This window comes from Strix uralensis, chromosome 2 (genome assembly GCF_047716275.1).
Source record: "Strix uralensis isolate ZFMK-TIS-50842 chromosome 2, bStrUra1, whole genome shotgun sequence".
Taxonomy (NCBI): Eukaryota; Metazoa; Chordata; class Aves; order Strigiformes; family Strigidae; genus Strix; species Strix uralensis.
The window spans coordinates 27,283,921-27,344,868 of NC_133973.1; the positions used below are offsets into that span (position 1 = coordinate 27,283,921).

A 60,948-nucleotide genomic window follows, 5' to 3' on the forward strand; every position below is an offset into this window, starting at 1 on the left:
GATTCTCCACCACAGGAAAACAAGTGGGGACCCCTCCTATTATTTCTTACTAATCAGACCCTGAAATAAAAGCAACTTCCCTGATGATGTTCTCCAGACTTTTCACTTTATCCCCAGGGTCCAGAATCTGGAACTACTAGGAAACAGCTGTGCTATCAAAGCATTCCTGTGCAGAGGTCTCAAACACATCAAAAATACCAAACTGGAACTGAATATTCAGGAAAATTATTCTGAGCAAGTAGACCTCAAGTGAAAGTTAAAAGTGCATATTTTTTTAATAGAAATTGGGGAGTATTCTTATTTTAAGGACCAGAAAATTTGCTGAGAAACCAGTTGCAAATTGGGAAGAACTAGTGGGTAGCAGCAAGTCCCTAAGAAGGCACTGCATACTACTTCTAGTAGCAACTGGACATAAATGGAATAAAAATAAATAAAAATAAAAAATAAAGAACCTATTCTGATTAAGGATATGATTTTCATTTTAATGAAATTAATTTTTACCACAGGCTTCTGATGATGATGAGTGACAGAAAGTCCTTTTACCCTGATGTGTAGGAAACAGAAAATAAGAAAATGTATGTTTTTCTGGGTTAAGAAATCTGGCCTCAAAGAGCCAAATAGATCTTTTTTTTCTCCTACTCTGTGATGTCCAAAACACTCAGTAATCAGAAAAAAAGAACTGGAATCGAATCAACTTTTTGAGAATGCATCTGATAGTGTATGTGCCACATGTCTTTCTATCCTTATGTTATTTCTACCATATTCTAGGGAAATATGTAATTTGCAATTAATAAAACCATATCAAGATCACAGAAAAGCAGAATTTAATTGAATTCACCAGTTAACAGACCATTCTGCCATTGGTTTCCTGTAACTGAGCATCTCAAAACCCATCCTTAAGATCACAGAATAATTCAGTTTGGAGAGGACCCCTGAAGGTCTGTTCATCCAACCTCCAGCTCAAAGCAGGGTCAGCTACAAGGTCATACAGGCTGCTCAGGGCTTTGTCCAGGCTGGTCTTGAAAACCTCCAGGGATGGATTCCATGAAGTCTCTCTAGGCAACCTGCTCCATTGTCTACCTGTCGTCACAGGGAAAATGTTTCTCCTTATACCCAGCATGAACCTCTCTTGTTTCAGCTCATGCCCCTTGCCTCTCATTCTCCTGCCATGTGCTGCTGTAAAGATCCTGTATCTGCCTCCTCAGTGACCCATCCATAGCTATGAGCAGGCAGCTGTTAGGTCCCCCAACAGCCGTCTTTTCACATTTTCAGACTCAAGAAGCCCTGGCCCATCAGCCTCTCCTCACAAAGCAAATGCTCAAGCCCTTGACCATCTTGGTGGGCCTCTGTTGAACTTTCTCCAGTTTATTGGAATTTTTCTTGTATTGGTGGTTCAAAACTGAATGCAGTCTAGATTTGATCTGTCAAGTAGAAGCAGTGGTGGATAATCCTTTCCTTTGATCTACCAGCTGTGCTCCTGTTCATACAGCCCAGGGTGCTGCTGGCCATCTCTGATGCCAGGGCAGGCTGCTGGCTCATGCTCAGCTTGCTGTGGGCCAGAGTCCCAGGGCTTGTCCAGCAGAGCTGCTCCCCAGCATGGCAGACACCAGCCTATATTGTTACCAGTGGTTCTTCCTTTCACGAGGCAGGACTTCTCATTTGTCCTTGACAATTTTCATAAGGTTTCTTTTGGACTATTACTCAAGTTTGTCTAGATGTCTCTAGATAACAGTCCTGCCCTCAAGAGTATTGAATGCTCATCCCAATTTGCTGTCAGCTACAAACTTAAGCATGCACTCCATGACCTCCTCCAGGTCACTGACAAAGATACCAAACAGGACAAACCCCAGGATAATCCCCATTGGTATGCCACTTGTTACTGGCCTACAGTTAGAGTAGGATTTATCACATCACTCTCTGAGCCTAACCATCCAGTCAGTTTTGTCTGATCATCCAGACCATAATATTGTAATTTGAACACAAAAATATTGTGGAGAACAGCATCAAAAGCTTTGATAAAGTCAAGGTAAATGACATCTACTACTCTTCCTTAATCCACAGACCTAGACATTTCATTTTAGAAGGTACACAGACTGGTTAGGTATGATTTATGCTTGGCAAATCTGTGATGACCGTTCTCCATCACCACCCTCTGCTTTATATGCCCAAAAACATGCTCCAAAGTAGATTGCTCCATGGGACTGAAGTGCAGTTGACCAGACTGAAGATCCCTGTGTTGATTACCTGGCCATTTTTTGAAATGAGTGTGACATTTACTTTTCTCTATTTATCAGAGGTGTCACTGTGATTTCCATGCCCATTCAAATGTGATAGTGTCTTTGCAAGGACATCGACCAGTTCTCTCATCATCCTTGGATGATCCTGTGGATTTGTCAAGTTATCCCTGACTCTTCTCCTTGAACCTGCCACTAAGCACAGGGGTCTGGGAGGCACTGTACTGTAGTGGTAGTAACACTTCATGTTGCCCTTCATGTATCTCATAGGTCTTGTCTCTAGCTGAACTTCGTTTTTCCTGGCACCATTCCTTCATGCCTGGACAACTTTTCTAAATTCTTCCTTCATAGCCCATCCCTGCTTGCATCCTCAATATATAGCTTGTTTGCACCAGGGCTCTGGCATGAGTTCCCTGCCTTGCTCAACAGTTTGTAGCTGAGTTGCACATCTGCAGACCAGAACTCTTTCTCTCTTGCAGGACAATAATTTTATTGCACAAAAGTCTCCCTGGATTTCAATGGGACACACGCAACAATTCATCCTTCAGTGCTCCTGCATTTTGTGTGTCTTGTAGCATAGCTAGCCATCTAAAAAGGTGTCTTCAGAATCACTGAGCTGTGAGCAGCCAAGAGTATAGTTTAACGACACAAGCTATGAGAACCTTGTTAACCTTTTATACATAATAGAATTTGTGGGAAAAAAAAGTGATAGAATGTACTTCATAATAATACAGTGTTTTTAAACAGGGTTTCAGAGAGTAAGCACCCCGAATTCCAAGCATTCCTACTAAACAACACGTGCACACAAACACTAGAATAAATGGAAAAGAAGAGAAATAAAGCCTCCCTATCCACACTGTTCCCTGATAGGAGGAACAATATGAGCAATTTAACACTAAATTAGCTACTAGGAGAACCTAGTAGTTAATTCCTTAGACAGCAAACGAGAGGAGGGATGTGGCAATTATTCAATAGAATCATATTTAAATAGATCTGAAAAGCATTACTAATGTCTAAACTAATTTTTTCATTTTTGTGTAAAGAAATTTTATGTAAGAAATCAGATTTCTCATCTGACTGAGATACATTATAGAGCCTTACAGAAAGCTAAGACAGAATAAAGGCAGTTTTATACCTCTAAGCACAAGAACAAGCACAGTACAGGCTGGCAACATTCAGAGCACTCTGACAGACACTACTCCTTCACAATTAGCTGCTAAGTCAGAAAATTTCTCCTTTATTGTTTGAAGGGCACAACAACTCAAATATTTCCACTCATTGCTCAACACTTCAGATTATGCATTTCTGTCTAGAATAAAGTTAAAAATATTGAACATTATAGTACATAAAGAAACATTATAGAATATAAAGAAAGTGTAAAAGGTCTCTTTTAATGACATGTTAAATTTGATACTTCTAGACTCTTCCTGACTCATTAATCTGCGTTATTTATCATGGTAGGGAAGTCAAATTCAGAGATATGGAAAGAAATCCTAATAGCAAATTTGTGCTAAGTCCACTGTTATCATACAAAGATAACAGTTTTTCCTAAGGAGGCTGTCTACAGCGAGATAGGTTTAATCTAAAATTTAATATCAGCTTTTATGACTCAAAGATAAAACTGAAATAAAACATGAGCATAAATGAAAGAAATTATACAAAAATTACTATAATTATGAACATCAAAGTTACTTATCAAAACTCCATCTTCTTTATGCTAATTATTTTCCCAACAGATTATTCTGAATAGGATGAAGCCATCTCAGTTATGAAAGAAAACTAGTGTTTTCCCGTTCCCTGATAATTAGTCATTCATATTCAGATAGCCTTCATTCACTGCTGCACAGGTGCCTCAACCTTTGCCACACAACGTTGAGCTGTATTTAAAGAAATACTCTTTGAATACTTCTAAAGGAATAATAAAAAAATGTATTAACAGCTTAATCACCCTGCATCTCTCCAAACAAGAGATCTGTCATGTGAAATTCATCTTTTTTGTCAGAAACATGCACAAAACAGTTCTGACAGACTAAAATATGACAACGTTGTATCAGCAAGCCTGCTTCAGCAGCCCTGCTAATTTAACACCCTATTCAGCAGATATTCAATTTCCGTGGCTGCTGGCCATGAAGTTTCAGTGAACTTCTATGGGTTGGCACCTGCAAAGCTTAATTCCAATTCAATAAACATAAATTCCTGCCTTCCTCATTGAGATATGTTAACTGCTGACTATGGCTATGACTCTCCAGCAAAACCATGTCCTATTCACATATCTACATGTAGAAGTCAGCATTATATGTCCATCAGACTTGCGAACTTATGTTTGGATAGACCACAACTAATGACATATGAGTGGGAGGAAAGTCCATGAAGAATGACAGAAATGCAGATGTGCTCAGAGATGTCAAAAGGAAAAAGATTCCCTGATCAATGTATTCCCACATGTCTGGACTCTGATAAAGTTATTTACTTACGGCTATAATACGTACTAGAAACAATTTTACAATAAAAAACCCCAACAAAACATACACTCCCCCCGCCAATGTCTTCTGAGCTACTACATAACCTCATCAGTAAAGCAATTCACCTGCACAACCTATTCATTGTCCCATGAGCCAGGATCTTCTAATGGAGAGCTACTGCTAGGATGCTACACTGCATCAACCATAACGCACCTTACTCTCCCACTGACACAGTGTGGGAAAACAACGGAAGATTGGTGAAGAGGATTGTAAACACGCTCAAGTGACTTGCAGGTGGGGTGGCAAAAAACACATATATCATACTAATTGTTGTTTAGCTCTGTGTGCTTGATGGGTAGAATGTCTGCGCTTAGACAACATAGGCCTGTGAGAGACTTTGAAAAATCAAAGCACAGTGGAAAAGTATGCCTGTGAAAATCCCGGATATATACAGGCAAAAGCAGCAGGCCCAAGACCTTTTCTTTCTTCTCTTTCTGGCTAGCAAGAATCAATCTCTGCAGTGCCTGTGTCCCCACTTGCATGTCTCTGCCCAGGTGCTGCTGTGGAGATCTCCTGGGTTGTGAGGTAAGAAGAATAAATTTGCTCTTTGCATTTCATCTGTGGTTTTGTGGTTGTTCCTGTGTCCTGCCTGTGTCAGCTTACACACACTGATTTGTGCATCACGTCTGATTTAGGCTAGACAGGGAGTTTACCTAAGATCCAATAAGGGAAGAATGCTTTTAAATGACAGGATGTCTGTTTTTGCCATCTCTGCCACAAAACAACTCAAAATCTCAAATCTGAGTGATTTTAATCAGAAATAGATAAACAGCACAATGCAACGTTCCCATGGAAAACTGTCATGAGATATCTGATTCATGATAAAAAAAAATAATTATTTTCACTATTTAGGATGATTCAGGAATAAAATCTAATGAAATAACCAATGAGATAGCAGTCGGTTATTTCAATAAGATTCTTAAATGAGCATCATCCATGAATAGAAAAAGCAATTGTCAATTGTCATCACTGATGACAATTGATAACTGCCATCACTAATTTCAGTAAAAAGAAAAATAGACAAGATTAGCTGTATCACTGCAAATACATAACAAGAATGAGCAGATCAGGCCAATTTACAAGGCTATGGGAAGAGTTACATGAGATTATCACCAGATCACATTGACTAATCTACAGTGGTGCTCCCAGTACAATGTTGCTGGTTCTTTGCAGTTCTGAAGGCCATTTTTAAAATATTAAAAAATATTAAAATAATTGATCAGACAATAAAATAAATATAATTGGTTCATTGCTGGAATGGCTAGGAGGAATTTCTACTGTTCATTTAATCCAGATTCTTGAATTCTGTTAGGTCTGTTCAACAGTGTGCTCATAGTACAGATTTTATGGTAGTAGAGATACTTAAATTATCTTTAAAACAAGCTGATTTGAAAGCCAGAAATTACCTAGCTAAAGCAGGACACTTGACATGGTCTAATTAACCATGTAGAAATAAAAATAGACACATGGCACTGACCAATTTATGTAGCCAAACTTTCACAAAGACCATAATGAAACATTGCTGCAAGCATCTGTATTTCAGATGACCCAAAAGAGCACACTCAACTAACAAAAATCCGCCAATTTAAAGCCAGGATAACAAAGAATTGCATAAATTACTGCCTTTGTTAATAAATATTAAAATGGATGAGAGATTTATGTGCTGTTACTAAATTGATCTGGTTTGATCTCCTTAAAGAAAGGATACAATTTTTGAATATACTTATTTTTATTATCTCTCTAAACATAAGGACTGTTTGTATTTTATTTGAATAGACAATCATTACACACAGAAGATATACACTTCCTTCTTGACCATCTCCCCCAGTGTCACATGCCTGGCTGCTGAAAGATGAACGACCAACAGAACAGAAGTGGAAGTGCAGAGAGTTGTACACCAGGAATGTTGAACCACAACTGTTCTCTAGAAGATGTCTATTTATCCATTTTGGCCAAGATATATTGGCTTGCCAATAGCTGTTAATCCATCTGAAACCTTTTATTGACTGGTTCTGTGGTGGGTTGACCCTGGCTGGATGCCAGGTGCCCACCAAATCTGCTCTATCACTCCCCCTCCTCAGCAGGACTGGGGAGAGAAAATATAATGAAAGACTCATGGGTTGAGATAAGGTCAGGGAGAGAACACTCACCAATTACTGTCACAGGCAAAACAGACTCAACTCGGGGAAATCAGTTTAATTTGTTACCAGCCAAATCAGAGTAGGGTAATGAGAAAAAACCCCAAATCTTAAAACACTTTCTACCCACCTCTTCCTTCTTCTGGGATTCAACTTCACTCTCAATTTTCTCTACATCCTCCCTGCCAGCAGTGCAGGGGGACAGGGAATTGGAGTTACTATCAGTTCATCACACGTTGTCTCTGCTGCTCCTTCCTCCTTAGGGGAAGACTCCTCACACTCTTCCCCTGTTCCAATGTGGGGTCCCTCCCACTGGAGACAGTCCTCCATAAACTTCTCCCATGTGAGTCCTTCCCACAGGCTGCAATTCTTCATGAACTGCTCCAGCGTGGATCCTTTCCACAGGGTGCAGTCCTTCAGGAACAGACTGCTCCAGTGTGGGTCCCCCACGGGGTCACAAGTCCCGCCAGAAAACCTGCTCCAGTGTGGGCTCCTCTCTCCATTGGTCCACAGGTCCTGCCAGGAGCCTGCTCCAGCACAGGCTTCCCACAGGGTCACAGCCTCCTTTGGGCATCCACCTGCTCCGGTGTGGGGTCCTCCCTGGGCTGCAGGTGGAGATCTGCTCCACCGTTACCCTCCATGGGTGCAGGGCACAGCTGCCTCACCATGGGCTGCACCACCGGCTGCAGGGGAATCTCTGCTCTGGCACCTGGAGCAGCTCCTCCCCCTCCTTCCTCACTGACCTTGGTGTCTGCAGGGCTGCTTCTCTCACATATTCTCACTCCTCTCTCTGGCTAGAAACGAAAAACCATAATGTTAGCTCATACTAACTTTGACTTGAAATTCTATTTCCCCCAAACCTGTCGATCTTACTGTCTGTACACAGTAGCTTGCCTTTATTTCAGATCTCAACAAGAAAGATCAAAGTGCCCTTGCAGAGGTTAGCCTGGAACAATATTGTACAATGAGTCTGTGATCCACATAATGGTTAATCTAGGTGTATGCCTCTGTATCATGGTTGTCATGTGATTGCTATTTAGTCAAATATATACAGTCAATGTATAGTTAGTAGATGTACATGTAGTCAAAGCGGATTAATCTTAAGTATATGTACAATATATTGTCTTGTTCTATGAAAATATTATATGGACCTATTCAGGAACAGCAGTTTTATTAATAAAATACTACAGTGCATTGTCCAAGGGACTCTTCAAAGCTAAATCCATATTCCAGTCTTGACTAATGTAATTGACTGAGAAATCTGTATTTATTTTGACCAAGATCCTATAAGAATACGAGTGATCTTAGAGCTGGTGAACCTCACCATGGATGGGATCTGTGCAGTGTGCTGTGCCTTGACCATAGGTCCATCTGATACCACATCATCTCAGGGTTCCCAGCATCAGAAATAAGATTTTATAACTGGCTATCACCTTTTCTGGGATATTAATGAACAGTTATCTGCTTTGCAAGTGCCTGTGCATTTCTTACGGGATGTGGAAAGAACTGGAACCTCGTCAGTGCAAAACAGCCCTTGAGCTTCTTGTTATGCATATAAGGAAGACCCAAGCTCTGTCTCTATGTTAGTAACCTGAACAAATCTAACTGCAAACCATTTAGGGTATATGTGTGTGAAAGTTATCACTAAAACCTGCTGCTATTGCATTTTTTTTTAGCCCTCCTACACAGCGTGATGAACTCTTATGATGAATTGCACATTCATAGTACACTTCTGAGCAGAACACACACAGTAATATTGAACTGTGGCAAATAGTGCAAGTGGGATATTTTTGGAACCAGGAAAAACCCTCCATTTTCCATAATGCAATAAAATATACCACTGCTTGCACTTCAGTGAAAAATTCACAACCAGGCCTTCAGTCTTTTAAAGTATTGGAAAATGAACAGCATGCTGAAGCTCCATTCTAACTGTTTTTCCTCACTAATTTGGCCTCATTTCACAAGTGTAGACTGCTTGTGCCAAGATTTTATACACTGATTTTTCTTTCTCTCTCCACTGTGCCAATAAAAATGTTTTTCATTTGAAGTCTTATATTTATTACTTTCAGTGTCACTTAAAGGAATAAATCTATCATGGAGTAAAGTACAAGTCAATAATGTATATACATCAAGCAAACTTTTTACCAGTTAAGGTACTACAGTACAGATAATAGAATTCTTTGAAATATACTGTAATGTTCTTAACTGTAACTGTAAATTCTGCAGTGAGCCAATAAAAGTGTGCTTTTATGCTCTAATAAATGTCAGTTTTAAAATATCCTAAGATGCCTTAGCCTGTTTGAACATCATCCCTATAGAATTGCTCCTTTGAATTAAATGGGAAATACATTTTATCTATTTTTCCTTCAAAAATAAAGAAAAAAATCTGTAGAGTTAGTAGAGCTTCCACAGAAGATCTGTAATGAAGACCTTTAGCTTCTAATAGCCTCATACTTACTGAAACTGTATGGTTACATAAAATAATTATCTGGAAGGTAGCTGTAGAAGTAAAACAGATACCCACAGCTACTTATGCAGTGTACCCTCTCCTATTTATCTGGATGGCCCACTGTAAGCCAGAATGAGCTGCATTCAGGCCAGAACCTTACCTTAACAGAGTGATCGTTTGACTACCTAATGCAGTTGGCAGGAAAGTTTAACTGTATTTTTTTCAAATGTTTTGCTGGGAAATTAAAAAGCCCAGACAGCAAAGGGATCCATTTGGTGAACTTAACTCTCAGTGTGTGGGCTGAGCGGTTGGCTAGACAACCTTCAGGCTGGCTTCTGTCAAAAATTTTTACAGAACCATCAAGTCGTCCACGGGAACACAATACCATCTGTAGTGGGCATTACAAGTGCATTAAAAAATAGACAGATCAATAGGTATACATATATACTTCTGAAGTAGTATTATGATCAGGCAGATTCACCTCAATTCATTGCCATTGGCAGACAGGCACTTTCTGTTCATTTTTTAATATAGTAACTCCTAGAGTTTTCTTTAAAATAGTACATAATGAATGGTATGCAAGACTTGGGTATTGCAAATAGCTTCCCTCAGACAGGACATATGCCCATGCCACACCACACTGATTTCAGGCTTCTGGCTATGCTGTGAATCAGTAACTTTCAGATCAAATTTGCTCAGTTCACATGCAAAATGGTGTTTTGTTTGGATTTTATTACTACCAGTTCTGCCACAGCATCCTTAAATCTGAAAGCCAAGCTACATTTTTTTTTTCAGCTCATGCATTTTCCAGTAGAAATGAGGTCTCTGATGGCCTAATTTCACCCCTGCTTCAATTGATACTAGTCTTGTCCCTGATAAGGGCTTCAAATTGTGCAATTCTACAGAAGGTGCGAGAGTTGAGGAGGATACACATATAAAGCCAAATATATTATGGCAATGGATTTCCACAGCTGCAACTGTGTGTCAAAATGAAAAAAAAAAAAAAAATGAACCCCTTCAATAGTATGAACTGACAACCAGATGTAAACTGTCCTCCTTTTGGGTTGGTACAAAGATCAAAAAAAAAAAGAAACCACACACCTCGCAACACTTGCTCTCTTTAGATGTGCAACAGGAACACTTAGATAAAGCAAAATCAGAAGTCTTTTTCCCCAATCACTTTTCTTACAAATTCTTAGCAATAGTTTGTGTAGTTTGACAATGATCTGTGCAAGTTCATCAGTGTTTTTTCTAGAACATTTAACACAGCTCCTCTTTCAGTACATAAAGTACTTTATGCTGCTACCATTTCTTGTCCTTCTGAACACTTCAGTTTTTTTATACTGAGTTTATTTGTGCAAACGGCATGCTGCACAAGGTCTGTAAGTACAGAACACAATTCTTTAATTGTGAAGTGACTACAGATACTGAGTGAATACTGAGCAGCTAAGTTATGAATATTGTAAATATTGAGATTTTTCAATATTGAAGACAATAAAAAAACAGAACTGTTTTTCCTGCCTTATCTATCAGCTGAAGAGGTTGCCAAGACTTCCAAGTGCCTGATGATGTTCCAGTGACACAGGTCAGAAGACTAATTACCAGTCAACCCAAATGGCAAAAGAAAACAGACATTTTTCTCTTTCAGGAGAAAGGAGGCTGATTAATTTGCAGATGAGATTTATCAAAAGCGACTATTCTGCTCTAATGTTCTGCTTCAACTACAGCAGTGAAGCACAGTGCACTAGCAAAGACAATACACACAAATCACTAGCGATAAAAAAGAAGCAAAAAGATCCTCAGAGTCTCTAAGCAAGCAAGTGTTCATCAGCTCTTTGCTGGAATGATTTGTGCTCAGCATTACTATTTGTGATGCTCAGTTGCCCAGAAGCTCCGATCATTATTGTTACCACCTTTGCTAGGGTGACCCAGAAGGAAATGATGACTGTCTCAAATACCAGACTACTTTAAAAAGAAAACATAGATAACTGATATAAGATCAGTGCTGCTAACCTTGCTTTACTGATGGGGATCTGAAGTACTACTAGATACATTCCAGGATGTTGGAAAAGCTACAAATTAAGCCCAGCTCAAAGCTCAGCCTTGGTGACAAAACTGCCCTTTCTCATCAGCTTTTCACTTAACTATCATTAGAACAAGACTGACAACTGAAACCTGGCTGTCAGCATCTGGTCTTGCAAATGATAACATACTGTTATTATACCCTGGGGGACTGAATACCCAGTGGGCTGCTTACAGATTTCAAATTATTTGATGCCATATAAACTTGCTTTATAAGCCTTCACATCAGAATAGGGGAGGTTTAGGTATTACTAAGGTTAGGCTTTGATTAGTGATCAGAACAGAATATAATTTACACAGTGCTACTGACTTATGATTGCATCCATTGCCTCAAAACTTCCACCCAATGACACCAGGTTTACAGATCAACAGCAGCCCAGCTGACTTAGGGAAATAGCCTTCCTTAGCAGGTATAAGATGTTCAAACTTTGAAATAGGCACACAGATATTTGCCAAAATATTTGACACCCATCTTGACAACCGTTCCTGGATTCTGACCTTAAATGCAAGAAATAACAGTTTTGTGAGTTGGCACTGTGTGAGTGAAATCCAGAGAAGTAAATATGCAGAGATAAGCAAGTGAGGAGGGTGAAGGGTAATAAACTGTGACAGAAGGGGATAATCAAAATAGGAACTAGTTAGGGTCAGGTTTTCCATAATTATGGTGGCCTGAAATGAAATATACCCTTTGGACATTATCTCTAGGCAAATCTAAAATGAGAAAGAGAAGATAAAGTCAAATCTCTCTGCTGAGCACAACACGGATGTGTAACAGACCTTCAGGACCTCAGCAGTGTGCTGCAGTTCCAGGGCAGGCTTAGAAGGGAAACTTGAAGGATAGTCTGACCCAGCATTAGCAACAGGGCATTCTGCCCTGCAGGCTGGGATGCTTTTAAAGTTCTGGAGCAGGGATTTCTGAGAAGGCTGAAGAGAGACAGGCTGAAGAGAGACAGGCTGAAGAGAGCACATTCCTAATCCTCATTTCCCCTCCCAAATTCCAGACTGTGTTCTCTTAGAAACAAATCTAAGACTAAAAGTTTTGCAGAAAAGGGCTATATACACTATCAATCCCAAGGTAATTTTAGTTTCTTATAGGATCTGTCTCTTCCCACCCTCCTGCAACTGTCATCTTTGTGTTTAATCTTTGTCATAATGTTGACCACTGAATTTGGCCACTGGCTAGAGAAGAGGCTCAGAAATGATCATTCACTCCTGGGAGGAAAAGTTGAAAAAAATCACTTGGTTTGATTTTCTTAGTGGGTGACTCCACTGCAGTGTCCAGTTTCAGGTTAAATACTTCACTTTCATTTTGAACTAGAAGTAAGGTATTCTTGATCAGATCTGAAATGAAAACAAACCTCTGTGTTGTTATTGTAATTATTGGTCTTGAATCTTCTCATTCACATTTCATTTGAGGACTTCCAGGTTGCAAAATTAAATTATTCCTCCAGAGGGAAAATCCTGCTTTCTGATCAAGTCTATTTCAAACTGTCAAAACTAAATCCACAGCATGCAGAGAAATCTGCATTGCAGAAAAGCACATTCCCTAACTCAAGTACTTTTTATGACCATTTAGTTCACCTTTGTTCTATTCCCCTATTTCACGAAGATGACGTGAGTAATGATTATTATATTAGCTCTGGTACCATGAATGCTACAGCAGACTTGCAGCATAATTCTCTTCCTCCTTAGGGAACTGATATTTTTATTCACAGCACAAGAAAACCTAGTTTGTGGATGGAATATTTTTTCCCCATTTCTGTTTCTTTATTTGGTGTTTTGATGCAATAAATTGATTAGATAGACTAGCCAGTAGTTTCATAATCCTGTTCTGAGCCTACCAGAATTAATTACTGTTCACATAATACTATTCAGGAAGTATGTTTTAAAAAGCAGAATACCCATTACAGTATAATTTTCAAGGACGGCATCCACGTGGTATAATTCCCAACAGTTCTGGGGATGGATGCTTGCATATTGCAAAAGGGCAAGATAGTTAAGCAGGTGAGGAGTTATTCAGTAATGCCAGTTGGTGCAACGTGTGGTGTTGTGTGAGGTTGTCACAGCATAGTTCTTCTCTTCCATTAGATCAGATTTCACCTGTCCTGGCTGCAAGTATCAGTGTTATGCCAATGAGTGCAGATGAGGTTAAACAGCTACAGAATGGATCTGAGTCCAGTGAAATGAGTAACAGCATTTCTACTGGCTTCATGGCACCTTGTGTCTGACCTTCAACATAGTCCTTTGCACAAGACTTGAGACAGTTTTGGTCCAATTCCTTTGCCTCAAATAATCCAAAATTCATTTAAAAAGCACATGAAAGTGTATCTATCTGGAGATCTCTTTAGCAGCTTGTTTGCTGTTTAGTAAGCCATTGTCAGCATCCACAAATGAAGTAACTTGATAGTTGCACTTACAGATTGCCAAACTGGGGTTTTCTGTTCATCTTGTCCAGCTTACTTTTAATTCTGTGCTTTTATCTGGTCTGTCCCTCAGCTAAAGAAGAGAAAAACCTCAGATCTTGTTAATGCACAAACAGCTTTTGTAAAGAACTTATTAGCACACCCAAAATTTCTTTATGATGGCTAAACTTATTGCCTAGATCAATGCTTATGGGTTTTCTCTCACTAAAATCTCTCTAAGCCCTAAAAGTTAGCCAAGTGCTTTCTATTACAACAGCCTCACTGAGCTTCTCAAGTTTATCAGTGAATCGAAAGGGTGAATCTAAGTGAATCTAAGGTACTTAAGTAGTACAAAAATTCTGAACATGGCATCCAAGGCATTCCTAAGGATGATTTGTTAGGATGATCCTTCAACAGGTGGACTTAATGAGTTCAGAGAACTATTTCAGTCACTTACAGAGGTAAACATATCTAGAGCTTAAACTAGAAGCTTGGGAAACCCTTTTCTAGATCTTACAAGATTATAACAATTGATTAATTTGCTATTTCTTATACAGACAAATGATCATTCTTATCCTTATACAGACCTTGTCATTGTCCTTGCAATTTTTTTTTCACTGAACAAACATTTGAAGATGATACCCGGGTGACATTTGGAGAAGGATATACACAGTCTTCTTTTTGGTTACAAATACAGACGAATAAGGCCTTGAAGTAAATCAACATTTATATTCCTTTGCCATTTTTGTTTTGCACCTTGCATTTGTAGTGATACACTTGAAAGCACACCTACTGCACACCTGAAGAACTATATAGCTATTAACAACTGATACACATTAATAGCATTGGAAGGGGTAGGACACAAAAATCACTATTAAAGAAGAAGTGGTTGCCACAGTAATGGTGTATAGCTAAATGTGACAAGATCTTCAGAGGCTATTAAGCTGATGCTGTATCATATTGAACAAAGTTAGCCAGTGATGACTCATGTCCTTTCCATCACAACTTAATAAATGGATACAGAAATTGTATTGATTTTCATGGATAAGAAAGTAGATCTGAAATCTGAAAACTCGATGAAATATAAATTATGGGATACAGACCATGTGTGATGATCTCATAACAGGGTGAAAAGTCCATCCCTTGGAGAAAGTGTGTTAAACTGAAAAGGTTTATTTTGACACACTATCACAAAAGGTTTGGTTTTTTGTTGTTGTTGTTAAATACGGTTTGTGTTTCTCTTTGTGCCATTAGGATTCTCTGAAACCTTGACTCTAACTGTAGAAAGCTCTAATGTGGAATGCATAGTTTGTCATAAAGTGGAAAGTATTAATGTGAACGTAGTAATGTGAAAAGGGCAACTTCAGTCAATACCACAGAATGAAGATATATGAAAGAAAAACTAAGTACTTTTTGTTTTTAAATGAAAACTTGATGATCAGCCTCTAGATTCATTGCAATTAGAATCATCAGGTAAAAATTGATTTTACAAGAAGAGATTTTCTACATAATAGTTTCCTCTGAATTTGCTTTGTGTGGGATTTCAACCAATATGTCTCCATGGATTGATGTTTCTAACAAAGATTTCTTTCCGTAACATCAATTTTCTTTTATATAAAGCAGAAGTGAAACCTCTCAAACTTGTAACTCCGATTTTTAACCAAAAATTAAGAACTTTTGCAGAGTTATTTTGGCCAGCTTCTATCAGACCCTCTTGGTTATTTGTCCATATACCACACAGATCAAAAATCTTAAACAGAGAAGATAATTCAATCATCAGAAATGTAAGTGTACAGGTTATTCAGAGGTCAAGAAAATGGGAAATGTAGTTCAGCAGTTCTCTCTCCAGCAACCTGGTTTGAGAGGTCAATGAGGACCTTTTCCAGCTTTTGAAAGCAGAGTATGTTCTCAAGCTCCTCATTGCTCATTCCTCACTGTCTTAGTTCTCTTCATGCCCCCAGAAGATGGCAGTGTAGGACTCTCTAGGAAATAGTAGGGCAACATTTTTGTCTAATTTCCTTCAGCAATGTTTTTTATTATTACTATTTTTTAAATAAAATTTGTGCCTCACATTCAGTCCAGAGGAATCCATCCCTTTCCAGAGGCCTCCTTCCATTCTCCAGGACCTTAGACATTTCAGCTACCTAAACATGCAATGTGCATTCACATTGAGGGAGCAACAGCGAAGATACTCATGCAATATGGCTTTTAGTTCTTCACATCTCCTAGATACTCACCCCAAATAAAAGCAGACCACATAATTCAGTTCTGGCTTCCCTGCAAGTTTACCATCAATTTTGTGCAGATCATGTGGCTCAGGACAATCCCAGATATGGCTCCATAATGTCATGGCAGCCTGGGAAAGTATCTTGGACATTTGGGAACAGTTCACTGACACTATGTCAGTCGAGATCAATAAACCCCCTGAAGAGATAGAGTTCGTATTATTTGTAGAAAGAGGATTCCCAAGTCTTGGGTCATTCAAGTCAGCAGCAAGTCTCTCATGAGCCTTAAGGCACGCAGGGCAAGATCTGCAACACACATGAGATCAGAATAGGATGCTTTGAGATTTTTCTGGATCAGCAAAACTATATTTAAGATGTTTGCATACTAAAACCTGTCAAAATACAGCTCCTATAACAGACAGCAGAACCACTCATTTCTAGCTTTTGTGCTTTCGGGATGGAGACAATCTTGATGTGAATGGACAATTGGGGAAGAACACTTAAGGAGAGACAAGGAAAACAAAATTTAACTTAAAATTTTGTTTCCACTCAGATACTCCTACAGCACTATTTATAAACATTTGCAAGTTCTCAAAGATACCTGGCTGTTATTTTATTTTCCTTAACATGCTTAGGAAAATGTTTGAAATACAGTACCTTACTATATATGTAATTTAACTCATACCTTTTACTGATGCTTTTAACACTTAGACAAAAACAATTCTTTCCTAATATAATTCAGCACCACAACATACCTACAGCCAGTTCTGCCAACTAAGACCACTACTTTGAGGACAGTTCCCATGCAGCCACTTGGCTGCAGTCCCTTAGCCCATCTTACTAAGAAACCCTCTCAGGTTTTCCATATTAGGCAGCTGGAACAGCCACAAACACCAAGATGTTTTGCATTTAATGATTTAATCAATTTTGCTCCTTGCTCAGAGAGAAACATGCACCTTGTATATGTGAAATTATTTTCTTCTTTCCTCTGTAGCAAAATAACCTTATATTGTCAAGGCTTTTCTAAAGGAAGATTTTGTTATTAGCATTCTCTCTCTACAGAGAGGAAAGAGGACCATGTGTAGAGAATTGCATGCAACAAATGTTGGTGGAATAGAAGTTGGGACAACAAAGAGGGCTAAAATGGAGATAAAGCAGTATCCAAAGGAAAAGATTCAACTAGTGAGAGAGTATGATGTATTGAAGTGGACTTATCTCCATGAGTTGGAAATTTAGTCCTAACTTGAAGAATAATAAATGTTTAAACAAGTTATGTGAAAGAAAGAAAAATCAAGATATCCCTGGATAAAAACAGATGGTTCTGTTGGTAGTGGGATTGCTCAACTTCAGTGCAAGACAGGAGAACAGACTAGTCTCATGTATAAATCTAGGAAGGAGGAGAAGAAGACTATACAAAATAAGTAGAGAAAAATAGCCTGATATTAATATTTTTTGGGAAATAATAGGAGGTAGGAATAAGAAAGTAGTAGTTATGCTTTTACAAGTTCAAAGGCACTTTCCTGTCACCATCCCCAAACAGGAACACCCTTGATCTTTTAATAATTTGATTAGTTATATGTGTGCTAAGGTTTTAGTTTCCTAAAAAAACCCCACCCCAAACAAAAAACCCAAACACTTTAAAAAGGCACAACTACCTACCATTAACCACTTGGCCAAAGTTAAGCTAGGAAGATATGGCAATCTAACATTCCTGATTGTATCAGATATGTCTCTAAAACACTTTAAATTCCAGCAAAAAGATGGATACATGCGCCAAATGAAATGTTCAATTTTTTCAGTTTTATGACTGAAGTAGCTTATATAGAACACAGGAATTAGTAGGTTTTTGCATTGTTTTGAGACAGATAAACTCATGCTTACAGCACTTGATTATTTTTTAGCTATCATCACTCTACTTGAACAATGGGGAATATTGTACTCTAATATATATACTCATATAGAATATATACTAAAACATTAGCATATATTAGTCTATTATTACATATATATGTTTATATAATATATATTCTCTAATTCTTGATACAATTTGGGTCTCTCTGAAAGTAAGTGCTAAAAAAAATACAATTTCAAGCTTTTTCTCCTACTGAAGCAATCATAATTAAACGAGTCCAAAAGAACTGAGATCTCGACCATAATGTGTTTTCAAAGATGAATAAAAAGGTTTTCTGTTGCTGCTTTTAACTATAATTTCAGTTCTCATGAGCAGTTCTGCTAGTCTGATTCCTGCAAATTGCAAACCTGTATGAAGCTAATAGACACCAAAGACTGCTTCTATAGTAACTTTTAGCATTTTTTGTTCTATTTTAATACAATCGGGTATTTAATGTTATTTCATTGAGCTATGAAAAGTAACTAGCTTTTATTGTTGGTTAAGTAATATATTTACCTCACCAAAGTGCTTGTTAGCAGGATTTTGGTAAAGAAGAGAATCCAAACAAATTCAGAGACTAATTAAAGTGGCCTTCATTTGGGAACATGTTCTGAAAAGGTTAAGAGTAGTCCTTAATTATCTCACCTGCAGACTTGCCATATGGTGGAAGCTTTGCAAGTAATACTAACTCTGCAGTTTCACTACAGATATTCCCTTATATCTAGTTGTTTTATGGCCTATTTACAAAACTGGATGTAAGAGTTTACACCACATAACAGATGAATGGCCACGTGACTTCAAAAGGAACAACAAACATTCAAATGAGCTTTCTGCAGTGAGTTTCCTTCAAGAGGTCATGAAGCATTTTCCATCCCATCTCCTTGCAGATACAGCCTGTCATTTGACATTCAACTCTAGTGAGCTCAAGGCATTCCAACTTTGGAAACTCATGAAGACATGGGTCAACTTGTGCAATATAGCGTTTGACAAGAATCATTTTAACAAGCAGAGTTATTCCACAAATTTAAAGTTAGAGTATGTATTGCATAAGCTTATTACATAGAGCTTTCATTGTAGCAAGTGTAACCAGCATTCCTGGCATAGTATTTGTTTTTGCTTAGGTTTACCTAAGACAAGACTCCCCAGGTGTTTGTTTTTGAAGTAGTATCCTGGGTAGCATATCCTCTTGCAATAAAAATAACCTTTGCCAAATGTTCTCTAGGAACAGAAGCATCTCCTCTTTCCTTCTATAAAGCTATACACTTTTTTTCAGGCTTTTATTAGTCAAACTTTTCATATAGGAATTCTTATTTCTTAAATTTCTACATTTTTTTTGTGCTGCAGAAGTCAGCAGTTCTCTTTCCTTCCTCCTTGAACAAAACCTTCCACCCTTGAAACAACTGAAGCTTTAATTCAGTGATGTAGTCTCATGAGATTATTCAGTCTTCTCTGTAAAGACGAAGTAAAATATACTGATTAGACTTTCTAGAGAGGATGATTTTGTATTTCATGCATGTTATCCATTAAACTAGCTGCTGCAGGGTGTTTTGTGTGTGGATTGACTTCCCCCCTCCCCGAGTGGTTCACTTCAGGAAGTTTCAGGGAGAAGGGGATGAAAAGAAAGGAGTTAAAAAGAACAATTTAGGATCAGTAGCATGTTCAGATGGTATCAGTTGCCAAAGCTCAGTTTTGGACTGAAGCACAAGAGCCAAGCCTTCAGAGTTCCTGGCATCCCTAATATTGATTAGACCTCATTGGGAATGCAAGAGCAGTAGTTACAACTGGCATGCCTGTTTCTGCAAGGTAGGGAGGATCACAAATAACTTAACTCATGAAAAGAGATACCAGTATGTGCCTAGAAGAAAATTAATTCTGTTTCCTGCTGAATCAGCCACCTTATCGCTGCAGAGCTGAATTAGCAACAATTGACATCTGCAACTGAATTAATCCCAGCTCTCCAGGAATTAGAATCATGAAACAGCAAGGAGTCACTCACACCCTGTTACTGCCATCTGAATTACTGAAACTTATGAGACCATGGTAGGTCTCCTTATTGAAGGGAGATCTATGATGAAGCTACCCCTTAATAGAGAAGCAATCCCCTAAAGTGTAGGTAGCCTTAATAGACCTTGCATCTAGAAAACACCACCATTTGTTCAAGAGAACTAATCCATGGAGATTACTGATTTAGTGTTACATGCTAGGTTAGACAAGCAATATGACATTTGGTTTAGCTTCTTCTGGATCTTCAACATCGTAGCGCATTTGATGCCAGAGAACTAGATTGTGTTAACGAGCCATACTGTTCTAGTCTTTCAAATGAAATGCTAAACGGCCAGTAAGCAAGGCAGGGAATGACATAGGTATAGCAATGTAGGATACAAATGAAAGGCAATTATCTTACTGTACAAATACTGATCATTTTCCTTAATTGGAACACTAAAGGTTAGGTGTGCTTGATCTAACACGCTTATGCTTTTGAAGGTTTTGCCTTATTTGCAGCTAGCTACTAGCTGAACTCCACGTTTTTCTCCAATCCATCCTGTTCCTCTTTCTCAAGCTGTATTTATACAAGCCACCCATCCTGATGACAGAAATCTTTTACTTTTAAACTGTATCCATACACAAAAAGCACAAATGTACACAAGTCTGAAACACTGGCTGCTCGGGCAGAAAGGCTGAGATACAGCTGCCCTGCGGTCCAGTTGCCAGCAGCTGAACCAGACAGACAGTAGGCCAGAAATCTGGAATTTTACAGGAACACCACCACTCACCACTCCTTCTGCTTCCAGCAAGGAGCAGCTTTTGGGATCCTCTGATTTGCAGGACTTCTGGTTGGAACAAAGCCAGAGCTGTGAAAGACTGTTTTGTGCAGGAAACATGTTTGTGTGTGGGAATGAAGGAGAAGACAAAGGTAGCAAGGGCAGCAGCACCTAACTGTTAATTCTCAGTATTGAAGCCTGAGAATTAGGATGATTCCTTCTCATAGACAGGAATTAAAGATCTAAGCCACTGGATGAGTGCCTGCACATGAGGATGTCATCAGCTGGGAGTCAATGTAAAAAATGTCAAGCTATGAGCCTTTGTAAGGCCAACAAGGAAATGCAGGTCAGAGATTCCGGGATTTCTTACTTCAGTTTCTGTCCCAAGGAGATAGTTCTTGCCAGCCTGGAAGTTCAAGCAAGGTTGGGAAGCACCGACTACATAGCGCTAGTGAAAGCTAACCTTCTCGTGTCGGGCCTCTTCTAAGGAAATTTGAAGTGGCCCTTAAAGAAGGATAACAATTTTATCCCAGGAACCATATTTCTATTTTGAGGTTTTCTAAGTAATATTATTATTGCTGCCAAGAATGGATCAGAAGGGCAGTGAGAAAAACTTGAAACATCAGGTGCTGACATCCAAGTACAACAGCCTCTGGAGCAACACAAGACAATCTTGCTCCTGTGTATTTTTGATGTCCCTTTCCCTTTGCTCTTGCATTTCTGCTTCAGTTGGTCATGACTCCATTAATTTACAGCCCACACAGTTCAGCCAGCAGAGGTGCAAGTAATCATCTCTGCACACACACTCATGTCTTGCATGGTGAGTGTATCCAGCCTGACGTTAAGCATAGTTTGTCTTGCTTTGACACAACATGCAAGATATCCCCTTTCACTCCCTCTGTATCACAGGAGAACCCATCGGGTAGGCTGGCTAAGAGACGTGAGATGACCTATCCAGGACAGGAGGAATAGACTCAAACAGCAACTTATATGAGGTAGACTTCAAGTAATGCCAGCATCAACATCGCCTCATTCTGCTTGAAAGAGACAGAAGCAAGTGCACTACAAACTTTATAACACAAAGCTGTAAGCTTGGTGAGAGTTATTGCTAACAAATTGCATGATTTGATCAGAACACATTAGGAAACAGAACAAGGTTGTGAAACAAAGGTGGGTTTGGTTTTTTTTTTGGTTTTCATCTACTCAAATGCTGGTTTGTATTAGAGCTACTTAGGTCATTAACAAGTTGAGACGTTGACAAAAGCAAACTCTGAGTGACAGACAGGACTCCTTGTTCTACTTAAGAAACACTAAGTCCTTTCCAGAGAAGAAGAGAGAGAAGACATCCCTATCACTCACAGCTGCCTGAGTACTCTCACCTCTTCGGCTGACATGTAGATCCCATGTTTTAGGAGGCAGCAGAACCTGAAAAGGAAAATAGGCTTATTGGTGAATTGAGGTCAAAAAAGAAAGGTGTGGCAGGGAACAAAGCAGGTTCTGCATGTGGCTGTATCACTGCTGTTAGGAGGAGATCAGCACTACAGAGTTGCTTTCACAGCATTACAGGGTGTACGGAACATGATTCAGACTTATCAGGAGGAGCAAGAATGAGCTGCAGGCCTTGGTGTCAGCAGTTAGGGAAGCTTAGTGCCGAAAGAAGAGGGTTGAGAGAGGGTAACATTGCAGGATACTTGCAGTAACACTTACAGAATTATCAGATTAGGATAACAGGGTAAGGGATAGAGGAACAGAGTAAGTATTGGTAGAGCTGAGAAAAACTGACAAATGCATTGCAAGAAAGTGCTTAAAAGGCAACATCACCACATCCTCGCAAATAATACGCGATGCTCACTATGTCTCTGGCACCCTAGATGAACCCCTTCTGTTGGTAGGTACAAATACTGCCAATGGTAAGAAGCAAAACACAACCCACAGTTCAGGTTCCACAGGGAAAGGAAGGATCCTGAGACTGCCAGGCAACCTCTGCTGCTGAGCAGACCTAATAGTCATCAATCTTAATTGGTTACCACATCTTTGAATCACATTTTCTTTCTAAATGCCTGAAAGCAGCTGAGAAGGAAAGAGTGGGTGTGTTGGCCTAGTAGTCATGCTTTAAGAAACAGATAAAGTTTTTAGGAGAAAGTAACACTTTGACTAAAGAAGTACAAGATAAAACCTGTATTCCCTCTCACATGGTTACTGATCTACAAAAACACTTGATCAACCCTCCTAGCAAACCTGTCCTGCTCAACTATCACAATAGTAGTTAAGAGTAAGCAGTAAAAACAAGGTCTGAAAACTTGAGTGAAACTCATGACATGCCTGAACAAACTTGCTGTCCAGAAAGTCTATAAAAATTTCCAGAATGCAAAGAGTTTGGTAAAATATATAAGCACAAAGTAAGATTAGACAATCATAAAGGTCACAGCAAAAAGGAAATGTGCAGTGCATGTTTCCTGTGGGGTAGAGTGGCAAAACTTACATAAATACTGCTGGTATGTGTAATACATAGAGACCCTCACATCCAAATGAAGTACTATCATCAATCTGCTACACAGGGAAAACAGGGTAGCACAATGAAAGAATAATATTAATCTTAATAACTCTCACATTTTCTACATGGTGTTTAATGAACACCAATAACCTGAATTTAAGTTCTCATTCAGGCAAATTGAGTAGAGATATACAGATGCTTGTGCTCACCCAAAGATATAACTTAATCTCTTCCAGTAGATGCCACCTGGACTTTGAAGCTGGGCACACCTCTTAAGAGAATACTGCTGCGCACTTGCTGCTTCCCCTGAGAGGACCGAGAAAGAAGTGGCTAGAAATTTGACTCAGCTGTGAATTTTGGTGAATGACTATTTTTACCCAGAAAGATGCATTTCCTACCAAGAGTTGTTTTCAATTACCTCCCTGCTTTGAATGTGTTTTCATAATAAAGCTTTAAAGTTGTCAAAATGCTCATCTTGGCAGTCAAAACATGACTTACTATCTCCATTTGGGACAGAACTGCTGCTCACTTAGTATTTTGCATCTAGTTTGAGAATCAGGCTTAATTAACAGGCACAGAGTTTCATTCTACTGATTAGTCTGATCCAAAACCAAGGAATATTAATGAATTGGGTCTGAGCCATTAAGATTTTGCTGAGGAACTAGCTCTAATAGGATTTTAAGAAGGGGAAAAAGCATGTTATTTTAGTAGATACAAGTTATCACGGTTTAAGAATGCTTAAAAAATCTGTGAACTTACAATTTTTGTGCTAATAAGTAAAAAATGTCCTGTGGCCTTTAAGAAACCCTGTTTATCTAAAACGTTTTGCTCATTTTTTTTTAAAGCTACTTCTGCTATATGTTACATCTAAATGGATTATAATCAAAGGAAATTAAATTACTTTGGTCTTCCTTGGCAGAACTTGGTGTAACTGTCAGTCAAACTGCATTGCACATACAGCCACAACGGCATTTTGCACTGTGCAATGCAGCACTATGCAGAAGGACCTGAGTTAGCGCTGAATTAGTTGGCTTTGGAGCTGGACAGATTAAGGTGGGAACAGTGCCATTCTAACTGGGGTATCGTAATTCAAGCCAGTGCGCCTTGCTGGCCCCAGCCACGCAGACCTCTAGCTCGCAGGTAGTTTGGGAATTTCTAAGCATCACCATTATTGTGCAGCCTAGGCATACATTTTTAGACACTTGAATAACGAATGATGGCACATTTCCTTTCTTCTCTCCTGCTTCTCTTCTTATGACTTGCAGTAACTTTATGGGTGGATGGTACCTCAGATGCTGCTAAAGAGGAGTGAAGGAAGCCCAAAATTTCTCTAATCCCTTCCCTCCTCTAGTACATTTTACAACTTCTCAAATGTTTTTAGCATCTGTACTGAATTCTTTTCCATAACTACAGAATAAAAAAAAAACCATTAAAAATATAATGCTATTATAGTCCAAGAACATTGGCAGGAGAAGCTAAGTAGCTTAAACCATTTTTGGAAGCCAATGAGATATCAAATTGATAGAGCTCTGGCAAAGTTATTTAATAAATTACCCAAGTGCAAGCCATTGCACATGGTAAATGTACTAAATTCTTTTCTCCTGATACTTTCAGTTGTATACCAGGGCAGCCTCAGAGACTCCATCATCTAGGCTTGTGGGCAAATGACAGAAGAATATGAGATACGCGTGGGAAAACTAGAAAGAAAATTAAAATAATCATCGCTGAGAAATGAACTGAGCAAACAGCTGTAACTAAGACTTTAAACAGCACTTCATGGAAGTGAAGTATAGAGCACTATCACTTTGGTGAATGGTAAAATAGAGGAACTCTTAAGTCACCCCAAAGGGCAACTATTCCAACTTTTTTTCCCTTCTCGGCTTGTTTGAAAATTGATTAGTGATACCATCTTTTAAGATTGGTAAGTATGTTTTAAGATTAGTAACCATCTTTTAAGATTGGCCCAGTCTGGTCTTTAAAGTGTTTAAAAAGCAATAAAGAGAAACATAGCAGCATTTAATGAGTATATTTATTCACAAATTCATAGGCTAAATACCATTAAATTATCCAATAATTTAGCTACTTTACGGAAAAAAACTGCTCAAATTTACCCATTTTCTTCTGTGATTTGGCAAATAATTTGACTTAGACTAAAAGTTACCTTAGAAAAGTACCTAGCCCTGACTGAAGATAGCGGTATTTTGAAAGATTTATGTTCAGCTAAACTATTCTCTTTCTAATTTTGTATTCTCCAGCTTAGGAAATAAAACCTTACAATGTGGCAAAATAACGATGCCAGAGAAAAAAGTCCGCCTTTCAGAGTCATTTCATGGGTGTACAAGTCATTAGGTTTTTGCAATAATCATTATAAACTTTTAATGCACTAAAAGTTACTCATATTCTGGGTACAGAACCTTGAAATATCCATTACTAGGTTTTTGAGTTGTCATATAATTATTGTGATTTATGAAAATTCTAGGTTGCTCGGTTGCTCTACAATGCGACCATATCTTATGTTCATACATTGCAGATGAAACCACAGTATCAACAGAGTGAATGTATTATAAAGACCATAAACCTGGTCCCAGCAGTGAGTCCTGTTTCTATCATTTCGAAGGCCCTGATGAACAAATGCAAATTATGCAGTTGCCAGGTCTGGGAAGTCATTGCTTTTAACTGAAAGTGAAATGACCATTTCCTGGAAAAAAAGGAAATATACTTCAACTATGAAAGGGACAGGGAGAAGTAGAGAAATTGATGGGTAGTTTCTTAGCTGGTGTGAATTGGCACTGGTAAGAAAAGCTCCTCTGATGCAGTATTGGAGGGCTCTGTGTTTTCTTTCTGCAGGAAAGAAAGCAGCAAGTGGCTGCAAGTAAGATGAAGACAAGCCTGGAAAGTTTCTGCAGATAATTATGAAAATGCAGTTTGGTTTCAACACAACACAACTGCACCTACTATTATTTTTTTTTCCCCCCCCCCCCCAAGAGACTTGTGTGATGAGATGTGCAGCAAAGATCAGCAGAATGCCAGGAACAGTCACTGTATATACAATTTTGGCTAATAAACCAGCATAAAGCATGTCAAAAAAACTGCTGCATAATTTTCTAAAGACAGAATTTGTTTTGTTTTCCTCTGCATGCTGTTAATTCCACTGGAAAAGAGATGGTGGTGTGGATGCCTGGCGAGTTTCTTTAGCTGTGCAAATATATGACTATTTCATTGCAACGTGGATTTAGGGGCTGTCAAGCTAACAAAGTTTTGCAGTTGTAAGAAAGACAACCTTTTCAGTATCTATGGCTGGTATTCAACATAAGATTCCCACTAATTTGGAGGGTTTCATCCCTTGCTAGCCACATGTAATTTCTGAGGCAGTAGGAGACTTTACACTCTGGAACACTTGTAACAACTTTCTAATTTTCCCCATCTTCTTTGGCTGAACATCACTTGAGATTCAAGATGATTCACACAAACTTCAATTCTCATATTTGCCACACAGGAGTAGGTTAAAAACATATAGAACTGAAAGGCTTTGATTACCAAACATGTTTCAGATCATAGGTTTTGGTCATGCTCTTCTCTTTCAGCATACCATCAGCTTTACAAGAAGAAAAGGTTGAATATCAGATGCCATGGAGATTTAAGGTAACTTCTCCATTTCGGAATGTATTGCTCAGTACAACCAGTTTTAGATCACAGCTCAACTTACCTATAGATGTAGAAAAAATTAGTTATTGGCTTGGAAGCCTAAAATCCATATGGAAAAAAATCTGTATCAGTCAAACAAATAAATATCTGCTATTGAATCAAAAAAGTTGGTAGCAAAACACAGCAGTGCTTGACATAATTTTCCATTGCTGCTTATAATCTTCAATGGTTTTTTTGGTAAGAAACTGATTTCAGGTAGCTTTAAGGCAGCTAGGAAATCCATCAAGTGTTTTAAAATCCACAGTCATCTGAAATGTATTGACTTCAAAACCTGGCTATAAACATCCAAAGGGAAAATGACTTACTAATATGCCATATATATATGATCTCTAGCTGAGTTCTGAGAAAGATGAAGTTGACTGGCAAACCATCAAATAATTTGCATACAAGATGTCCTTTAAACCTATCTGTAAGGATCTATCCCATTTAAAGGCAAAGCATCCACAAGTACACAACCCACAAACTGTATTTGCAGAAAAAACCTTAGCAACATGACTCTGAAGAACAAAGTCTTCAGAGTGGTCCTTTGAAGAGGTCCAAAGGATCACTACTGTGTATTCGCAGAGTGACAGTGATGTGAATTTGACAGCAGTATCTTCTAGGGCAGTGAGAAAAGGGGACTTCCAGTATATACACCTTCATATACGGATGTACACTTACACATTTTGAAGTTGGCAATAGTGCATTTCTGTTCTTGAGAGGGAAACCGCCGACAAGGTCACGCTGTAAAGCCCTTAACAGATAGGAAACCCACACGGCCCTGGGCCTTGACCCCGCGCACCCCCCGTCAGACGGCTGCGAACCCCGCAGGACCCGGCAGCGCGGGGCAGCCGCCCCTTGCAGCCCCAGCGCGGGGCGGGAAGGGGCGGCCCCGACGGCGGCCGACTGCCGCCCTCCCGCCCTCCGGGAGCCTCTGCCGCCCTCCGGTAGCCTTCGCCGCCCTCCGCCCAGCGCCCGGCGAGAGCGGCGAGCGCCCGTCGGACACCGGTCCCCTGCCCAGCCCAGACGGGCGCCCGCGGGCAGGGCCCGCGCCCCACGGCCCCCCGCTCCGGGCGGGACCCTCCGCGCCCCCGCCGCCCCCCCCGCGCAGACGGCCGCCCCCCGGGCGCTCTCCCGCGGACCCGGGGCCGGCCCCCGTCGTGGCCGGCCGGGGGGCGGCGGGGGGCGGCACGGGGGCGGTCCCGGCCGCCCGCCTGGGCCGGCCCTCGGCAGGGGGGAGCAGATATAGGCGGGACGGCGGCGCGGAGGGGAGGCGGTGGTGGGCAGCGGCGCGGAGCTGGGCGGGCGCCCCTTCCCCGGCGGCGGGCATCGGCCTGCCCTGAGCGCCCGAGGCGCTTCTGGGGGGCAGCGGCAGCGGGGCCGCCGCCATGGGGTCCGGAGGCGGGCTGGGGCTGGCGGCGGTGCTGGCGGCCGCCGTGCTGTGCGGGCCCGGGGGGCTGGCCGGGCGCGTCCTCAGCGGTGAGTGCGCGGGGCCGGGAGTCGGCGCGGGAGCTCCGCGCTCGCAGGAGCGGGAACCACGGCGGGGAGGACCTGGGACCAACCCCACTCGTGGAGCGTCCCGCGTGTCGGGGGCGAGCGGCGGAAGGAGCGCGCCCGGGGCCGGGCTGGTCCCCGGGGGCTCCGCGGCGGCGGGCGGGGAGCGGCCGCAGGTCGGGGCGGTCAGAGGCGGGACGGTGGCGGTCGGGCGGCCTCTGCAGCCGCCCTCGGGCAGCTCCTGCCGGCGCGGGGCTGTCTCGGGCAGGCAGAGGTACAGGTTTGACCGATCGCCTGCGTGGTGCAGCTCCGGTTTAATTGTTTGAGAAGGTGGAGCATGTACTTGCTGCGGCGTCTTTCTGAGCAACAGAGATTTGTTTGCATCTACACAGGAATACTTCTTCTCTGTAATATAGTTAGGAGGAAAAAGCAAACTTCTAAGAGCGTGTAGCATGAATAGTTTTGTTATGTGTGGGTGTATCTATAACTCTCAAAACTGAGAGGCGGACACTTCAGAAATCTATATCTAACTTTTGATCTTAGGTTTGATTTAAGAGCTGTAGGACCACATTCGGTATTTCCAGCACACAGGTGCATATGCTCGGAAGCTGCTCAATTCAGTGAAAAGGCTATTTTTGGTTGCACTTCGGGTCAAACCCTCCAAGCTAAAGCTAACGGGCTCTCAGAGGCATGTCGTGTGTGCAGGCACGTCCCAACATTTGTCTTGAAACAAAGATTTACACACTTGACCCTACTTGTTAACAATTTATGTGTGTAAATCTTTGTATATGCAGGTAAGAACATGTCTCTTTACAAACTAATTCCAGAACAATGCAAATTATTTGTATACGGTAGTTTCAGAGGCTGTAATGGTAGCATGGCAAGAAAACTTTTTTGTAAGTCTTTTTTTCAGCAAACATCTGGCTGCTGAATTCAGGTAGTTTTCTTAGTTGCTGATGGAGTACAGTCACTGACCATTCTGGTGATGTCTTGTTTGAAGCAAGTTCATGTGCAGAACTGAGATGTGCTGTTGGGCTTTTGGTGAAACTTCATCTTCTGGGAAACAATAGCTAAGTAGCAGTACTTCCTACACTTTGAAAAAGCTTGCCTGCCTGAAGTGTACCCTGAAATATTCCATGTATCTCTGTTATAATGTGAATTGTAATGTGATACAGCAGAGCTCTTAATTTAACAATTTATATAAATACTATGTAACACCTTGTTATTTTAAGGAATAGTGAAGATTACTCATCTATGAGATGCATTTTGCATTATGTCTCAGTGGAGGAGTCCATGTGTGACTGAGGAAACCCAGTCCCTTAATCTTCTAGCTGAAGCTTCTGCATTTAAGTGACATGTAGCAAACTGAGTAGAGGTCCAGGTTTTAAAACAATTGTAATATATGTGTATACTGCTTAGTCAAGCTGTTCCTAGATGCATATAAGGCTTTGGGGTTTTGAAAGAATACAGGCTCTACCCCCTATTTCCCTGAAGCGTATCAAAGCATGCAGTGAGTCTCATAGCACCGTATTATGCTGCTAATACTTGGCTGGTAGAATACAGGAGAGGGTTTGAAGCCACTTACAGAAGGAACCATTTATCTACTATTAGGCATATTGGCTGAAGTTGTGTTCATTAGATAAAGATTCTCTAGACAATAACAGCCAAAAATATTTAGTATGCTTATGCCAGAATATTCTGATACACTGGCAGGTGAACTTTTTTTCTTCTTAAAGGCCACACCCCTGTCCTGCCACATGCATGTGGATAGGTTTAGTGCTACTAGTAGTAGTAGTTGATGTTTTTTCAAACAAGAAATGGTACTACTGAATTATTGGTCAGTGTGTGCCGTTCACCTGGCTTCCATCTAGCTTATCTGTCTATCTTATATAAGAACCAACAGTTTGGTTTTAAATGGGCTTACATTTAAAATCGAATTTACATCTTAACCAGACCTGTTTCTGAAAAATTGCTAATTATGCTTCAATCATGATAATCTGGAATAAATGGAAATCTTGCTGCTTTCATTCCGGCTAAGTTAAATATATAATTCCTATCACTCGCATAGAAAGCATTCCTGAAATGGACTTGAATGCTCACTGGACCTTGTGGAAAGATTCCCATTTACTGCAGTAAGTTTGCAGCAGACCTAGCAATAATTGCAGAATTTCAACCATTTTGACCAGTGTCAAGAGGGCAGGGAAGGAAGGGTCTACCTTTTCAAAATGTCATTTCCTTAGGTAAAGGTTTTCTGTTTTGTTTTTTTTTTTTTTTCCAAGTATGTTAATTTTCCTAGGATATAATTAAAACAAGTACTTGCATCAAACAATTCACATGTAGGTCTTACTACTTTGTCACCTTTAATTTGGGAATTGTGTAAGAGAAGTAATACAAATGCTTTGTAATTTTTAGTGTAGATGGATGTTTTGTGCGCAGTGCTCACAGCCTCCATATCAGAATATCGAGTGTTGCCAGAGAATTGATTCTTAAAGAAAAAAATCAGAGTGGGCTCAGGAGAAACTGCTGAGTCTGCCTTGCTGTCCCATGACATCATAAAGAACATGAAGTGATGATAATGCAGTTTGCAAAGATGCAATTACTTTAAGTATCTGTTGGGCAGGAAAGATGCAAGCTAATCTTATTACTAATCATTTAACAGCCTGTGTATTAATCATAGATGTTATAGTTTAATGGCTGATATTTGCTCTCTTTTTCTATTTCTATGGCTTTAAAAGTTTTGCTCTTTGCTATTGCTATGCATCAATATCAGATTAAATACTGATACAGTATTTTAAAGCAATATATATCCATTTTGGTGTTAAAGTATTTGGATATATAAAATGTCAAATGAAGAAAAGCATTTGGTGAGTCATGAAACAGCAAGAGTTGCCCCTAAAATATAGGCTTATTTGCTTCAGATGCCTTTAAGGATGTGGATATGTTCATTCGCACAGCTTATGACCAGATTTGAGTTGGTCATAAAATACTGTAAAGTAAGATAATTAAAGAAGTATCTTCATGGGTAATGAATTGAATAGAGATAACAAACCCTTTCTCAAAAGGCACAATTTAATTTAGTTGAATTGGCTTGGCCTGCTTATTACACCTGAGTTTTGTCTGTTAGACTTTTAAGTATTTTCTGTAGATGAAACCTTCCACTGGGGTTTTTTTGCGCATGGACTGCTAATTTTAAGCTACATTTGTAGCTCAGAATTTGAGAAAGTGTAGTTTGAAAAAACACTGCCAGTCTCATCTATGGGATACATAGGCAACAGTTGTGTACCGAAGACAACATTTTGTTGTGAATGCCCAGCATTCGGTTCCATACTAGAAAAGCTTTTAATGGACATGCATGCCCACATGGTACAAGATCTTTTTGTTCAGTTGTAGGTCTTAGTAATCACTAAAGCTGAGACTTTGAGAACTACAAGGTAAGTTGGGCACTTAATTCTCCTGGTCTCCTTTATTAATTACTCTCCTTATGCACCTATTCCGAGCAATATCTTCCTGGGGACAAATTGATGATCTAGGTTCTTAAAGTGAAATGAGGTAATCACTCTCGGATATAGTATATGTTTCTACTAAACACACCTTGCTCCTCACCCAGAAGTTCCATAATACCCTGTGGAAAGACATTTTATATTAGGTGAACTGCTATGACTCAGATCATAACATAGTTTTGTTAACCTGAGATGCATGATGGTGAATGAGTCCTCCTGTAGCAAGGTAGAAACACCAAAGTACTTATAGAAGTCTGATTCCTGAAACTGATTTATTAGAGGCGACCCCCCTTTATCAACCCTGTAAAGCTTACCTCCTTGCCTATGGGGGAGAGCAATGCGGGTTGGCCAGATTGTGGCTCTATTCCGTGGCTAAGGGAAGAGTGTTGAACAATTCTAGTGTTTTGTCTCAGGTGAGCATGCTACTTTTCCGGGAATACAATTTCTTCTCAGTGTCTTGCTCGAAGATAGAGGAAGGCATTGCAATTCTCAGACTCGTGATTGCCAAGCACCAGTACCCCACTTGGTTAATGGGCCCAAGAGAAAATACCTACCATGGAGGGAGCTATGATAAGTCACATGTGAGACAGTATCGATAGTCTGCTTGTCTTTCACATGGCTTTTCTTGTTGCTGGTGAGACACGACTGGTGTGCTGTCCCAGTGCAACAGCTAGGTGCAAAAAAGTCGCCTTGTTGAAGTCATGTTCTGTACCTTGACTTCTCCGTAGCTCAGGTCTGATCCTGTGTAGTTCAAACTTCTTGATTATAAGATGTTTGCAGGAAAATGCGCTTTGATTCTTAAAGTGCTCTATACCACACTATTTTTTTAAACGAATTCTCATAATGACTTTCTCTTTGCAAATCTCTCATGGATCCGAAAATGTATAGTACTGATGTGAAGTAAGTGATATGAAGCGATGACTTGATAGTAATTTCTACACTCTAATCCCATACTCATACCTGTCATTCACTAGTTGGAAATTGAGTCTTTTGCTGAAGCAGTCCCTACTCCCACCACTGACAGACAGTAGGACCTTCAGTTCCAAGCAGTCTTAAATACTGAGTCCTAACTAAACAGTTGACATGGCTCTAGATCTAAATGTAGCTGCAGTATACAGCTAATCACTCTAAGATCACTTTATAAGCAGTGAAGGAAAAAAAATCAGTATTTTTAGAGTGGAATTAATTTTAACATAGATTTTGATGATACTGCAGATGTACCCTGAAAATGCCTGTTTCTTTTGGTTGTTTCAATAGTGAGGTCAGTGAGCCAGCTCAGATATGAACAGGTACATTGTGAATAACTAAAGTTTGGTGAGATGAATCCTGCTCTATATATCTCAACAGTTTCTTCCCATATGGGGTTGTATATGTGTATAAATAACCTCCATAGATTCATGTGTATAAATAACCTCCATTTCACCATAAGATGTGAAATAACCTCCATTTTACTTTATTATAAAGGATAATTTACCCTAAGAGAAAAATGTTCTAACTTCTCCTCCCCTCAAAGGTCCCTTCTATTTTTTGCCTTAAGTGAATTGTCAGCAGTTCTAAGATCCCATGTGGATTGGCTTTTACCACTTTTTTTAGTAGAAGGTTGTGCTGGTTTTGTGTGCCAGGGGTTTTTGGTAGCAGGAAGGGGGGCTACAGCAGTGGCTCCCTGTGAGAAGCTTCCTGAAGCTTCCCCTGGCTCCAAGTCGGACTTGCCTTTGCACTAAGACTGGGACAGTTAGCTGTGCCTCTGTGATAACGTATTTAAGTAGGGGAATCTGAAAGAGGGTTGGGAGTTGTGAGGATGAGTTGTAAGGAGGACATCTATGCGAACACTGAGGTCAGTGGAAGAAAGGAGGAGGAAGGTGGGGAGGTGTGCCAGAGTAGAGATGCCCCTGTATCCTGTGGTGAGATGGCAGGGCCGCCCTCCCTGCCACCCATGGAGGTCACCAGTGGAGCAGATGCCCACCTGCAGCCTGTGGAGGACCCCACACCGGAGCAGGTGGCTGTGCCCGAAGAAGGCTGGGACTGAGGGAAGAAGCAGCCCCTGCAGTTGCAACACATGGGGGTGACCCATGGTAGAGCAACACAGGAACAGCTGCAGCCCATGGGAAGAACTCATGCCAGAGAAAGTTCATGGAGGACTATCTCCTGTGAGACAAACACCATGCCAGAGCAGGGGAGAATAAGAAGAGTGCTCCCCCTGAGGAGGAAGAAGCGGCAGGACTGACTGCACCCGCTATTCCCTGCCTCCTGCGCCACTGTGGGGGAGAAGGTAGAGAAACCAGGAGCAAGACTGAGCTGGGGAAGAAGGAGGGGTGGGGGAAGGTGTATTTTTAAGATGTGGTAACACTTCTCACTGTCCCCCTCTGTCTGTTAAGTGGTGGTGTTGTTAGTGTTTGAATTAAAGTGATTTTTTTTTTTCTTCTGCTAACAAGTCTGTCTTTTGCTGTGACTATGAGTGATTCATCCCTTGCTGTCCTTACCTCGATTCCTGAGCCTTTTACTTTATTTTCTCCTTCCCATTCCTGAGGGGGAAGGGGAGAGTGAATGGGTGAGTGGTGCTCAGTTGTCCTCTGGGCTCAAACCATGACAAAGGTGAATGAGCAAGGACTTGCCTGTTGCTTTCTTTTAATTGTGGAACTACTGCAAAAAGATGGTCACTCTGTTGTACTCTTGTACTGAGATGCATGTAAGGTGTTCCACCCTAGGAAACTTTAGGTCCATAAATGAAGGAAATTAATATAATTTCACATCCATATATATACATTTTACTTGCATCTGTGGCAAATACTGGCATCTTGGTAACATCCATGAAAATACACTTACTTAGAAAAAGCCATTCAAATTTCACTGAAAAAGAATAAGAATGGATGATGCCTGCTCTGGATAATGATTGATGAAGAGTATATTTTAATTGCTAAAGATTTATGAATATATCCTTCTAGAGACAAAAATAAGAAATGAGCAATCAGTAGAAACTTAGATTTATGCCTGTGAGAAATCCTGTTGAGGGAGTCTACTGATGTATATAAAATTAGGTATGTGTGAAAATGTCTGTTGGTTTGGGACAGGAGAGTAAGAATATTTCCTGCTCCCCTAGGCTGGCACACATTACACTTAAACCATTCAGACTACAGTTTTTGTCAAGTCTTCTACAACATACTAACAACTTATTAGCTGCCATGTTGTGTCTGTCTTAAAAGTATCTGGGAAATCTGTTCTGGTCTTCACAGCTACACAGAAAACTATTGATGAAGGGACTTAATTTGCCAGTCTTGTCAGTGTTCGTGTCATTTATGCTTTTTTATTAACACTCTTGGTGTGTCTTCAGGCTGGGATATATAAAAAATTTATTATGTTTGTGTGTGTCTATAAGACTTTTTGCTTGATTGTTTTCATTATTCTGAAAACACTGTTAGCAGCTTCAGCAGTAAGTGTGGGGTTTTTTTTAAGTTCTGGGTAAATAATCCACATCCTGCAGCAGACTTGTAGATGTGTAGATCTTTCTAACACATCATATTTCCTCGTGTTTTGAATAGGCTTGAATAGATTCCATTGACATTTGGGTGTTATCATTGGCCTGCCTGCTTGTGTCTGTGGAAGTGAATAGGGATATTTATACACATAAAGAGTTTATACTTTAGGGTAGTTCTGCATTTTTTTAACAAACATAATTCATTGTTCGGGAAACTGAGGTGCTGAGTGTATATTGCAAAAGAAAATGTTTATGCTCCGTGTCCTGTGCTCATAGTAACTTTTTTCTTATTGTCAGTTGAGAAGATGCAGATTGTACCACGTTGAGATGAAAGCCTATCACCTCTGCGGATGCCAGCGCTAAGTTTAAGTGCATTGTCCTCATCATGCTTGGTGATGCCAAGGAGCCTGCATTGTTCACAGTGACAATGTTGTTAGACCTGTTAAAGACAGATAGGGGAAAAATATAGGTCTGATACCAATCTTGGTTCTCTTTTAACATGGGAAAAGGAAAGGCAACTTGCTATTTTTAGGGGGTTGTGTTAGCAACTATGGTGGCACTTCGAACCCCTAGGACAGTGCAGTTGTGCACTGGCCCCTTATAGAAGCAGGTGGCTGGCTGCCATGATCAGCCCTGTGATATATGCCCGTAAAGTTCACATGATCAGAAGAGAGGAAAACTGTTATTACAGGAAAAGCTAAATGGATCTCAGGCTTTAAATTTATGATGTGCTAGATATCTGCAACAGATCTGATGCCAAAAAGTATGTATGTTTCACTTAGAAAGGAAAACTGTCAGGGCTTTAATGATTTGACTGCAGGGGGGAAAAGAAGTATCTGGGTAATACTTTATAGGTGGTTTTTTTTTTGACACTGACGTATCATTTGAATCAGTGACTAAAACTGTTTCATAAAAATGGATATTTATTTTCCAGTTCAAGACCTTTACCCTGTATTGGTTTACATAATTGTAATTGTATGTTTTCCTGCAAGGGTAATTATGGATGGTCAAGTGTTGATTAACTTCTAATGAGATTTAGACATCAAGCTACTTCTTTACAGCACCATTATCAGTGGCCTGAGATCCCTGCCATGTGTGCCGGGGCTGAGAAGCTAACTATAAGAAATAAATGTATGTGTTATTTTCTTTGTGAAATGAGTGAATAAGCCTATCGCTGCTTGGTGAAGATGGCAGCCTTTCATGCAGGCAGGTATTCCAGTTCCCAGTACATCAAGAACAAGACTGTGTCTGAAACACCACATCCCTGATTTTGAAAATTCAGACAAACTTCTAGTCTGCTCTGGGGAAGACAGGTCCTCCCAGTGCTTTATTCAATACAATGAAAAACATATCTATGTTTTGTAGGACAAGGAATCCTTGCTTGCATCTTCCCAAGACCTAGAACAGTGCAAGTTCTGAGCACATAGAGGCTTTAACAAACCTCCCCAAAAATAATCCGTTTGGGTCAATACTTATCAGTGTTCGTATGTATATTTGTTTTTAACAAGCTATTTTGCTGCAATATGCAGGGAAGCTATCAGATTTAATTTTTGTATTTTTCATATTTTGTATTCAGCCAGATGGCAGAATCCAGGTGTTAGTGGTAAGTAATATTCTTCTAATACTCAAATCAGCACTGCCCAGTGCTCCTTTACAAACAGTCTCCTTTCCTATGGCTTGGTTTTGTAAAAGTGTAGCTGTTATGAGTCTATTGAGAACAGTGGTTATTCAGAAATAACCAAGTCAACCCCTTGTCCCCAAAAGTGCTTGGAAACACAATAACATAACTAGTAAAGGTTGACATACAGGTGAAAACTTAACTTTGGCAATAAATGAACTGAAAGTCACTTCCCAGGGCAAAACAGAAAATAAAGGAGAGGGACTGGGCTGGGACAAATGCTTCTTGTGTAGCTTTCATGTTCTGCATAACTGTACTAAATCTCTGTATGATTGGTATAATACAGTACTGTCTACTTACAGTTTCCATCATCCCCTGTTTTCTCTCTCTGCAAAAGCTGTGTTATTGCTGGAGATGTCTGTCTGGCTGGTGTCTGAGGACCTCTGTGATCGACTTCACTAATTCACAAGATATGGGATGGTTAATGGCTAAAGATAGATTATCTGGCATGCGTTTGAGAGAGAATAGAAAGAATTTGCCTTTTCCTATCACTTCTATACATGTTATCGATACATAATTTTTGCTAATGCCTAAGAATTTAGCAAGAAAGGGACTCCATTATGATAAGTATTGTAAAAAGTCTGGCTAATAGATGAGTTTTGCTTAAGAGGTTGGGGCCAGCCTCTACTAAGCCACCTTAGACATTGTCTACATGCTAATGATACATATATGATATGATGTATACAAACTGTCTGCCTGTACACATATCTACCTGAAGTGCAGCTACTTAATAGGCAAATGTGGCCCTCAGTTATTTTATATAAGCTCTTAAAAGGGACTGGGAACCTTCGAAATTTTTCACAAAAGAAAAATCACTTTAGAGAAACTGTATTATGATGATTAGGCATAACCCCTAATCCAGAGAAAGTATAAACCAATAATAAATGTCTCTTCTATCTGCAGACTTGGTTATTAGGAGGGTAGGAGGAAAAAGTACCTATTAAAGTATGGAAGAGTTAGCTATGGGTATTAATACAGGTACAGGCTGGCATATGATGTATATAGCAGCTGGTATTTGAATGGCAAATTTATGAGCACACGGAATTTCTTACCCTGCTCAGGAGCATGAGCTAAGCAACACCTGTGACTTGAATACTGACTCAGCTAGAGAATGATGTGTCTTCAGTATTACAAACTTTGGGAGAGAATATGACAATTTGCTTTCATCATAAATGAACACAGAATGTAATTGGAAAATCTTATCACAGTATTTTTTTTAAATAATATGAATCATCAAAAGAACAAATTCAATAGATGGACACAAATATGATGCAGTAAAACATCAACAGCAGTAACATAATATATCAAAACATGACCAGTGGCTGAACCCAGTCAAAATTTGATGGGATGATACAAAGGTTAGTTGACAAGATGCATCAGCTTTGAAGAGGGAACTGGGGTTGTTTAGTCTGAAGAAGAGGAGGCTGAGGGTAGACCTCATCGCCCTCTACAGCTACCTGAAAGGAGGTTGCAGAGAGCTGGGGATGAGTCTATTTAACCAAGTAATAAGTGATAGGACAAGAGGTAATGGCCTCAAGTTGCACCAGGGAAGGTTTAGACTGGATATTAGGAAGCATTTCTTTACAGAACGGGTTGTTGGGCGTTGGAATGGGCTGCCCAGGGCAGTGGTGGAGTCCCCATCCCTGGAGGTGTTTCAGTAGAGTCGACATAGCGCTGAGGGATATGGTGTAGTTGGGAACTGTTAATGTTGGGTTGATGGTTGGACTGGATGATCTTCAAGGTCTTTTCCAACCTAGACAATTCTGTGAATCAAAATGTGATGAGGAAAATTTAGTATCTTTCAGCCTCTTAATGGCCACATTCTGGAGTGCATTACTGGGACTTGGCAAGGAGCACCCTGGGACACAGGGACAGGTGAAAACAAACTCCTCAGTATTCTGCATGCTGTTTACACAGTGCCTGCAGTCAGTGTGCTCACACAAATTCAAGAGCAAGACTAATCTTAAGACAAGCAGAGAAATATTATCTAGCTAGTGGAATATTTCGGTTAATTTACGTAGATTTCTGTCTTGCTGTTATTTCACTTAAGTCCTTAGGTCTCTATTTTGTTACTTTACTTTCAGGGGCCTCTGTCAGTCTCATGCTGACCGTTGGGACTCTGGTTAGTGTTAAATATTTCACATTCCTGTGTTTTCTGCGGAATCCATCATCTTAGGAAGAAAAAAGTCACAGTATAAAAACATAATGGACTTTTCTACAGCAGGCTTTGTGCATTCCTTTGTTCTCACCTATGCTATGCACATGCAGCTGCTGTTCCCCACTAATCCGGATGGATGCTAATGGTAATGGACCCTGGACTGTAGGTTAGTTTATGAGGTTCAAGAAGAAGAGGGATGGGGTTTACCAGCAGGGAGCTTATCTTCTACCTGGTAGCTTCAAACCTCCAACTGAGTCATGTGTGTTAAGATAAGCTTTGTGCCCCTCATTGCCCATGGGGGTGTAATTAGGACTGAGCCTGATGCTCTTAGGGAGGTGAGTCTTTGAGCTGGGTACTTCATCAGTAATTTTGCTTCTAAATGACACTTTGCTATAACTTCTGTGGTGGCAGACCTAAAGTAACCTATTACTTTTGTTTAATGAAACATCATTATTAAAACATAATGGAGACATAATTGAGATATCAGCTGAGAATTTGCTTGTTTCTCCTTTTCATGAAGGAGATTTTTTTCCCCTGCAGAATTATCTGCAGAAATGTTTTAACTAAGTATCAATTATTTCAACTAAAAGCTATCTTTGTTTTAATATTGATATCAAAACATTCTACTATGGAGCTGCTGTGTGACACCCAAAGATGAAAATTGATCCATATGGATGTAAATGGTAACTAACACTTCTTAGAGCAAGTACTGTACACTTGTTTTCTTCAGCTAAATGGCATGGTGAGACAAAGTGAGCGCAAAGGAATTTCAGCCAGCTCAGGTTTTCTGCAGTAGGCAACTAAAGCTGCTAAGGCTGAGGGAACAGGGCCAGAACTATGTTGTATGGCTCGTGTACGCACGAGGGGTAGAAAGAACAAACCTGGAGACATTTCCATTAGGGAAGCTGGGGAGACCTAATCTTGCAGTTTTGCAACCAGAGAAAAAAACAGTAGTCTTTGTTAGTCGTTGCTTCAGCACAGCACTATTCCCTCAACAGACAAGAAAGCAATTGTTGATCAAAAGCTAAGGTGTGCGTTCATGACACCAAGCCAAAGTGTGTGTTTTGCCTATTTCTGTGCCTTCTTCTGACCAGGGTCTGGGCTTGGGTGAGGGAAGGTAGGTCAAGGATTGAGGAGCTAATACACTCCATGAAAGGAAGGACATAAACACTCCACATCTGCAGATAGATAAGTTTGGTTGAAACCTTAACTTGTATGAGCATTTGTAAGGTAAAACAGTAAGAATAAGTTCTTAGATCTTATTAAATTGATTCATTAGATCTTTGGTCTCATGCTGAAGGAAGGACTAAATAACATGCTTTTCTTTTTTTCCTTTCTGGATACCCTGTGATGAAATAATGTTTTCCTTCATGTTTTCTTTCTTCTCTCAAGCAGCACAGGGCAGATTTTGTGGAAAGGTTGTAAAGGCCTAACTTGCCTGTATTGTATTCACATTGCTTAGTATCTTAGCCCGATACATTCCAATAGGCTTGCTTACAAATCTAGTTCTATTCAATTGTGACAGAAAAATCTGAATTCAATTTATACAGTAGAAATAACAAATGTTGCTTTAGAATAAACAGTAGAGTCTTGTCTGCTGCAAAGATGTTAGAAAAAGGTAAAATAGCCCGTAGCTAATGTTTCCATACTTGTCTGCTATACAGTGTGGTCCATTCTGTTGCTTTTCACTGGTAAATTATTTCTGCTTTGTAGTTCAGAAATTAGTAAGGAGAGAAAGCTGTAAAAAATGAAGCTTGAAAACTTGACATCTCTGTGTGTTCTGAGAAGAGCACGAAAATGTCAACTGATTTGCCAGCTATTAAGGCACAACTTTGGATTTCCATTAACACATTTAACTAGCTCCACTGTAGCAGATAAAAGTCCCCTTCAAAAGAAGAAAGAAAAGATTCAGAGTAGGTCATTGCCTAAACACAAGGACTAAATTAACTAGAAGAAAAAAAATTTCACAGCTTCTTCCAGAAAGCTTACTACTCTACATCACATACTTCATTGACACCTGATGGGTCTTAATGCCAAGTGCTTCTTGGTTCCTTGCTGTTTTCTCTATTGTTTTCTAGAGGTATATTCTTGCACAAATGATCAGCCTGTAAGAAGGAAATTACTACTTTTGCCATGCTGTAGAGAGAAGTAATTTAGGAGTTGGATTGTATGCAAATTTTCACTTGTTCTGTTCTTTCACTCTATAATTCTTTATTTTAGAGTTATTTAACCCTGCACAAACATCTGCAATAACAACAAAATCCTCAAAAACTATTCAGATCAGTTTAGGTGAAGAAACTTTGTGTGAAGACTTTTTTTTTTCAAGATTTTAACTTAACCCTTACAGATAAACCGTTGGGTACTGATTGGGCCTTCCCATCTGTGCTTTGGATGGCTCCAAGAGGGCTTCCTGCTCTGAGCTCCCAATGGTGGCAAGCTGTTACTGGGTACAGCGGCACCTGTCGAGCAGCTCAACTGCCTCTGTGCGTCACATGTGCCTGTCCTTCTCCTCCCTGCTCTGCGAAGTCCCGTCTGCTTTCCTCAGCTTGGTGTGGGTGATGAAGCTGAGCTTACGGACATGACCTTACAGCAGCTTGGAAACAGCACGTGCCATTTGTTTGGCAATGTGAGTCTCTGTGCAGCAGCTGACTGGGAGAGAAGTACCCTGAAGAAGCTTGGTCAGTTAGCCAGCAAGGACCCATTTGTCCTGTTGGAGAGGTCATTTGATTCAGGTTTTGGGAGAGTCACAGAAGAGCAGAGACTGCATGAGAACATAGAGTGAGGGGGGCACTTCAGCAGCTGAGAAACACACAGGGAGGGGGAGCGGGTATGTGTGTTAGGGATGGAAAGCTAGCTGTTTTCCCATGACAGGGAGGCACAGCACAGGGAGTTGAGATCGGTAGTGGCTAACCCACTCATCTCAGTGGATCGAACATTCTTGCATGACTGAAATCGTGACAATGATGTTTTGATACCTGAATTTGCTCATAGCTTACTACTTGGTGTCAAGGAGTATGTGCACAGAATAAAAGGAATCATGGAAGAGTTTATTTATAAAAATTGTCTGGGAAATAAAAAGAACAAGGCAATGGACAAAAGGCTCTCCATAAATCTGCATATATATCTTGAATGAATGCTTTGAATCCAGTCTTTAGTTAGGGGGAGAAGTGTGGTCCCTTTTCCTTGTAAATGATTAGCGCCCTACATAATTCAGTACTAGCCTTTGGATGTTTACATTTTATGTACATATGTGTACTCTGGCAATAAGCCATTGTCACTCACCCAGTGGTGAGGATCAAAATGTTGATCAGCTCCTCCTTCACTGTGTACTCTATTCTGTCAATGCGACAGAGGTCCTGGGGAAAATAAAAAGGTGGTGATCATGTTAACAAAATTCAAATTGCAGCGTTATAGATGAAGGGAATAAGCTGTGATTTCACATACAGCTTTCATTCTTGCACCTCTGACTTTTCAGCATTTAGAGTTATCACTTTGTTACTTTAATAGGGGTATTTTTTTTTTTGTTCAAAGAAGTTTTATGAGGAAGCCCATTATTTATATACATCTCTAACAAAGGGTTTGCCCCTTGATTCTTATTCACCGTTGCCCAGCTAGGACTATGGCTCTTGCTACGTTCATTGATAGCAGGACTCTTAACCTATATGAATAAAGGGGAACAGCAGGAAAAGAACTGGGACATAAACAGCATTTTCAGGACATTAACAGAAAATCCAAGCAGGTGCTGTCTTCCTGATCTCAGAGCCTGGCTTTTTCCATGGATATCTGTGGCACAAGCTTGTCCTTATATTAGGTTATTCTTGTTCCTGTATTATTTTGGCAGATTAACTACTGATAAACAAGTGACTTTTCAGAACTCTCTCTGCCAAGCCTAAGTAAGAATGAGACTGCAAAGATGATTCTCTTACCAGCAGTCCTCTCCCAGGTGAATTTCAGTAGGGTATCATAAAGAAAAAGTTTTGGAGACTTTTTTTTGAGAAAGATTACAAGAATCATAGGAAACACTAGAAAAGTAAACACAGTTTATCCCTATTGCCCCTATAATTCAGATTTCTGCAATAAAAAAGATCCCAAAAATGATTTGCTTTCAGATTTAGCTAAAAGTCATGAGATGATCCTGTTTTTATGTTCCTGTATTCATGCAGCTTTGATACAGTATGCTTATTCTCTGCAAATTCTTGAAACTATGCTCTGTGCAAATACAGAGAAGCCTCCAGTCAGCTCTTGTGCTGTGTGCAATCTGCTATGAGAAGTATGCTACTCATCATCAAATACAAAAATGAAGCAACACTAAAGCAAGAAGAATTAACTTTATTGTATCTTCTAGGATTTTTTTTTGTTCACTTCTATGGTTACTCTGTGTATAGAAAAACACTGGCTTATAAAGCTTAACTACAGCTTAAGTCATAGGATGATGTTGCTGTTTCCCAGTAACAAATCACTTTTTTTTTTTTTAAGGTAAAACAGGATAAAACCTGTTCAAAGGTAAAGACAAAGGATTGTTTACATGAATCATATATCTAGGTTGGGAGTAAATAACTGGGAGTAAATACAAGATTTTCAAATGCAAAACTGAGATGGTCCAATAAAATACTGTCCTTGCTGAATGTTCTGGTAAAATGATAAAATTTGTTGATTTCTAAACAATGTAGAAAATGCTTGGTAGTTCTTATTACTCTGGTATCTTTCAGTAATTCTTACTTGGTTAGCAAAATAAACTCTCCTACTTTTCTTCTCCAATGATAAATTTCCATATTGAAAAAACTTGATTTTTTTTTAAGAGATGGTTAGCTTATTTCCTTATATTTAGAACCCTTCTCCTGTCCCTAAATAAACATACTGCAGTTCAGTTGCAGCTGATAAGTGAGTTTGTTCATTCTGCACCTTATATATGTTGAATAAACTATAGAGAATCTCACTAGCTGAAGAAGATAGTGATTTTTCCTTTTTAGGAAAAAGGCATGTGTCTTTCTCAGCCAAAGAACTGGAAGGAATAAACATTATTTCTTCATTTGGCTTTTGATTGTTTCTGCAGACATAACACTGATGGGCAAGGGAAAACTGGTGTGAATGCAGTAGATCTAGTGCTTTCTGAAAGCATCACAGGGCTTTATGGTATCTGGATAGTACTGTGATATCTGCTAATATCTGGAGTTTGTTGGCTGTGTTAAGGGATGTTAAGAGTGTGGCTGGCTGCCTCATGTCCCAGGACTGCCTCTGCCTGGTTGCTGGTGCCCACCCTGTTACCTAGGGCCTCTCTGAGCTGAGGGATGTGACTGCTGCTTCCGCCTTTGCTGGTTCAACCAGTAGCAAAGCTGAGCAGGTATCCCAGTGCCCCACAGACAGGACACTGACATGGCCATCACACAGATTGGCACAGGCAAGGTGTTGCCTTCACCAGGACCCATATAAGCATAGACAGTCAAGTCCCCCCTTCCTCATCAGCTGGTGGAGATAGAAGGTCACTAGGGAAGGCACACATCCAGACATGCAGACCCTGTTTTACATGCGACCGGCCTGTTATACCCCTTTCTGTCTGTTGACCCTTTGTTCCTGCCCATTCTCTAACCCTGCATGGTCCCTCATCAGGTTGCATAGTCCCACTAACCCCCCTGACATCCTTATCAAGTTGCAAAATCCTGTTTGCCTGCAGTTTCTTGGTGGCCCACCAATTAGTGTGTCTGATGAGGTAGTTGTTTTCTTGTTTTTCTCCATTTTGTTTTCCTGTCAGGTTTATGTCTTCATATTTTCTTCCTTTTCTTATTATTCCTTTTTGCACTGAAAAAGTCATTGGCCAGATACCCTTAAAAGGGCAGACACTCTCCTTCCCACACACCCTTACAGGTTGTACTTAAGACACATTACAGCAAAGAGTAGCTATGAGGTCCTTGTGAATACAGCCTCTCAAGGTTAGATAGCAGAATCAAGACACTGCTAGTTGCTTCTTGTCATAAAATTGAGAATTTTAAACTTTTTTTTTCTGATGAAATAGCTTTGATTACAAAATAAAAGTGGAGTTGATCTGTTAGTATGAAATAGTTTCATAGTATGAAATAGTTAAGAAAATACCCTCCAAACATATCCTGGCTTTAACAGAGGGGCCTGATGGCACAGTCATTAAAGTAGAGAGTATTTTTCCAGAAGCTCGTAGGAGTCTTCAGTATCTTGGAGAGTTTCACAGGCCTTGGGAAGAAAGCCATAGAGTCCCATGAACTGGATGATATTTGCAATTTAAATTAAAGATAAGGTTTTCAGCAGTGTCAGTGTATCACTATAAGTCCTTTCAGACAGGGGCACGAGAAAAAAAACACTACTGTCCTTCGCTATCACTGTATGCGTGCTGTGGTATGTTTTTTTTCTTTGCAGATGTGATGTTCATTACTATAAATGCTTTCATATTTATATTTTTCAGGTCAAAAGGTGTGCTATGGTGACTTCAAGAATTCTTGTTACAAACTAGCTTATTTCCAGGACTTGTCTAGACGTGTGGGCTTTCAGGAGGCCCGCCAAGCTTGTGAAATTGATGGTGGAGCTTTACTGAGCTTGGACAGTGAAGCCGAGCAGCAACTAATAGAAAACATGTTGCAAAACCTCACTAAATCAGGCTCCGGGATTTCTGATGGTGACTTCTGGATTGGGTTGTGGAGAGGTGGCGATGGACTAGCCACCTCAAGTGCTTGCCCTGACCTCTACCAGTGGGCTGATGGAAGTATTTCACCATTCAGGTAAGTCTGTAAAACTGCTTCTTGAGAAGGTTTCGTAGAAAGAAATGGAGCGTGAAATACCCAGCAAGTCAAATCTTCTAGAAAGAAGCTTGAAGACTTGTTGCCCCATGAAGTTAGTAGCATCCCTCCTTAACTTCTCCAGATAAAGGGGAGCTGGCAACCAGGGTTTTGAATTTGAAACTGTAAAAAGATGGCAGTGTGGCTTCAGCCTACAATTTAGTTTGATCCTATCTCATGAGTTCGCCTCTGTATGGCTTTTGAAAGTTTTTCTGCCATACACAGTGTCTTTAGGACGTGCTCTGAAAGCAGGCCTTCTAGACTCTGGCCACCTTGAATCTGGGAGCCAGCCACCAAGTAAATTAATGCATGTTACTTAGTGTAAATTGTTCTATTACTACCCTGTCTTTTGAAAAGCCTTTAATTTCCTGATAAAGACAAAGGCCAGAGTAGCAGCAGCTCACAGGACTCAGGACAAAGGGACAGGTAAGAGTCAGATAGGAAGGAAAATAGGTAGCAGAGCAGTAGGGTGTTATTTCTGCAGAGGTGCTTTGACTGGTCAGAATTTTTTTTAAGATCCAGAGATGTGGAGTCCAGGCCCTAAACTTCTTTCACAGAGGAGTTGTGGGAAATGCAGCGTATCTTTGAAGAGGATGGGACCATTGGGGTTGACATGTCTTCACTGATGTACACTCTTTTCCTTGGTGTCCTGATGAACCTTACCTTCAAAATTTGAAAGTTTGTCTTTGTGTACCACTAGAAATTGGTATACAGATGAGCCTTCCTGTGGAAGTGAAGCCTGTGTTGTGATGTATCATCAGCCAACTGCAAACCCTGGTCTCGGAGGGCCATATCTTTATCAATGGAATGATGATAGATGCAACATGAAGCACAATTTTATCTGCAAGTATGGCCCAGGTAGGAGAAACTAAAGTTGTATTTCACAGGTGGGACACTTTCTAAGAAAAACAGTTGCCTCTTGTTTTGTGAGGGAATCTGCAAAAGTCTTGTGGCCTTTGGTACTGATCCTTTGGTGTGCGAGTGCCGGAGCTGACATTAACAGGGGATGTAATATATCAAATCCAGTGATATTTTAAATAAACCTATATGTTTCCAATAAAAATGTTTTCAAGGTTAGCTTCACTGTCATGCATTCCCAGGTTTACTTTGATCTATCTCATTCAGTAGTTACTGTATTCTCTACAGTGTGTTTGAAGTGGCCGTTTTCTACTTTCCTTGCTTGCTATCAAGTAGGATGACCAAGACATCGGTCTTACTGTAAAAAAACTGTCCTTGTAGTTGTGAACCTCTGCCATTTTATACCAACTTACGTGTTATGACTATTTCAAAATGTTTTGGCTTAAAGAATGAAGTCCAGAACAGCAGGAAGAAAATTCTGCATTCATGCATGTAGATTTATAGATATGAAAAACAGATGCATTCTAGTTCAGGTCGTGACAGAAAAAGCCAGATCTTAGGCAATTTGGCTGTACTGTCAGACATGACATAGGTTCTGTATATGTCAGTAGAGGAAACATGGGCTGTAAACTAGAACTTTGTGCAAACAGAAAAAGGATGTGAAGAGTAAACTTTCAAGTTGAGCCCGTAAGTTTCTACTTTGGTGGTACTTAACAGTAAATGAAAACGTGTTTTTCAGCAAGATCATGAAAATATTTTCAAATAATTTGTCTGTAGAGATCCAGACTATTTTCTTCATGCAGTTTTGGTGGATAGATAGCTTTCTTAACTGTCTAGTATCGTAATGGGGATATTAATGGCAACTAATATTGCAAGCAAATATTAAATACTTGGAAAGCTTGATATACCCAGACATTTTACCCCCATCCCTCAAATCTGTTCCTGCTTCTAAAATTATTAGTGACTATATATTATGGTGGTCAGTTATCATCTTGGTCACATAGGCCTCTCAAACACAATTTTATCACTTTTACAACAGATAACAAGTATTTCGAAATAAGAGAACAATAAAAATGTTTTAAGTTGTTAAAATAGCAACATTTTTATGTCAGAAGATGCAAGTTTGATTAAAAGTGCTCATTTTCAAATATATTTAGTATCTGTAAAAAAAACATTTAAGTGAAATAATTATTCTGTAATAGTGAACTACTTACCATTCTTGTTGAGATGTTATAAAGAATTGGGTTTTCCTGTTGCTTTCACCATCTGAAAATATGGGTGTTTTGGATTGGCAGAAAACAAAGTGATAACAGTAGCAATGAAAATGAATTTATATTTCTTTCACTATGTAGAAAAAGATTACTAGTGTATAATGAGGCATATAATGAGGCAAACTATATGGGTAGATTATTATTGCGACTGACATTGTTATGCAGCTAAATACAATACTACTGAATTGTAGCTATTTATTTTTCAGGCTGTTGGAATTGTGCTCTTTAGCAAAACAGACTATTCTCCAGAAATGTATTTTTCTATCATATGGAGAAGAGGAGTAGGTACATAAATGTATATAAATAGGTATCTGACATTTCTTTCACTGCCTGAAGAAAGTAGCACAGTGTGTTTAAGAAAATTACATTTGCTATCTGAAACAGTGAGACCTTTTTCCCCCCCAAATTACTGTAATAGCTTCAACGTCAGCCATTTGCAATACAAAATACATCCATTTTGCCAGGAGTATTAAAGTGTCACATGCGTATTGAATTTCACTTTGTTATGAGTATATTGTTTTTCACAACTTTACTGTCTGTTTTGAGTATATGGTGTATGATACCAGTCATAGGCCGAAACAGAGATGTTGTGGGTGACCATGATGAAGTTGCACCAAATTGTATCGGTGGCAAGTTCAGGGCAGTGCTCGTTAGGCAGTCTTACTCAAGCAGCAACTACATTTCTGGTAGTCATTTTCATATTTCTAAGCCCTTTTATAGTACCTCCCTTGATGGCATTTACTGTTGCAATGTTCAGTCTCGCTTTAGATCATATTGATTATTCAGCAATCTTAAATTTAATTATAGATTGGTAATTGCAACCACGTTTAGTTCCTGTCCAGCTCCTGTAGCTTTGATTATGCAATGAAATTAAAAACTCATCTCCTCTTCTGCTGTCTCAAGCCAGCAACTCAGTTCTTTGTGGTATTTTGATATCTTTATTTATGGTCAAACATAGCCATTTTTTACCAGAGTAGATGACATAATTGCCTTTGTTCTAGTAGGCTTTATTGCTTCTTTGATTTCTCCCAGCATTTTGTGTTTAGCAGGACACTCAGAACTGCAGGCTCATAGCACTATTATGTTAATATAATTTTATGATAAGTAATGGTATTCAAACAGATTCCACTCCTATGCCCAATCTGAGGTAATTAATTGTGTAGTCTTTCTAAACTTTTAGTTGTAACAATAGCCATAAGTAAGCTTGCAAGCCTCTGTGATATAGCTCAAAGCCATGAATTGGTTCTCCAGTTTCTGATGCATTGCAAGAGATATGATACTATCATTCCTCTTTTAATGATTTCACTTCCTTATGTGATGTATTAGAACCCACTGCTCATGATTTCTATTTTAGGGCTGCCTGTTGCAAAACCAAGCTGCATGAAGCTGACATGTAACCTCACAAATTTGTGCTGCTTTGTTTTGCTTCATAGTCAACATTCTGTAAGCATTATTTTGAAAATGCGAATAAGGTTTAAGTATTAATCAAGAACACTTCTTTTCTTACATTGTTTTAGGGTTGTCTGCACAAATGAAACTTTGAATATGTTAGAAGTTTTATTCATCACAAGAAATTAAGGGATTCAGTGATTTAGCCAGTAACCTAGCAGAAGCCACCAAGCTTTGGAACTAGAATAAACTATAGCCCTTTTCTAAGGAGCAAAAAATTTATGAACCAGAAGTGATTTGACACTAGCTTGCAAATAGTCTTTGGTAAAAAGATTAAATGGTGAGGAATTAAGCAATTACTGTTTTGGAGAATGTATCTATTTCTGTGAGACTGCATGCAAAATAATGAAAACATCTGTTTCATTACACACATTTTTCATTCTTCAACAACTGATTTCAGATATTGATTTAACAGATAATGTCTTAGAAAAAGAATTAGGAGACAGAGCGGAGCAAGATTACGGTAAGAAATTTTGAAACATTAAATTCAGTTGCAGTGGTAAATACATAATTATAAGGATAGCTTACAAGAACCTCCAAAATTACTCAAGTTTAACAGGCATAGTTTAAAAGTGGAACATAGGAAAAATGAATCCTTTAGAGAGTAATAGCTACAGATATATGGCTATTGTTCAGAATAGCACTGCTCATAATTCTTCTTCCAAATGTAATCCAAATTTTGCAATAAAATCCTGTTTACATGTTTATATCCAGCAGTTTAATCAATCCTGAAAATGTTCATTTTTTTCAATAGAAATTTAGATGTAATTACTATTAATTCATTTAACAACAGAACAGCCATTTTTTTTACTTGCTATTTCTCTAAAATGTTTGATATCCTTTTCAGATATTTTACCAACAGTGCCAGCAGGAAATCCTTATGACACAAGCAAACCAGAAGATCAGTATCATGTTATTGCTACTGAAACAGGTAATGTGTTCATATGAATTTGGTATTCTGGTAAAAATATTAACAGTGGACTCAGTTAAATTAATCTTCTACAATTTCCATTATTGTCGATGGGAGGAAGTAGTCTATTTCCCCAGCAAGTGCCCTGAAAAAGTATACTTTTGAATAACATTTCAAGAGTTTTGGTCAGTCCTCTCTGTAACTGTGGAAACAAATTATTTCCATGTCTCCCCAACCTTGGATCCAAATCTACAGTTTAGCAGTCCTTGAAATCTGCACTGTTGTCGCTGACGCTGGTGAGCCTCTGTCAAGACACAAGGTTTCACCAGTGTTCACCCAGATGTGAAGTGCCGCCTCCTAGGCTGTGGTAACCAGTGCCTTGCCTCTTCCCCAGCATGTGTAACAAACATATAACGCGTATATTATCTTTTACGTCTGATACCTGGGGCTCACAAAAAAGGCCCCAGATAAAATTTCATGCCCTAACAGATAGGGCGTGAAATTTTTGGTTATCTGCAGAATAAGCACTGTGCCATAGCTCCCCCAAGTACCCTGTGCTTTAAGGAACACCACATGGTAAGAAGAGTTAAGTGCTTTACTGAGATTTCTAGCAGAGATGGCACTTGATATTTTGAAAATGGATACCTACTGCCTAGGAGCTTGCTGTAGTGCCCCTAGCTACTTCATTTAGCAATTTATGTCCTGAACAGAGTCCTGAGGTTTCTGAAGAGTTGTAGTATGGTCTTAGTTCAAGGAATTGAACATCTCTAAGGAGCAAGTCAGGATTTTACAGGATTACACCATGGGATTATGGAAAGCTGTTGCTCTGTTTCCACACTGGTTGGCTGGATTTGAGCCAGTTTCCTAACTGATGTGTCCGTTGTTTGTAACTCCAGAGGAGTGGATATACTGATGAACTGTATTTTGAAATCAGTAATACTATTTATACAAACCATGCAAAGACTCTATCTGAAGCTCATAAACAAACCCAATCTGAACATTCACATTTATTCTTGCTAGTGAAAATGTGTTCCAAAGAGGACAAAGGGTAAGAAAGTCTCCACAATTTGTACATTATACTCTTATAAAACATGGGCATATAGTTGCTGAAAAACAGTCAGACCCCTCTGGAAGTTGTAGGCTCCAGCCTCTGTAGTAGCAGATAATAGAGTCTGATCTTGTACCATTTCCCACTCCTTTTGTACAGGGACGTGCAGGGGAGTGCCTTTAGTTCTCTCCTGATTAGTCAAGGAGAGCATACATTTGCCTTTTAAGGGGAATGGGGAGACAAGAGCAGGGTTTGTTCCTCTTGTGGTCCTGCATGGGTGGGAATCCAACATGCAAGGGCAACTGAGTAGACAGGTTATGTGGACTGTAAAAATAATAGGCTGTGAAATGTACTCTGTTGAAATATGTGTATTTTCAATGACAAAATTAGAAATCTCATATTGATGCATATAGAAAACATCAGAATATAATTCCTTGAGATATATTTTGCATATCGCTGGAGAAGTACTATTTTATTCTTAATATTGCTGAGTTACCTTTTGGAGCTCTTCCTATAGAAGGAATGTATAAAAGTTCGTTTGTGTAAGTTAACATATTTCTGATATTTTACTCCAGATTTTTACTTACATGGTTAAGAGTATTTCAACATGGGAGACATTAATGAGAACTTCTGTCTTGTAGGTATAATTCCGAATCTAATTTATGTTGTAATACCCACTATACCACTACTTCTGTTGATACTGGTGGCTTTTGGGACTTGCTGTTTCCAGATGCTTCATAAAAGGTAAACTATACTAATCCATAATGGTATTATAATGCAGAATTCATATTTCCATTGGCAAGCTATTCATACTGAAAGACTACTTACATCTGTCCCCAAATATGCAAATAAGCATCTTTTCATCTATTAAAATCCAAGTAGTTTACAGCTGTTACAGCTGAACATTCACCTTCAGGCTTTTCCACAACATGCTGAAATAGTCTTTCAAAGTAGACTGCCATTAAGACTTCACCCGTTTCTGAAGAAGGTATCTTTGCTGGCCATTTGATGGGCTGAGCTACTGTCAGCACTTTTACTTCACTTCTTCCATCGTGATTACCACCTATACAGCATCTGGGCTAACAGTGGCGTCCTCACTGATACAGGGTGAACTCAAGGACTCACCTCACTTTCTGACCAGAAGTGCAGTTTGTTCCAAGGATAAACCTAAGGGGCCAGCACCTGTTTAATGCTGTTCAGTGTGCATACCATATGAGCAACAGATGGGTCACTGGAGCAGACAAATTGAAAACAAAAAGCAAAAACATGTTTTGAGCCACACGCCAGTGCAACTCCTTTGTACATCATGTATCTGCCAAAGAAGATGAGTGAAGTAAACAGATACATGTACATAGATGTAGTGTGAAACAGATGTATTATTATGGAAATAGGAAACATTTCAGCCTATGAAACAGGATATGTTTTGATCTATGCTTTAAAATTCTTTGGACTTCTTATCTTTCTCAAACTATGATATATGAAGATATGACAACATTATAATTATTTTTTTTTTCTGTACTAATCTTTCTGAAACTTTCAAGGATACTTTTCATTCTGCAGGTTTTTTTTGGGAAGCATTCTCAAGTTAATGTAATCCAGAAAAGTTTATACTGAGATGTGTTTTGTGGATAAGCACTATTTTGGTAAAATAACAAGAGTAACAATGACAACAAGATTCACAAGCTGTTCCTCCAGTTGAGGAACAGGAAAACTAGTAAGGAATATGATATCACTGTTTTAGGAAATTAGAAAAAAAAGTTTCTACCTTACTTCTAGTCTTTATTTTTTCTTTGTGGTTTTTATTTAGCATTTTCTTCAATGTGTCTCGCTGAAACAAGCAATCATAAAGAAAAGGTATTATGAGGTCTGCATCATAAACTAGGTTGCGTATTTATTTTATGCATTTTCCTATAAAGAAAAGGAAAATGCACTTTCCAACATGTCTTAGGGCAGGAAAATTCATGCTTGTGAAAGGCTGTATCCAAATCTCAGCACTGGGGCTGTAGAACGTTGGAGACTCAAAGCAAAAAGAGTAGTAAGGAATCATGAGTAATAAAGGAATCATATGTATTACAAACAGTAGCAATTATATAAGTAATCTAAATCTGCAACCCTTATTACAATAAGAATATACAATTTGGATCTGGATTTCTTGGTAAGTATGACATATGTGTTCATACCTTTTCTGGCAGCTCTTTTTTCTCCCCAGAAAAGTTTCAGCTCTCGAATACTCCTGGGAAAACAATGGGAGATTCATGGCCCACTGAAATCAATAGAAATAGTAGTGTTGACTTCAGTGGGCTTTGGTCAGGCCTTTGATGCTATAGCAGTTCATCCAGAAGTAATTCATCTGAACTTCCAAGACTTAAAAATTGCACGACACAGATATTGGAAATTCAGCTTGAAAGATTGTGCTTTTTCTGATAGCTGATTAGTTTAGTAAATGAAATGATACAAAAATCAGGAAGAAAATGGATTTGAATCAAAACAGATGTTTTTTTCAGAATGTTCATTTTGGGTTGCACCAAAGCTTTTACTTAGAGAAAATAAACAACTTTTCTTTAAAATTCACTTAAGTCAAAAGAGGATATTCTGGTATCACCAGAAATGAAGTATTTTCTTTTTTATCTGTTGAAACAGAACTTTGTTTTCAAAAAATGTTTCCCCATCTATTTTCAGTTGTATTTCCACATCTGACCTACCTCATGAATCATTTTGGTTCATCACAAATACGCAGTTCTTGGGGGAAAAAAGCTAATAAAAAGAAGCAACCGCTTGAACTGATCAGCTGGACACTGTAGACCTTTAGGACAGGAATTCTGTCCTGCTGGGGAAGGAGGGGTCCCCAACTTTCCAAATGAACCTGACTTCTCATTCTTTTTTAGGCTTCCACAACATGGTGACCTTTCCTCTGAAAGCCACAATCGATGGCCACCCAGGACATGCCTAGCTTGAAAGGTCATGACTAATTTTGCCTGGCGTTGGGCTCTTAAAGGGTAGTAATAAGGCAAAGCAAAACGTCTTCCCTGTAGCTAGTAGAAATGATCAGCTCATTCATGCTTAGATGCTCTCCCTTTCATTTCTTCCAGGGAAGCAAGGAGAAACTGCTTCAAAGACCCATCTCCATTATCATCTGAATGCCTTGCAGAAAGTTTAAATTCCAACCTGGTATATTTCTCAGTTTCTATGATTGCATTTGATGGTCAAAACAGCGATATGCTCAAGCTATTTATTGCATCTTTCTTACTAAAACCTATTATTTCCTGAACCAGATGTATAGCTGTTGAAAATCAGCGTAGGTTCGCTGAAGACAAGCTCATTTTATACAGCTAAAGTTCTGATCCAAGGTATTTGGAAATTGTTCCTGCTGTGTGGCAGGGACTCCCCATTCAAAGCATTTCATCATTAACTTACAAAATATGCCTGGTTTTGCTGTGTTAATCTAGAAGGAAGTAGTAAAACAGTTTCTTAAGGAAAGAAACGCTGAAACTACTTGATTCATTGCAATTGCTTTGTTTATAGCATTGTGGCCTGATCTAAAGTCCACTGAAACCAATGGGAGTCTTTTCAGTTACTCCAATGGGCTCAGGTACATAATGCATTACTTTGTAGGACTTCAGAGGTAAGTCTGGAGGGACTAAAAACTACTGTACCGTTCAGCTCCCTCATGGTACATTTTTAAATCAACTCAGACTCGCTTACATTTACACACTAGGAAAGGAGCAAAACTGAATATATAGGACTATTGGGATCTTGACTCTCAGGTTTCCAACTTACAGAATTACATAGGGCTACTTCTCCTCCTCTGGTTTTTACTTAATTGGAACAAAAAAAATCAGTGTGAAATATTCTGGCCAGAGACTAAAACATTTTGATTGAAATGCAGCTACAGTGGCTCATGAAGTGCCTCTTCAGTAGACTGCAGTGCACTGTCATCTACCATCTCAGTGAGGGAAGGTGGTGTGTTCTGGCAGTCGTAGCAGAGGTGCTAGCCATGTGGAAAGACTGGCATCAATTTACAGGGTACCTCAGGGCTCCCTGTAAAGATTATGAGTGAACATTTTTGCAGTATTGCAGAGCAAGTACTTTTTTTTACCTTTTCTATTTTTTAAAAAAAACCCAGCACCAAACACAAAACCTGTTATTGATAGTTTTGAATGAAAACTAGGCCTAAGGAAGCTTTCTACCAGTCATTCATTGCTAGGAGTCTGATTCATGTGCCATTACTTCATTAGAAGTCAGGTCAAGCCCTGCAGGGAAGAGGCTCTCTGGTGTACCAGTACACCCTGGCACCCGTTACTGTACTGCGGTCACGGGGGTGCAGCTCCAGGGTGCGTGTGGGCAGGGTTGTGGTAGCCCCCCGGGGTGGGTGGGCTGCACCCTCAACATGTTGGATGTGGGCTCGGGGGTGTGTGTGCTCCTGTCCCCAATACATCCCCCCCAGACAAGGGAAGTGCCCAGCCTCCCACCACCCTGGTCAAGCAGTGTCCACACCTGTCTCTGAAAAGACCACCCTGTATGAGCAGGTGTGGTTGAAGGTGAACTGGAAAAAATAAATAAAAAAAATAATATGGGCCAGGTCAGTTCAGTTCCTGGGAGGAGCACAGCTAAACAGAGGGGTCTGGTAACTTTGGTAACAGTTGCTTATCTCAACCCACTGCTGCGGTGCTATGTTTGGTGCAGCGTGGGCATGACCCTTTTGTTGATGGGGAACCTATGCTATGAAAGCAACAAAGATGGCCTTCAAATAGGGGATGAAATACCCAGATCTGATCACAAACCTGAATCAGGACTGTAAAGGCACACAGGCACTGAAAATAGTTTATATTTTTATTTTTCAGTAAAGGAAGAACAAAAACCAGTCCAAACCAGTCCACACTATGGATTTCAAAGACGCCTAGGAAGGACAGTAGCATGGAGGTATAATGATTTACTGACTGAAACCAAAACAAAAGTAACATTTTGCAGTCAGGCTGTATTATAATGTCGTCAAAGAACATTAGCTTGGAATGGCTTGAAAATGCAAAGGATCTACAAGAATGAACTGTAAGCTCCCCCTTGAGGCAAATGTTCAGATCATTTTTATATAATGTTTGATTATTAATTCAGTGACAAAATATGCCATGCTAAATAAAGGGTATGTGTTTATTTTGCTAAGAGATGTAAGTTAGCTAGTTGTGAGCAATGAACAGAGCATTTGAAGTTTTTATGGGGAAGTATCTACAATGTATATCAGTTTTAAGACTGTTTGTAGTTAAACAAACCCTCTTTGTTTCCTTTAATCTCTCATGTATTGTAACCTAGTTGATGTACTGTAAATGGAACTGACAATTTTACAGTGTAACAATTATTTATCTTTGCATAAATGTTTGATACAAAATATTTGTTTAGTATTTATTTGCACACTTAACACAGGTTTTGATCCTCAGGCACACAAATTATTTGACTAACAAGGTCACTGGCAGAGATAGCTACCATGTTGTGACATCAATCTGATGTGGCAGAATTCAAGGATTCATAAAAGTCATTTGATGTCATATAATGAATCCACTTTGCCAGGGAATAACCATAACTTTTTGACATATTGGTCCAAGGTCAATAAATAACTTGGCAAGTGATACCTCATTAATGAGGTGTCTTTTGAAGGTAGCCATTAGTTGTTATTTAAGTAAAATATTGTTTACTTTTTCTGAGGGAAAAAATATCACAGTGGGCAAGAGTTTAAGATGAAAATTACTTCAGTAAATCTATGTAAAAAGACATTAAAGATCATGTAAATATAGGTAATAGTTTGTTAGGAATAATGTAATGTTGGATCAAAGAGAAGACAAATGGCTTTTCTGGGAAGTGGCACTATAATAGATTGATCCCAACATTACTCAGACTATTAGCTAGAAAAATGTTAATTATGTTAATTGATAGACAGATTTAGAGGTAACCCTGATGCATTTAAAGTCTTCTTTTAAAGTTATTATTAATATCATTAATGTACATTCTCTTTGGTTCCTTAAGAGCTTTCTGTGCTATAAGAATGATTTTACCAGTCAATTAGGAGCAGATCTTGGGGTGGTAGCAATAGCACTCTGGCTGATTTGTTGGTGACAGCCTGGTGCTGTAACAGGAAGTTAAGGGGTTTTGCTGCAGTTGCAGCAAGAGTTCAGGAGAACAAGTTGAAGCTGGTTGGCTTTACATTAACACGGATTCAAAACTACGATGGGTGGATGCTGGGGAGTACAGAAGAAAAACTGTATTACTCTTTGGGTTGCCTAGACTGTGCTAACTGATGTTGACCACAGCTTTGAGTTCAGAGATAAATGTGTATCAATTTTTCTGAGTAAAGAAAAAACATTTAAAAGTTCAGTAATACTAATTGTGCAATGCTATTGCTGAAGCACTTTTGGAAGCATCTTAAAGTCACTGTTAACGCCATGGTTTTACTTTCTCTTTGAAGAAGCCTTCTTCTGTAGTTCAGGTTAAGTGTTGCTATTCCTGCTTAAAATATTCTGTAGTTTTTCCAGTCAGTCACAACTTCTTCCTTTGCTCAATCCCTTACTTCAATTTCCTTTGTAGTGATTGTAAACAGAAAGAAAATACTATGATCCTGCATGATCACCAGGACCAGAATTGTTTTTTTCCTGACTTAAGTATTGCTTAACTCAACTGAGGGCAAGGGATTCCTCTTTCTTGGGAACAGTTGTGATAAAAAGAACTTAGTTCTTTTTTATGGTCTTGAAGGATTAACTTCCTTTAACTTAAGGATTAACTATTTCTTCATACTTTGTGTTTCCAAAGGACATGTAAAGGTGTAGCAATCAATATTATGATTAATGCAGCAGAAGTAATTTCCATGTAGCAATTAGGAGAATGCAAATACCTTCAGATGTCTTTCTTACAGGGTGAAGGCGATTGCTGGGCAGTTATCAGCATGGACCAGTCTTAAACTCTATGTGAAGGAAGAATGGAAAGTGGCATGTAATGCATTTATTATGATGTACTCAGATTCTATATGTAAATAAGAAATACTGGTTATTAGGACAAAATAGTTCCATATATCACCTGCTAAGGGGAAGGAAATAGTTTCCTTCCATGTATTTCCTTTGCTTAGGATGTTGTTCTTACCTACTAGGTAAAATCCGAAGAAACTTAAGATTCCTACGTAGAAGACTGCAAATAGTGCATAGATCAAACTTAAAGTCTTACGACTCCCACCTTTCAGCTGGTGATTCTTTTCCATGCAAAAAATACTAATCCCATACATACATACACAAATTCTTTCATCTTTATTTCCTTTATTTCCATACATGAAAGGGAGATAGGAGTAAGGGTAAAAGAGGAAAGGGGGAAAGATAGGTGTGTTGCACACTTGCAGAGAGAATACCTAGAAATTAGACTTTATACTGGTATTCCCTTTGGATTTCGTTGGGGCTTAGAGAATCCAGAAAAAACACATTTTGTATTTGGTCCATTAGTAGCAGCAGAATTGCTATTTGAAAAGAAAAACAAACAAAAAAACCCCAACAAAAAATACCAATAACCCCCCCCAACCCTCTCAGTCCTTTGTATTCACGTTAAAAGCTACAGAATGGAGAAAGCAAAATTATTTCCATTTTCAGGTGCCAGATTTCATCAACTAGAGCCATTTTGAATAAGCTTGTTGGCCTTTATGTACAGCTATGGGGTCCCCTTGCGGTGATCACATTCCCTTCTGCTCAGTGCCTCTCTAAATCTCTTCCAAATGGCAGCAGTAGGTGAGGCAAGGAACTGAAGGATGAACAGGAAACCTTAGCTAGTCCTCAGATGGATGGCATGGCTTCAGTTTGGCATTTTAAAAACATTATATTCCCACTGCCTCCATTTTCTCCAGGGAATATAATTTTTATTTTTTTGCAAGCAGGAAGCATCTGAGAGAAAGCTCTTGTTTCCTTCTTTAATCTTTTAACTTTTTTAGGTGCAAGCAAGTGTAAGTCAGCATCAAGCTTCCGCCCTCTATTCTAAAACATCTTGGAACTGTGACTCAATTGAAAATAATCCATGCTACCCACGTGTTTTAACATAGTAATGACTCGTTTCTCCACAGGGTAATATGTAGCCAGCTAAAGTAATGGATGCTGAATGAAGGCTGGAATGTGGTCTAGTTTTATCTAGACATAAAGTAGTTGAAATAAAATGTTTATTTTTAATTATACTAGTCTATACTACATATATGTTTCTATACCAGAGTTTATAATAGGAAATATTTTAGTCTGATGGGATGGTTTATTAATATACACCTGAAAATACATCTGTGCTTTGCATTTTGGGAAGCAAAAAATACACATAAATAGAAGTATATTACTATATTTCTGGGAAGCACATTTTCTAGTGACTGGATCTGCTTTCAGCTGGCTCTTGTATTTCATTATCAGACTGAAACACAATTTACAATAGTGATGTATGGTAAATAATGCAGAAATCATGTCACATTTTAATTAAGCATTCTAACATAATTGCTTCTTCCAAATCAATTTATACTGACAACAGAATGTACTTTATTTTCAGTGGCTGTTCTCAAGTGAAGGAGAGAGTAGTCCACTACAAAAGATAGAATTTGCAACTTTAATGTTAAAAACTGTGTGGTTTATATGAAAGAAGGTGTCTAAAATACCTTTTATCTTCTATCTGGCTTAGTTAACATCTGTCTGTGTTCTTTGTGGTCACAGATGTATTGATAAAGCTAATCCTCTAATGCTTACGAAGACCTGAAAACAGTTTGGGACTTGATATTTTTTTGTCAGTGACTGCCAACCTGTGTTTGTAAACTAGCCTTGTGTTTTGAGCACTTCATATCTGCATTTGGCATTGTAAGCACCAAGTGTGGGAGCTCCTTACAAAAATCATACATCTATGTGTGTATGTATAGATACACATACACAGTAGGTTAGAATGCATTTTGTATTTGCATGCAGTACTTTGGAATTAAAAATATATTGTTACACTAACATGGAAACAGAAATAAAGGAAATGCATCATACTACACTATTATTTAGACACCATTGAATTTAAGGTATTTCAACAAGTAGGTAATTATATTTTAATAGAAACCTATTTAGAAAAGAACTCAAGAAGAGAAAACCTCCTTTTTTGCTTTATATTCTTTTCCATTTAGAATGCTGTAATGAGCTATCATGATAGTTCTTATACAAAGCAAAAATCAGTAGCAAACGTCACCCATACAGAAAAAGCATGTAATATATCAAAGAAACCCTATTCCTTTTTATTACCAGGAATAGCTGATACTCATTATTCAGATGTTTTTAAAAATACATTATTTTTTATGAGAGGAAGTTGCAGTATTGTGAGTCTGTGCTTGGGTATACACAAGCACATATCTATAATTGCTTGAAGAATTGCCAAAACACTTGCCTAAAAAGAAAACTAAAAAGCTATG

The 60,948-nt window shown here is 39.3% G+C and overlaps 1 protein-coding gene across 1 annotated transcript; it reads left to right on the plus strand.

Moving 5' to 3' along the window:
- The first annotated feature begins 28,271 nt into the window (after positions 1 to 28,271).
- On the plus strand, positions 28,272 to 56,895 carry CHODL (chondrolectin). Its single transcript, XM_074860887.1, has 7 exons — positions 28,272 to 28,362; positions 45,616 to 45,928; positions 46,686 to 46,843; positions 49,979 to 50,026; positions 50,411 to 50,494; positions 52,163 to 52,265; positions 56,363 to 56,895. The coding sequence occupies exons 1-7, from the start codon at positions 28,272 to 28,274 to the stop codon at positions 56,445 to 56,447; spliced, it is 882 nt and encodes a 293-aa protein (XP_074716988.1). The 3' UTR covers positions 56,448 to 56,895.
- Positions 56,896 to 60,948: the final 4,053 nt, after the last annotated feature.

Bases quoted from the DNA above. Each gene is read 5' to 3' on its own strand.
- CHODL (XM_074860887.1), top strand. From the start codon at position 28,272: ATGGGGTCCGGAGGCGGGCTGGGGCTGGCGGCGGTGCTGGCGGCCGCC. The intron at 50,027-50,410 runs GTAAGAAATTTT...TATCCTTTTCAG, and splicing joins CAGAGCGGAGCAAGATTACG to ATATTTTACCAACAGTGCCA. The intron at 50,495-52,162 runs GTAATGTGTTCA...TCTGTCTTGTAG, and splicing joins TGTTATTGCTACTGAAACAG to GTATAATTCCGAATCTAATT.